General features: G+C 41.4%; 1 long non-coding RNA gene across 1 annotated transcript; it reads left to right on the forward strand.

The window, feature by feature from the left end:
- The first annotated feature begins 7,803 nt into the window (after positions 1-7,803).
- Positions 7,804-45,112, forward strand: LOC113910505. Its single transcript, XR_003516066.1, has 3 exons — positions 7,804-7,885; positions 27,130-27,292; positions 44,744-45,112. It is a non-coding gene; the product is annotated as an uncharacterized LOC113910505 (long non-coding RNA).
- The last annotated feature ends 26,977 nt before the right edge of the window (positions 45,113-72,089 follow it).

Consider the following 72,089-nt stretch of genomic DNA (forward strand, 5'->3'; position numbering starts at 1 on the left):
CATGCATTCTGAATTCGAAACTTACTACAAAGTTACAGTAATTTAAAAAATGTGCGACTGGCATGAGAACAGACAGATATATGGATGAACAAAATGTGATATATACATGCAATGGGACATTATTCAGCCAGATAAATGAATGAAGTTCTGATACAACATGGATGAGTTTTGAAAACATTATGCTAAGTGAAATAAGCCAGACAGAAAAGTACAAATATTGTAAGATTCCACCTACATGAAATATGTAGAATATGAGAATTTATAGAGGCATAAAGTAGAATAGAGGTTACCAAGAGCTGGAGAAAGAGAGAAAGGGAGCTATTGCTTCATGGGTACAGAGTTTCTATCTAGGGTGATAAAAAGTTTTGTAAATAGATAATGGTGATGGTTGCATAACATTGTGAATTTAAATTATAGTACTGAATTGGACACTCCCCCTTCCTTCTTCTTCTACCTCCTCCTTCTCTTCCTTCTTCTCTTTCCCCACTTCCTCTTCCCCTTGTCTACCTTCTCCTAACAGCTTTAATGAGGTGTATTTTTCATATCATAAAATTCACCCATTCCAAGTGTACAATTCAGTAATTTTTAGTAACTTTACCAAGTGGTGCAATCATCACAATAAATAAGTTTGAGAATATTTTCATTCCTCTAATATGATTGTTCATACCCATTTATAGTCAATCCCTGCCCCCTCACCTGCCCAGTTCCTGTCCCCGGGCCCAGACAACCAACCTATTTTCTATCTCTGTAGATTTTTATTTTTCTGGCTATTTGAAATGTAAGTGTACAATATGTAGTCAGTGTGTCTAACTTTTTCCACCTCAGATACTATATATGATGTTGCTCCATAACATAGCATATATCATTAGTTGTTTCTTTTTATTATTGAATGCTGTTCCAACTTTTCCATTGTAAGTTATACTACATTATATTTCTCCATTCACCAGTTGATGAACATTTTGATTGTTTTCAGTTTTGGCTATTGTGAACAATGCTGCTGTGAACAGTCATGTGCAAGTATTTGTTGTGTATATGGGTATGGACCTAGAAGTAGATTGCTGGGTCATATGAAGGTTTTATGTTTAACTTCTTAAGACACTGTCAAATTGTTTTACAATCTCGCTTTACCACTTACGATTCAACCAGCAACATATAAAGTTATCATTTCTTCACATTCTAGCCATCATATGTTATTATATATGTTATTCATTATAGTCATTGTAGTATAAGTGCGGTGATTGTGGTTTTAGCTTGCATTTCCCTAATGACTAATAATATCAAGCATCTTTTTTGTGCACTTATTAAGCATTTGTATATCTTTGGATAAATGTTCATATTTTTGCCCACCTTTTGACTAGGTTGTTTGTCTTCTTACTGTTGAGTTGTAGGCATTCTTTGTAAATTCTGGATATTAAGTCTTTCATCAGGTATGTGTTTTGCAAATATTTATGAGTTGTTTAATGAGAAGATTTTGAAGGCCACTGAGTGTGAGCTAACATGGTGGGAAACACTAGAACATGGGACATCACACACTATGGCATCCACAGATCTTTTCTCACAAACAGCATTTTTTCTAATAGTGTGTAGATATGTCAAAAATCAAGTTGCTTTTATTAGTAAGCAGAGCCAGTGAGAGTCTCTGGGATGTCAGGAAATGATGCTGATATTGCTCCTTGCTAGATTTGGAGGTGGTGGGGGAGGAGGGAAGTGATTTCTTGTATCATTTGGCAACAAAACAAGCTCTCAAAGAAACCTTTCAGCAGGTTACAAATAATTTTGATAATACAGGAAAAAATGGCTTTGAATATACATGGATTCTTTCTTTCTTTCTTTCTTTCTTTCTTTCTTTCTTTCTTTCTTTCTTTCTTTCTTTCTTTCTTTTTGCAATACTATACTTTCTTGTTTTTCCTTTTGAGGGAGAAGCATGCTTTTTTACAGCAGTGTAAACAAGTCAGTGAAGTATCCTATTTCGAGTTTCCCCACATATATATTATTCTTATTTTTTTGGAATGTTAGAATACAACAACACCAACTGCATTACATAATAGTTACTGAATGCAAGTCAGGCTAAAACAAGGGTAAGGTTTTATAGCTAAAAATATTCATAGCAGCAACTTTTAAAAGATGATTTTATTAAATCAAATCATTGCACTTGGTCATGTGATTGCTACAGCAAAACAAGGCCATTAAATTTTTAACGCTTCTCATTTCTGATTTTAACTGATTGTGTTATTCTGTTCATACATTTCAAGTTAAATGCAAGCACAAAATGTTTGCCAACAACTCAAGAGAGCACTTGGGTTTTCTTTATTTTCCCCCAGTGATCACAGTAAAGCATAAAAAAGAGAACCCTCATTCTCTTACTATCTTCAGACTTAAATTTTGTAAAGAGGTAACAACTTTATAGTAAGACCAACCACTAAAGCTTGGTGGTCACATACAAACACACACACACACACACACACCCACACACACACACAATACTTCCAATATTGAAATATAAGTAGGAAAATTAGTAATAATATGTGTTTTAAAGAATAGCAAACCTGAAAAATACATTCACTAATAATTTGGCAATGGACTATTTATTTCTTATTAGTATTTTATCAAAATCTCCTGAAGTACACAGCCTGTAGGTGTCCAGAGCACAGGTGTGCAGACCTACCTGCTATATGCTTTCTTTGGAACAAGGCTTCAACATCCATGAGACAATGTATTTCAAAATCATTACTTTCTTCAATGACTCTGACCTTCTTTGAAAACACTTGTCTTTTGGTTAAAACAATATTTTTCAATATGTGAAAAAGGGGAATATAATCAATTATGTGAAATAAATAACCAATACACCCTGGCTTTTGGAAAGTGAACAAATATCAGTGCTAACACAATGCTTGGAACTTTCCTTGTAGTAATGCAATCCTCATTTCCTTTATTGCGTATGTAGCGATCCAGAGACTGATGGGCAGATATTCCACAGTGTTCTTCTTTTTTTCACTTTGTGTGAGTTCGCCACCCAAAATAACCTAAAAAAGAATGGCATCTTAGGTACAATTAGTATCCTCATAGAAAATCATCCTGGTGTAAACACCATCCTAAATTTCTACCCAAATTGTAAGCCTGATACATGACTTTCCCATTTTTGTAAGTTTATGTCCCTACTTGCTTTGACCATCCCTCTTTTCAGTGGGAACATCCCACAGAGAAATATATATGTGAGACTCAAATCTCAGAGAAACCTTGTGGAATCCAAAAAGATGACCCATGCAAATGTTTTAGCTCTTCAGGGATCTAGGCAATTAAGAGCATGAGGTCAATACAATTCTGTTCCATTGGTAAAATTTCTATTGTCTTGTGTGAAATTTATAGATTCTTTCTTCTTTTCTTACTGGAAAACTTTAAACCTGTATTGGAGTAGGGAGGTAGGCATGTGCCCCAACATCACGCCATGTGAAAGCTTCACATTTCAGAGGGAAAAATAGTTATAATTGTTTAAATTGCAATCATGTTGTTAAGTACACATGAAAACAATTAGGTTTGTTGAGACACAAAATTCCTGTCATTATCTTATTTTATTTATTGCTCTGGGACAATATAAGATCTTCGTTTTTTTGAAAGATAGAAAATAAAAACAAAGACACTCTTTTTGGCATGAACCAGCAGACCTACTCTTTCTCAAATTACCACCACACACTACCCTCCCTTTGTGGCCTTCCCATTTCTCCCTCTCTCTCACCATTGATCTACAACTAGTACGCGCAGAAGTTCCTTGAAACAGGATTCTCATGAAAATCAAATCAAGACGGAATAGAAAAAATGGTAGAGATTATTCATATTTCTGGCCTGAATTCTTTTAGGTCTTTGGCATTTCTCTTCTTAAAAGAACTCAAAATAACTTCTAGATATTGATTTGCACCAATAATACCCATGTGAAGAATAGTAGAGGTAATTAATCACCCAGTGTTAAATCCAGGAATCCTTAATCAGAGGAAAAAAAAAAAATACCATTACACCTGACTTTAAGTTAAACATGGTTCTCAAAAATTTGTTTATTATGTTTTAATAAACCGAATGCTTTTAAATATACGAAGAGTCGTGTGTATTTAGAAGCAGGCTGTGGTGGATTGTAAGAAGGGATCAAGTACAGTATATCAGTGTTGATAACTGCATTCTGATAGGTCCGTTCTGTGAGTCTGGAATTTAGTATGTGCTGCTTGGACTCCTAGCATGGCTGTTCCTTTCTGTGCCAGAGGGGTGCTCTTCGCATCCGAGGTGGAGGCAGGGGGATGAACGTCGAGGGAAAGAGGATTGAAGGTCACATAACTTGAGAGTCCTCTGATGGCACCTTGTCCTCCCCATCCGGTGATCTACAAAGAGTTAGACCCAATAGATGATGGACGAGACAGCATCATCCTCTTGAAATCTTCCTTAACATGAGCCCTTTTTGGAGACCCACCAAGCTGAAAGGAGTCTGATAAACATCTCAAAGCAGGACCACGTTTTGCCTTTATGGAACTAACATATTCCCTTGTGCCCCACCCAGTGGAAGAGATGTTCTCAGATTCATGGGCTTTTGGATGCCACATATCTAGGCTCATATCTACAGCTATTATCTATATCTCTACCTACTCCCTCTTATCTGACATGGGTTTCCTAGATCTCCCCAGTCCTTCCCTCAAGAAGCCTCTTCATATCCCATGACTCTACTTCCCTCTCTCAGTCACCTCTTCTGCTCCTCCTAAGAGAAAAGAACCATAAATCCTGGGCCCCTTAATGTAGCTTAAAAACCTTACCTGTTCAGAATTTGGCTTCAGGTTAATGGAGACTTTCCTTTACCTAGATTTTTCTGGTACCAGATAGGGCAGGGGTAGGATAAAGGAAATGACGATGCTTTGATTCGTGTTCTATTTATTTACTAGAGAGATCTGTAGGTGGCTCACCTAAGATCTTAGGTTAATTTTCTTGCCACTGGGGTTTATTTTCTTCCTGGGAAAATAGACGAATTCATGGGACTTAATTAACATAATTTTGCACGAACTCCTTTAATTAAATCACTTCTTGGGAAATAGTTACTGAGCACTTGTTTTCTTCCTGAGTTTACTCATGCTAGAAGAGCCTTCCATGTTGCAGATAATATCTCTCACCTATCCAGAATGAAAGGATTCTCACTGATAAAATGTCCATATAATTGGGTTGTGGAGGTGGGGAATGGTTCTTAGTTTGTCCTTTTGCATATGTAATGCCATGACCCACTTCAACTACTTATTTTCTTTTTTTAAGATTTTGTTTATTTTTTTGACAGAGAGAGACACAGTGAGAGAGGGAACACAAGCAGGGGCAGAGGGAGAGGGAGAAGCAAGCTTCCTGCTGAGCAGGGAGCCTGATGCGGGGCTCGATCCCAGGACCCTGAGATCATGACCTGAGCCGAAGGCAAACGCTCGACGACTAAGCCACCCAGGCACGCCCCACTTCAACTACTTAGAGTATAATGGATCATGTTGTTTTAAAGCTTTCAGATTAGCTCCTTGTGAACCCCTCAAATTCAGATGAGCAGAAAGTTGAGCCTCTCCAAGGACCAATCATCCGTTTAAAATGTTAAGGACTTAGTCTGCTGGGACCAGTCCTGTTCACAATTCTTTATCTAGAGATACACGCAGAAGTGAATCAGTTTGCTATCAGGGCCCTATCATCCTAGGTCCTGGTTGCCCTTATTTTGGCGCTCTGAGGAGGGCACTGGTAATGCAGAGAGCTGCAGAAAACACAAGAATTCCTTGTGAACAGACGATCCTTTCTCTTTCTTGTCCTGCTTGGCCAGGGCTGCGTCATCTAGGACTCCTCAGTTACAGCCTTTCAGGTGATATTTGTATGCTTAGCCAACTCCATGGGCATTGTTGCTCGACTACCCACCCTCATGTCTTCCTCACTCACTGGGCTCTAGCATCCTTCCTTTTTTTTCTATTCCTTGAACCCATAAGGCTTATTTTCTCCTTGGAATATCTGCATAAACAATTCTTCTGCCTGGAAAGGTTTTGTCCCCCAGATTTGTATTGCTGGCTCATTATCACTGAGATCTCTGATGTTAAGCATGGCATCACTCTCTATTAATTCTTTGCATCTGTTACCATCTGATATGTGTGTTTGTTTGTTTGCTGTCTACTTCCCCCAGTAGAAGGTAAGCTCCTAAGGAGCCCCTGTCATAATCTGATCTTTTAATTTTTTAATTTTTTATTTTTTTAAAAGACTTTATTTATGTATTTGACAGAGAGAGACATAGTGAGAGAGGGAACACAAGCAGGGGGAGTGGGAGAGGGAGAAGCAGGCTTCCTGCGGAGCAGGGAGCCCGATGCAGGGCTCGATCCCAGGACTCTGGGATCATGACCTGAGCTGAAGGCAGACGCTTAACAACTGAGCCACCCAGGCACCCCAATAATCTGATCTTTTTAAATTCTGTGTTCTTAGTTCATAGAACAGTGCCTGGTATGTAATAGGCACATATTAGTCATTTTTTAAAAAAACAAAACAACAACAAAAAAACAGCTAAGAGTTAAAAGAGGAGGTAGAAAATTTGCAGAATTATACTTACAAGAAAATAATTTTTAATAATTTCTCTAAATAAATTTTCTTTCTTTCCTCTATTTCTTTCTCACCTTTATCCCAGGGCAGAGGCAGAGGGAGAAAGACAATCATAAGCAGGCTCCAAGCCCAGGCCCAGCCCAGAGACAAACTGGGGGCTCGATCTCATGACCCTGAGATCATGACCTGCATGGAAATCAAGAGTTGGACGCCTAACCAACTGAGTCACCCAGGCACCCCAAAACTCACTTGATTTTTCAATCTTTTATTTCCTTCTTTGCTACAGAGTGTTTCAGATATACTAAATGTTACAGATAATAATATGAATGCATCCATGTTCTCACTAGCTAGCTTAAAAAAGCAGCGTGACACAGAGTACAATTTGAAATTCCATGCCCACCACTTCCCAGTCCCATTTCTCTGTTTTATTTTTCCTTTTTTTTTTGCTTTTTGTTTTCCAAAGGTAATCATAATTGGTATTTTAACATTCCATGCCTTTTTACTTTTATTACCTAAGACTATATCCACAAACAATATAGAGTATTGATTTGCATGTATTCAAATTTCATAAACATGATAGCATATTATACATTATGTTCTGAAATTTGTTTTTTTCCTCATTATGCTTGTAAGATTTATCTGTGCCCGCACATGTAGCTCTACTTCATTTTTTCCCTGATAATTAAAAATCATGAGTTTCCACAACAGAATAGCCCATCAAATAACAACTATAATGACTGCTACACGATGGCGCATCATTATGACATTTTTGAATGCCAGCTATGAGATTGTGAAAGCTTCCAGAGAGAGAAATCGGGTCATTTGGTGTGATGGACATTTGTTTGTCATTAAATCCATTCCCGCTCTCTGAGCTTAGGGGGCAGAAAGCCTGCAAACTATGGTTTTTGACTCTCTGACAGCTGGGTTCTGTCACAGTGCTTTGCAAAAGAAGACACTGGCCCAAGATTGGAAGGTGGAAGGAATGGAACAGCCATCTACTTCTAGCCCCATCCCCAGTGGTGCCTTTTGATAGCTCCCTCCTGCGGAAGCTGCGTGGCCCCGCCAGTGATGCAGAGATAGTGCAGACTTGGGTCCCGCAGGGATTGTGGTACCTTCCTCATTTGCATAAAGCCCGCCCCTCTCTGGAGGCTCCAGGAATTCCTTTCTCCCCTTGGCTTCCGCACCCCTTCAGTCTCCTAGTAACCAAATTGCCTGCATTCAATACATCTCTGTGTTCTGACTCTCCCCTGACAGATACGCTTTTGCTCGGTTTCGGCGGTAGGACGGAAAGGGGTTTTCGAACAATTCCCCCACGGTAAGCTCCTAGAAATGCTGGATGAAATATAACCTGCCTTTTAAATGAGTTAGTAAAAAGGGATGTAAGGGGAAGACTCACAGACCGAAAACAAGGTGAGAAAAGAAATTTTAAAAAGTCCAAATAAACCAAGTGCTAGTGAGGATTTGGAGTAACTGAGTGGATATTAGGTACCGGAAGGAGTATAATTTAATACAAATATATTGGAAAGCACTTAACAATGGCTAGTAAAGTTGAAAGCAAGCATTTCCTCAGAACCCTGCGATAATACTTCTCCCCCTCTCTCTCTCCCTCCCTCTCCTCTCCTTCTTCTCCTTCTTCTTGAGAGAGACAGAGTAGAGGGGAAGGGGCACAGGAAGAGGGAGAGAGAGAATCTCAATCAGGCTCCATGCTCAGTCAGGCTTGAGATCATGACCTGAGCCGAAATCAAGAGTTGGATACTTAACCGACTGAGCCACCCAGGAGACCCTGCAATTCTAATTCTGGATATATATTCCCTAGATAAATTCTCTCACAGGTGCCCAAAAAGAAATGTACAATAAAGATCATAGCAGCGTTATTTAAAATAGTTAAACCTGGTATATCTGTCAACAGGAGAATTGATTAAGAAATTGTCCTATAGTAAGGAGGACAATACAAAGTTGAAGTGTCTGCCTTTAACTCAGGTCATGATCCTGGGGTCCTGGGATCAAGCCCTGTGTCAGGCTCCCTGCTCAGTGAGGAGTTTGCTTCTCCCTCTGCTCTCCTGCTTGTGCTGCCTGGCTCTCTCTGATCTCTCTCTCTCTCAAATAAATAAATAAAATCTTTAAAAAATTTTTTTAAAAATGTTATCTCAAGTGAAAAAAAAACTATTTGCAAAAGCTTGTGATAATTATATTTTTATGTAAAATTTTAAATCATGCAAAATAATGCTATATGTTATATATGAATATACAGATATATAGTAAAAGTATGCATACATGTAAAACAGGCATATAAACTCTAGATACCAAATTCAATTCAAGATGCTGACTGACTCTGTGGGGAAGCAAGAACAGTTGGGTAGGTGAGAGGGAGGCACACGGGGAGAAGAAAAAAGAAAATGTAATCATACTCAAAGCAAACAAAATTGTATTAGATTTTCATCAAAATATAATCAAAATTAATACAAAAATAAAAAAATCAAAGTGTTCTTTCCTTTTACAACAGCTTCTTGTTTCTCTTAGAAGGAAAAGAGAAACACAAATTGTACTATCAAAATTTAAAACTAAAATTATAAAAAGAAGAAATGTTTCCTTACTTTTTGAAAAATTAATGAAATATTATGCAATGTATGTATTTATTTATTTATAGATTTATTTATTTATTTATTTGAAAGAGAGAGAATGAGAGAGAGAGAGAAAGAGTGGGGAGAGGGTCAGAGGGAGAAGCAGACTCCCTGCTGAGCAGGGAGCCCAATGCGGGACTCGATCCCGGGACTCCAGGATCATGACCTGAGCCGAAGGCAGTCGCTTAACCAACTGAGCCACCTAGGCGCCCCTATCAATGTATTTATAAAAATAAAACTTTTTCCAATTCTAGAGCTCAATACTCCTCTCTTTCCCAATGTCAGAAAAGGCCTCACACTTCACTTATACCTAATCTGTATTCACAGTTAATCACATTCAAGCTTCATACAAATTTGTTTAATGCTGCAAAATGGCCCTTAGCATTAACAGAAACTGTTGTGAACACCTTGTTAATTTCTACACAGATTCACTCTGGAAACACAAGTTGGAACAGAGAGAAATGCTGAAAACTAGAAGATGGGATTTAAAGGGAAAAGATACACAAAACTCTACTGCATTCGTTTTATCTGAGAGTAAAATACTGACAAGTTAATGAATTCATGTGTTCACTTTCCCAACTGATTTTGCCATTCAAAATGCTTCCCTCACTCCCAAGCCATGTGCATCCTCCTTTTGGCTCCTCATAACCTGCAAGCCTGCACCCCTTGGGACCAGTGGCCTTTTGCAAGGGGACAGAAGGCAAGTGGTGTGGCCTCCAGGGATGTCAGTCAATAGTAAAGCCTTCTAAGAGACAGGTCATGCTGTATCTAATCCCAAGTGACAAATGTACTTGTGTGTTCTTTCCAATTTTAGGATATGTGCTGCTGAAGCGAGCACTGTATGTTCTTTAATAAAAGTACTTCTTTGTGTTTGTGATTTGTGGGCCTAAAGCAAGGGGTCCAATATAGGGGCTCCTGTTGCCAGGATCTAAAGGTGCTGTTAAAAATAACTTATAATCAGCACAATGATGGGGTGCCTGGGTGACTCAGTTGGTTGGGCATCTGCCTTTGGCTCAGGTTATGATCTCAGGGTCCAGGTCATGATCTCAGGGTCCTGGGATTGAGCCCCGCATCGGACTCCCTGCTCAGCGGGGAATCTGCTTCTCCCTTTCCCTCTGCTCCTCCCCCTACGCATGCTCTCTTTCTCTTTCTTCTCTCAAATAAATAAATAAATAAATAAATAAATAAATAAATAAATAAAATCTTTAAAAAATGGACAGTGATATCCATTTGATTTCTAAAATCTTGGAAAATAGTCACAAGTCTTGAGCTGGTCAATCAATCTGGTATTTTCCCATGCAGATTAAGCAAGTGAAAATACTAAGTCAATTTTTAAACATGAAAATGAAGGAAGTAATTTTGAAATAATAATGGGTATTTTCCCCAAAAGGTTATTTTTTTTTAAATCCCATTTTTATGCTAGAGGCAATCTCAAATAATAGCATGCCTCGAGGACTCTGATAAGGGTTTGGAGCACCATCTCTTGGTATTTAGCCCTTGGACCCATCCCTGTGATGTTGTCGTCCTTTGGAGCCCAGTGGTTTTGCTGCTTGTGGTCAGTAGAACTGAAATTCAAATCGGAGCTGTGTGATTTCAAAATCCTTTCTCTTCACCACTGTTAAGTTGTGGGTCCCTAAGGATACATAATTTTTATTGTACAACATTGTGAATGTACTAAAACGCCACTGTGTTGTACACTTCAAAGTGGTTAATTTCATATTATGTGAATTTCACCTTAATGGAAAAAAAAACAAATACATGATTTTAATTTTCTTTCACTCTAAAGCGATTCCTGCACTTACATTATCTCCGTGCTAAGCCATTATGTCTGCCATGGAATTGCACTTTGGGGCCCCTGTAATAAAATGAGATGGCATTTTTACACAATTTTATTGATCTTATGCAAGTTGGAATTATAAAAAAAGGCAATTTATATGTGCAAATATGTGTGCACTCATATTCACATATATACAGGCACATTTATGCTTTGTGGTTGTATGTATGATGGGGGGGTTGATGATGGGGATGGGGGAGGAATTAGATTGGAATGGAAGATGCATGTATGGAAGTTCTTGGAAGTGGCATCTGCCTGGGAGGGACCACATTCACCCAGTTATGCTCATAAGTGGTCACTGACACATTTCGGTGCTTTCTGATGTTGCTAGTAGCTCCAGGTTCCAGGCTTGGGGCTCTGAGATCAGCTCTGGCGTGGTGGCTAAGTAAGGGGAGAGGACTAATGTGCCCTATGGGGGATGGTGATTGACAGACTCGGCGAAAGCAACAAATTTGACCCCCAGCAAAACCACCTAAAACATGCAGTGAGTCTCCCCTTTTGAAAAGTGTTTGGCAGTTGAGAAGTATGCTCTTTGGCATTTGATGACAAAGCACAAAATAAGAGATTTCTTTAATGAATTTAATGTCGGTGTCCAGTACATTATAATTTCATTGGGTTCTTTCTTTTTTTTTTTCTTTTTCTTTCTTTCTTTCTTTCTTTCTTTCTTTCTTTCTTTCTTTCTTTCTTTCTTTCTTTCTTTCTTTCTTTCTTTCTTTCTTTCTTCTTTCTTTCGATTTTATTTATTGAGAGAGAGCAGAGCAAGAGTGAGAGAGAGTGTGAGCAGGGGTGAGGGGCAGAGGGAGAGGGACAAGCAGACTCGTGGCTGAGCAGAGACCCTGATGTGGGGCTCGCTCGATCCCAGGACCCTGAGATCATGACCTGGGCTGAAGGCAGATGCTTAACCATCTGAGCCACTCAGGCACCCCTCACTGGGTTGTTTCAAATATATTCTGGGACATCCTAAAATAGTACATGCAGTGAGGCATCTTATTTTCTCTACTTAATTTGATTCATTTGCCATTTCAACTGATAGTTTATTGGGCACCTATTATATACCAAATACTCTGGTGAGATGAAAAAAATGAGTAAGAATTGCCTTATATATGGAGCAGGTGCCTGTTCTTTATCATACAAGGCAATCCTTTCTCAGATACTCCAAAAGCTGGAATTATTTAAAAAAATAGTTGTCATGTATAAGATAACGTAACCCAAATATATGAACTAATTTTCCTGATAGAAAATAAAATCAGTGTATACCAGTGCAAACATCTTATCCCACATAATTCACATTGGCATAATAAAGCCCCTGGCTCTTTAGCACATATGACACAATACTAAATATCCAACTATGGACTAGTAGGGAAGGACTTCTCAGTACAGTACCATTTGTTTAACTCCTAAAATTAACTCACAAACAGGGAATGATTGGGATCTATGGGTGCCGTGCTTATTCTCTTCAATGAGCTGGAGTTCACATTTCCTTGTGGTCAACTCCTCCATAAGTAGACTTAGTCCTACCCTTTTAACACTGAAGTTTGATCATGTGATTTTGCTTTTTAAATTCCCATGTTAAATATTTAAACACAGAAGAACACACATGTATAACATGCATGTTAATCGAACACAATAGAAGTCCATACTAAAACTAGCATTTTCCTCTCTGGGCGCAATTTTAATCTGATGATATTTAGGGCTCAGCTAAAATACTTAGTGGCACTTGCAAGCCAATTCCCTTTTTTGTCAAGGCACTAGATTTTAATTTCCCAGTTCTGACGAGAGAGAGTGGCTCAATCACCTCATGGTTTGGGGGTTCATTTTTTCCAGTTGGCTGCAGAGTGAAGAAGAACAACAGCCACTTGAGGTCCCCTGGCATGCACAGGAACATCAGACCACTCCTCCCAATTATGTCTCCTTGAGGATGCCATCAATATGCACCAGTGGTTTCTCTCTATTTTTTTTTTTTTTTTAGCCAGAAGCAAATGAATATATTATCTGTCAGCAGCAAGACATGGGGCAAATGGATCTAGGAGTTGTGCGTGATTGGGATTCCACGCATGTGTGGGGGGTGTGACTATACTTCAGAACTCATTTTCACTGATGCTGACATACAGGATGGTCCTCAGAGACCTGTCAATCAAACCGCAGCATGCTCTGCAGAAAAATTAGATTACTCATGCTCAGGCAGAGGGGGTGATGGCAATTTAGAATGGCCCCTTAAATACCAATTACACTTGTATTTACTAAGCAAATTAAACTCACATGAAGGACATTGTTCACAGTGGCTGCCCAGGCTATGTATGAACGGGGTTCTTCACTGCTGTTTGGAAACTCATGAAGACAGACACAAATACACACACGCAGCATGTACAGCTTTTCTCTCCTTTTGAAATTTAATTTCAATAACCCTGAGCTCAATATATTTATTGTAGTAGTGAGACTTACCATTTTACTATTATTGCAATATGACGAGGTTTGCAAATCCACTATCTGAATCCCTATTATCTGTATCCGACTACCTATTATAAGCGAGAAATTTGTAGGTGGATTCTCTTTGTCAGAGCAGAAGCTGGGGCGAGGCTCCCTTTGCTCACCGTAGGGATGTATTTCTGGGCTCTGCATTTCATTCACAGTGTGTGCATAGTTACTGAAGACAACAGATGTGTCGAAATCCATCCGATGAGCCCACTGCAGTTATGTGCAGGCTTGCCAGTAAAATCTATTTTTATTTTTAAAATAAAAATTAGCAAATCCTGTGTAATGAAAAATTGTATATCAAAGGGGCAATGAAATCTCACTGGAGAGCAAGGTGAATAGCTCTGGAGCTTTTTAAAGAAACCAGAGAGGCACATAACGATTCTTGGCTGGAAAGAGGCCTGGTACATGGGGAGGTCGAGTATTTCCCAGCACCTCATGGAGGGCTTTTCACAGCACTGGATAATGAAAGAGGCTTGCTGGGATAAGATTTCCCTCCTTGTAATGACACGACAGTGCTAGGCTCTTTGAAACTCCCTGGGTATGATCTGGAATGCTAATTGAGCATTTGGATCCCCATCTAGTGGGGTGTTCATTTGGATTTACTTGTTGCAGCCCAGTGGCAAATTCTGCCTGATTTTTGTGATCAGCATAGGGATCGTGGAGGATTTCTCAGATTTACAACTCCCCAGACCATAGCCCTTGCAGCTCAGGACCAAACTATCTTCATGTTTCCACATTCTGATATCTTTCATTATATCATCAGCCTAGAATTGTTTATCCAGCATTCTGTCATCCAGAAAACTCTATTAAATTTTGCATCTGTTCTTGGCTGCTATTGGGATAATTGATGTTCATAATAATGACCCTGAAGCAATTCAGGTGCCTTTTGAATCATGCCAGATTACATTCTGCTTTGTAGGGAAGGGAGTGAGGGAGTCTTTGGGGTCCTGAGGAGTACATGGCTTGAGAGTCACAGCCGTGTCTAGTGGGGGACAGAAAAAGAAGCTTGCTCACTCACATTTCTCCATCCTTTATGCATGCATCTGGCACTCATTTTCTGAATGTGTGTACCAGCCAGAGACTCTGCTAGGCACCAGAGATGGGCTCAACTCAGGCCGTGTCTCTAAAAGATCCTTGGGACAGGGAAGGGATAGGCTAATGGTTGTAAAACAGAGGTCATGAGTCACAGCCTGGTTTTGGAGCTCACAGGTATGGGCACCTCAACTGGCAGAGCCCACAGGGAGGTCAGGTCGGGCTTCCTTCTGGGGATAGTGCTTGAAGTGATGGTAAAACCTGAATAGAGTTGGATGAGATGAAGCATAGTGGGCAGAGGGGAGAGGATGAGTTAAAGCCCAGGGCTCTGACACAACACAATGTCTGCTGGGAACTGTGAGCAGTTCAGTGTCATCAGGAGATGATGTGCAAGAGGAAGACACTGGAGCTTTGGAGGGGGCAGTTCATGCAGGTCCTGGCATCACATAAAGATGTTGTATTTCTTTCTTTTTTTTTTAAAGATTTTATTTATTTATTTGAGAGAGAGAGCAAGACAGAGAGCACGAGTGTGATGAGGGGCAGAGGGAGAAGCAGACTACCTGCTGAGCAGGGAGTCTGATGCTGGGCTCAATCCCAGGACCCTGGGATCATGACCTGAGTTGAAGGCAGATGCTTCACCTGCTGAGCCGCCCAGTTACCCCAAGATGCTGCACTTCATTTTGAGTCTGTGGGGGCCATGACAGGGCTCCGGGCAGTGGCCTGTCAAGGGCAAATTTTTGTTTTCAATTGCAGTTTTCTCTAACTTCTTGTTTCAGTTGCAGAACTTTACCTCTGTTTTATTTTCCAGGAGTAATCTTAAGTAGAGACCTACCTCTGAAGCAGACAAAGGTGGAGCCCTTCTATTTGAAGCAGGGTAATGGCGGGGAGCATCTAGGTTGCTTTCTCCATCCCCCTAACCACTGAAGTCCTGGGACGCTGCTGGGGGACTTAGGAGTTGCTTGAGTACAGAGCAGGGTGCTGAACACAGGCAATGAGAGAGGGGATGGTTTGAGAAATATTTAGAAGGAAAAACTGGTCGATGCAGCAGGGAGCCTTCTGAAGACTTTCCCTGCGTTTGATGCTATTACTTCAGCAACTGAGAAACAAGAGTCCTGCGGCTTGACCCAGGGTTGGAGACTCATTGTGTGTGATAGGAAGAAATGGTATTTTCCTTCCAGAGAAGTGGAGAAACTTTTTGGTGCTCCTGAGTGCTGAGCCCTTCTTAGAAGAGCTCCAGCTCTCTCAAGGTGTGAAAGGGAGAGAGAGAAGTGCTTTGTGAGGAGGTTGAAACAGAAAGCAACTTCCCAAAACAAGAAAGATGGGGCTGCGGCTTCAGGTGGTGCCAGCACTGGACTCCTAAAACTCATCAACAGAGGGATGAGTTTCAGTTCTATGTAGAACTGAAAGAACCCAGCACTCAGAGACCAGGGACCATGTTGGCTCATTTCAGAGTCACAGCCAGGGAGAGCCATCTGGTGTTTGTAATTCTATCACTGGGCAATGAGGAGTGAAGGCAGCAACCAAATCAGTAGGCTGGCCCCCATGAGGACCTGTCCTGAATGAGACCGGCCAGGGCTTGGGGCAGACTTCCCTTCTCAGTGTTCTAGGAGATTCAGAAGATGGGCAGTGCAGCGGTAGGGGTGGTGGACTCCCTGCCCATAGAGCAAATGGAAATTTGTGCTGGTGTTAACGTAATTTATGGAAACAGAAAAGAAGCAAGTGTGCAAGCATTTCAAATGTGTGAACAGTTCACACCGGTTAGAATCGCAGTGATTGATGAGGTTCGAGGGTAAGGTGAGGCAAAGATTCCTCTCAGGTTTTTAGCTGGAGTCACTGGTTACATGGGATTATATGCCATAGAGAGTAACTGAGGACAAAATGTAGGTGATGAAAAATTCAGTCTGAGAGCATTAAATATGAGGGGCACAAGGGATTCAAGTATCTAAGAGGCAGTGTAGTTTGGAAGCTCTGGTACTACATTCTCTGATCCCAGGGGGGATTATCTCTCCTCTTGAAAATTGATATCGAAATAGTGTGTTGGTTCTTGGATTAGCTAAATAACTCTTTGGCACTCTTCCCCTATCATTGAAACTGGGCAGGTTTGTGACTGCTTTTACCAAAAAAGTATGGCAAAAGTAACAGGGGGTGACTTCAGAGGATACATCATAAAAGGCAATGCAGCATCTGTCTTGTCTGCAGGGGCGCTCACGTTTGTAGCTCTGAGGCTCCCTGGAAGTGGTCCAACTCCCCTGAGGCTGCCCTGCTGGGAGGAAGCCCAGTGCACATGGAACGCATGTAGATGCTCTGATAGCTTGGACAGAGGTCCCAGACCACAGTCAGCATCAACTGCCATGTGTACTGGTAAAGATGCTTCTGGTGATTCCAGCCCCCACCTACTGAGTTGCCCCTGGCTCCCCAATATTCCCAGTTGAGGTCTTAGACACCATAGAGCAGAAACAACCCATCCTTACTGAGCTCTGAATCCTTTATCCATAGAATAATCAAACCATTATGTATCTCACTAAGCTCCCGTAGCAATAGTGTATCAGTCTGGGCCATCAGAGAAACAGGTATCAAGAAGGGATTAAGTGTCAAGGTATTTATAGTTGAGATAATGAAAGAAAAAGTGCAGATGAAGGCAGGACACACCTGGAGAGCCATGATGCATGTCTGTCCCCTACAGAAGGAGAAAGGGAAGGAAGGGACGAAGTTTGGGCGGATCTGAGCAGTTCTAAGGGAAGTTCAGGGAGGCTGCTGGGAAGTCCTCAAGCCAAAGACACCTTTTGGAGGAGGTCCAGGTATCCTAGAATCATACCTACTTTGGTATCCCATCAGCATTCAAATGTGTGGTCCTGGGACACAGGCTGTCATCGATTTCAGAGCCCAGTCAATAGCAGAAATCAGAGAGCAGCATTCTCATGACTATCACAAATTCTAACTAGAACAAATAGGATCTATCTCATTTGAGAATGAAATGATTATGTATATACACACACACACACACACACACACAGTATGCTTAGAGCATTACCTGATACATTGTAAATACTCAATACATATTTACTATTATTTGTAGTTATCTTTGAAATAGAGTAGGTAATGGGCGCCTGGGTGGCTCAGTCGTTAAGCATCTGCCTTTGGCTCAGGTCATGATCCCAGGGTCCTGGGATTGAGTCCCACATCGGGCTCCCTCCTCGGCAGGAAGCCTGCTTCTCCCTCTCCCACTCCCGCTGCTTGTGTTCCTGCTGTCTCTGTCTCTGTCAAATAAATAAATTAAAAAAAATCTTAAAAAAAAAAGAAATAGAGTAGGTAAGACCATCCAGGAAATCTACCATAAGAATAGCTGTGTGCTATGGATAAAACCATGGGGATATTCACCTTCAAGAAGCACTCAGCAGAAAGAGAACCATGGATACACCCAGTAGCTGATGTCAGCTGAGCACTTACTATAAGCAGGGATTGCATGCCACTGAAATGTAAGCATTAAGAAAGCAGAGACTTTTGTCTCCAGCGTTTACTGGTATATACCTAGTGTCTAGAACAGTCCCTGGTTGGAGGCTAAGGGAGTTGTTTCAGGGACCAAAGAGAAGTATTTTGGGCAATAAATTCAGCAATGATTGAATTAGAATATTATTCTTTTGAAGCCTCAGATGAAATAATGGACCTAGGAAATGACCACCAATAGCTGTTAATATCATAAAATGTGAGACACTCTGGTATAATGTACCTCCTGATAGAAAAACACATTATAGGTCATGGAGCTCTGTGTGTGTGTGTGTGTGTGTGTGTGTGTGTGTAAAATCAAACTTGAGGCTGATCACATGTCGGGATCTAACTACAAAGTTAAAAGAAATATAAGAAGGAGAGAAATATATTACATGACATTAAATTTTGCAATCTGCAAAATTCACACCTTAGGTAACTGTAGAAAAAAAATCACCCAGTTTCTTCATTAAATAAACTGCAAGAAAAAAAAAGGGGGGGAGATATGTTTAGCCAGTTGCATTGTATGAACCTTGTTTGGATCTGACTCACACAAGTTATTACAAAATACCTTTGTAATCACAGTGAGAATTTGAACATTACTGGATGTTTAAGGATATTAAGGGCTTACTGATATTTAGGTTTGACAATGATATTTGAAAAATGATTTTAAAGGCATTCTTTATCTTTTGAGATATATAGTGAAATATGTATTGATGAAATGACACCATGTATGTGATTTGCTTCAAAATAACCTGGGATAGAAGTGGTGGGGGGAGGAAACAGGGAAACGACGTTTTTAATGAATCAAGCGTTCTCGAACCTGGCTGATGGGTTTGCAGGAGTTCATTATACTGGTCCCTTAATTTTCATATATGTCTGAAAGTCACCTAACTCAAAGTCAAATGGTCAACATTAAAATTAAAAATAAAGTGTTGTGGCATTCGAGTAAAACAAACCAGGGAGTGAACTAAAATGTCAAATGCAGTGAAAGTCCAGTTAGATGAGAAATGACGAAAAGAGTCACCTGTTTGGCATGAGGAAGTCAGAGCTGTGACCTGCAGTTTGAGAAGTGAATCTGTAGGAGCAGAAGCACATGGCATGTTTAGATTCTTCTTTGAGGAAGTTTGAAATAGGAAGAAAAAGCTTGGAGAGGGGAGCGTGAGAGGACCTGGGTCCAGGGATAGAGAGGCAGCGGTGAATCAGTTAGGTCAATTAGGAGTGGGTAGAAATTGGATCCAAGGGAATAAAGCAGGTGGAGGAGTTTGTCATGAACCAAGGGACATCCAAGGAGGGAGGAGCATATAATTCAGCAGGAAGGGAGGAACCTGGAAGCCTCCGTGAAGTAGGAAATGTGTCTACTGGGCATGAGGGCATGTGGTTGAGTAGGAGTTATGAGTTTCCAGGGCTGATGGCCCAGTTGAGGTTTGAGATCATGAATGTGTTGACCCAATGTACGTCGTTGGTGTGACTTTCATTATGCAGTGTTAAGTCACCCAGAACATAACCAGGGAAGAGAAAACTTCAAGCCCTGATGGAGGGTATAGTAGAAGGATGGGGTCCAAGGCATGGAGAGGGCCATTCAGGGCCTGGTTCTGACCATTAGCCCTGGGTTTCCAATAGGGTCCAAAAGGAGGAAAGACAGTCAAGAAAGTTAAACTGAGTGATGATGAAAGGATCCAGGTAAGAGGTTGTGATTCAGTTGATGAGTAAGTGAAGAGATTAGTAGGGCCAGACATGATGGTCAAAAGGTGGAATATGATTTCTTTGGAGTGATGGCAAGTTCTGGGATGTGATCAAAGCAGAGTCTAGGTCATGATCATTGGAGTTGAAAAGGTCAAGGACTGGTGAAGACAGGGTATTGGCTGGTCATCCACACAGGCTCTGGAGTTACCCCAGGTGAAATGTGGACATGTGGGAGAGAATGACAGACAGCAAGATGGCACACACCATCCTTTATGAAAGTGTAACAACCAGATGGGACTGTGGTCATTAGGTTTTAAGACTTGGGTAGTCTCAGTCTAGTCTGATTGGCCTTTTCAACTATTCTTTGAATTTTTGTTGTCTCTAAAAAAAATGTGATTCATTGTGAATTGATTGTATGTCACACATTGACCATGTGTCAGTTCTCCAATCCTAGAATTGTAGTCTATGTTTGCTTGTCCTTCTGCCTCTCTGTCTGAGAAACATAAGTTTAGGCTATGATGGAATCCCAGACTCACGATTATCCTTCCTTCTCTGAGCTGTGGGCCAAAGGAGAAAGCAAGTCTGAGATGAGATCCCAGGGCTCAGCCAGAAAAGACATTTTTTTCCTGGTAACTTAATCCTTTCTGATGCTGTGGAGAAATGAATTGATCCTTTCTATGTCTCTGCCTTACTTTGTGCTTGCTGCTGCTGCTGCTGCTGCTTCTTCTTCTTCTTCTTCTTCTTCTTCTTCTTCTTCTTCTTCTTCTTCTTCTTCTTCAAGATTTATTTATTTATTTTAGAGATTGAGAGAAAGAGAGAGCGAGAGAGCATGCTGCATTGGGAGAGAAGAGAGAGAATCCCCAAGAGGACTCCAAGCTGAGCTCATAGCCAGTGTGGGCCTGATCTCATGACCCTGAGATCATGATGTGAGCCTAAACCAAGAGTTGGATGCTTAACCAACTGCACCACCCAGGAGCCTCACTTAGTGCTTCTTAATAAAGATCTTTAGGTTTATCTGAAAACCACCTTTTTACTAGATTTGCTGTGATTTTTTGTCTGGGTTTTACTTTTACATAATAAAATTACAAATATAAAATGATGCCAGAGAACTAACCCACACCTCTTCTCCCCATGCCCTGGTTGCTCTAGTCTTTGAGGCCCCGTGAATGATGTTTGAGTGGGACACAAACTAAAACAGAATCTGACCCCCACTTGTACCCGAGGTGGGCTGGAATGTCAGGGGCTCGACAGGTGGAGGGTCGGCCGAGAAGGCTCTACAGAAATGGAGGCACAGTGAGGACAGGGGTCAGGGAGGTTCAGGCCACCCTCTTGGACCACAGTTCCCATGATTAGAAAGGTTTCCATTCCTTTAGAACTTCCATGTGCTCTGGGTCTCTGATGTTGTCCTTTTTGTCACAAATACCCTTAGAGTCACAGGATTGCCCCATGGCTGAGTTGTGTAAGCACAGGGGAAAGAAAGAAAACAGGGAGAGAATTTTGGTTGTCTTCCTGGATCTCCCTGCTAGTATTTAATTCCTAGAGTCCTCAAATAGCCACTCTAGGTGTTCTTCTGGGCTCTCCAGCTGCATTCAGTAGGGAACAGGATGGCCTGTTGCTCATCCCCTCTTACCTGGAACTGCAACCTCGAAGTTGCAATTTGATTATTTGTTATGATTTCAGGCTAAATATTAATGCTTATTATTTTAATCATTCATCCTGTTATTTTGACCAAACTATTCCTTCCTTTACCCATAATCTTTTTAATTTCAAAGTCACCTGCACTTAGACATAGTATTTTTGAAACTGGATCCAGAAGCAGAAAATAATTCCCTATTAATGAAGAGAAGTTATAAGGCAACCCTTCAAGCAAATTGAATGTTGAATATTCAGGACCCGTTCCAGAGCAGGTAGCAAAACTGTGAAGACCAGGGGTCCTGCTCTGGGGACCTGTTTTGAAGGAAGAACATGAAAACCCACCTACTCTTTGGCCTCATCATTTGTTTTTCCTTCAAATGGCTCAATAGGAAGGTTAGCATCATCTTAAAATTACTCTAAAGTCTACCCCAATTTACATGAAAGGAAATGTGGTTTGTGAATAGAGAATGGAAATACTCAAGGTAACCTCAATGCAAATGTGTTTTGCTTAATGAATGTGGCTAAACCTGGGACAGAGGTTAGAGAAAAAAAAAGAAACAAGTGGGAAAGACATAAATGATCAATCAGCAAGTTTTTCATAAAGGATAAATCCTTCCCTGGGGTTCTTCTACATTGGAAATTTCTAATTTCCAATAAGCATTTCTTCAGCCCTGCTATTCATTTTTTCTTAATTTATATGAATACACAGACTTCGTTTGGTGATCAAGCAATTGTAAAGAGCAATATTTAACGTTTATTTAACTATGTCTATAGGTGTAGCCTATTTCGTTACACGATGCTTTTGAATTTAACAAAACCCCTTATCAATACCAGTATTTAGTATTTTATATCTACTTTAGTTCAAATGATGACCTGAGCTCCTGACTATATAGCTATATATTTGCAGGAATCACAGTGCATGCTATTTAGAAAACAAGGAAATCCTTTGGGAGAAGCCACGAGCAGTGGGGGATCTTATCCATGGTCCCTGAGAAGATCCCATGTATGGTAAGAATGTGAGAGGTTGTAGGCTGGTTTTGAGCAGGAAATGTTTTGAGAAGCAATGACGCTGAGATCTAAGTTCTGTTCTTGACTTTGCTGCTAATCAGTTTCATAACTTTAAGAAATTATAAAAAGATTTTTCTTTGGGTCCAAAAGAAAGGGAATTGATACAATAACTTCTGAGGGCACATCCACTTCTAAGATTTAAAGAATCTAATTTGTGGATACGTTTAGAGTTATATCTCCTGAAAGGCAAATCAAGTCCATTTTACATCAGGTAGGGATGAACTTAAATCAGTAATTTTTTTTTTTAAGATTTTATTTATTTATTTGACAGAGAGAGAGACAGTGAGAGAGAGTAGGGGGAGTGGGAGAGGGAGAAGCAGGCTTCCCGCTGAGCATGTATCCTGATGCGGGGCTCAATACCAGGACCCTGGGATCACGACCTGAGCCGAAGGCAGCCGCTTAACCGACAGCCACCCAGGCGCCTCAAATCAGTAATTCTTAAACATGGTGGCAGGTGGAAATGATGTGGAAAATTAAAAATTTTGAGATTCCTGGGCCCCAATCAAGGCTTATTAAATTATCCTCTCTGGTGGAAAGGCCCAGGAATCTGTATCTTTAAACTGTCCTTGGTGATTTTGATGCAACAAAAGTCCAAGTACTTGAGTTTGAAAATCTCTGGTTTAGGTGACCTCCAAAAGCCAATTCTGGCCATCTCTGACCCTCATCAAAATATATTAAAGTACCTACTGTCTGTCCGGAACTGCGTGCAAATGATAGCGCTCTAAAATGAAGAAAACTTGTCCTCAAGAATCTCAATTAAAAAAAAAATTACACGCAGGGCACCTGGGTGGCTCAGTTGGTTAAGCGACTGCCTTCGGCTCAGGTCATGATCCTGGAGTCCCAGGATCGAGTCCTACATTGGGCTCCCTGCTCAGCAGGGAGTCTGCTTCTCCCTCTGACCGTCTTCCCTCTCGTGCTCTCTTCCTCTCATTCTCTCTCTCTCAAATAAATAAATAAAATCTTTAAAAAAAAAGTACACGCATATACTACAAAACATTTGTAAATGAATCCATTCAATCAAGAAGCTCCTTATGCAGATGTGATAGAAAATCATGCAGTTCTAACAAAACAGGGACATAAATTCACTAGTATAATGTTAAAATAATCAAATTGCTTTTAGTTGAATTGTAATAAACATCTTTATAATACCATATTTGTAGATCCAGAAGAAATATTCAGAATTTACAAAAATCAATGAGCTTCCTGTCAATTTGCCCAAGTCCCAATTTAAAAACCTGTCAACTTAGAATGCATTGGAGATATTCAAAGAAGACAAATCAAAAAACAAACACATCAAAAAACAAAACCAACCCCTCTCTCCACCCCCAAAAAACCAAACCCGGGAAATAAGTGTTCAGGGCAATGAACTTAATCTGGTGTTAGTCTAGGACACTGAATAATGATCTTATTCCTGAACTACAGAAGAAATTCAGTTTCTCCTGCTCTCTTCTCACACTCTCTTATGTGATTTCTCTTTTATTCAAGTGCCATATGAGATTACAATTGTTTTTTGGCCCACCACTTATTTTAGCCTTTGTTTGAAATTGGGCGTGTGCCTGGTTGAGATGGGGAACCAGTCATTGGAGCCCATATGCTTGGAGGCCAATGTTAATCATAGGTTCTGTACAAAGTCTCTGAGACTATGGGAGTTCAGGTGGGTTGCAGTTCAGGGAACCCCATGGGAAGAGTTGGGGGTCATGCTGAGAGAGCCCTTTCCCCCTGGCAGGATGTGTGGAAGGAATGACCTCCCAGCATGGGCCAAAAGAATGGGGAACTGAACTTACTAGCTAAGATACATATATCTGGCTAGCTAGCTATCACATATTTCTCTATATATTCCAAAATGAAGAAGAACAACAGTATTTCCAAAAAGAATAATCTGCAGGAATTAGCGAAATGAAGAAAAAAAAGTTGACAAATCCTATAGAAAAGATTCTTTTTAAAACTCTTTTTTTATGTCACTTTTTATTAAAAAGAAAAATGTCACTTAAAAGTAAGTTAAAACATCTCTTGGCTATTTATTTTTAGGGTGCTCTACCCTACCTTAAAGGAAATGGTGCTTACAGGGGCCATCTCTGTGTAAACATCCACGGGGTTGTAAACTTAAGAACTGTATGTGTTAGAATAATGTTAAAACTAAAATAATCAAATGGCTTTTAGTTGAATTTTAATACTAAATCTAACATCTTTATAATACTGTGCTTCTAGATCCAGAATGACTATTTAGAATTTAATACATAGTGTTAGAGATTCTGAGTAACTCTTTTTAATTGAGAAGCATCCCACAGGGCAAAGTGGGGCTCCTAGCATCAAACCAAACAGTTTTGTACAAAATGCCCGGAGAAGTAAAAGACTAAAACCTACGGCAACAACAAAAACCGTTAAAAAACTAAAAACGAAGGCAAGAGAAAACACTTATGAATAAATCATCCATCGTCTTTGATCTCAGCAAAATGACCATTGACTTGGCAAGCACTCAAGAGAGGATTTCTTTTATTTGTAAAGTTGAAATGATTTCTCATCATACTATTTTTGGTGCCAAACCTGAGGTTATTTTCTCTGGCTCCACATCTGTGGCTACCCCAGGAACTAATTGGGCAATAAAAGTTTTTGGGCTCATGAAAATCAAGTATTAAAAAGACGGCCGACAAATATTAGTTGTATAAATACAACAATAGGGTTTGGTAACTGATCTCTACCAGTTGCGTACAGAACAGATTTCAAAATGCCAACAGTGAAACTGATGTGGCCAAGTGTCAGTGTTGAGGATGTTTGCCTTTGCCTGCACATGAAACAGCTTTGATGTGGCTTAAGATGTGTTTTTGTATTTCAAACAGCCTGCAGAAGGGAAACCAGCAAGGCATCAAGTTATTTACCCTTCTCAGGAATATATTTTAAAAGCGCTACGAGGGCTCCATTTCCTGAAGCCACCTGTCACCTAAAGCACATGTAATAAGCCCCAGATGCTTGATCCCAACCTGCGAACCCCGTGACTTGGAGAGAAAATATTTCACTCATTCCTTTGGCACATCCTTAATTTGTTCGAAGCTAAACTTTTAGACCATATTTTCTACTTAAACTTAATAACTCAGCTTTGACATTCCTTCCCGGTGACCCCAAAGTTCCTTTTGGCTGCCTCGACACCTGCTCCCAAATGCATTAGGAGCACTCAGTTTTTTTTTTTTTTTAAAGTATCAGTTTTGTTTTCTTTGCTCAGCCTTGAGGCCATCCTTTGAATGCACAGAAGTAGAGGATACTAGCTTCTATTCCATTGTGAATTTTATGACTGTGTTAGGTGTCTCTCCTCAAATTTTGTTTATCTTGTTTCAGAGAAAAATATTTTGGTGTATAGGATTTTGGAAATCTATGAAATTACAGTTTCGAGTTTTGATTTTGGAAGACAATGGGGGACAGATTTCAACAATCCCTTAAGTTAGCTATATATGTAAAGGAGTTTGTGAAAATAAACTTAAAAGTTTATGAATCTGTTCTGTGTTGTAAAAAAAATTGTTACTACTTATCAATGCTGGCTAGCATGCACAATTCAAAAATTTGGCTAATGATCTCAAAAAAGGCACAGCTTTTCAGATTTAAATTAAAAGAGCAGTGTTGAGGCTTTTTAATCTAAGTTTGTTAAAAATCTGAAAACATAGAAAAAGTGCAAATCTCTTGAGAAATGACAGCAATACTCATTTTTAGTGGGAAGGAGGATTACAGCTTTTTATTATAGTACGAATAAATAGCCAAAATCACTCCACCTTCCCGCATGAAATCATTCTCTCACATGTGTCTATATTTTATATTTTATTTTATATTTTTTCCATTTTTAAAAATTTAAATTCAATTAATTAACATATAATGTATTATTGGCACATTTGTCTATTTTTAAAATGAAGTCTCTTTCTCACATGAATGAAATTACCAATCAAAGCATGTTCTACGTGAGGGGAGGGATAGATTCCGGAGTGTGTGTGTGTATGATTATTGAAAAAAGGAAAATTAGACCATGAAAGAAGCTTTAGGCTTAAACTCCTCAGATGACTTTATAAAAAGGTGGAACTTTGAGAACATTTTAAATGGCAAGTGATTGTTTTTGCTAGATATCAAGACAGCAACGCCCATCTGTGACCTATAGTTTCCTGAGAAGATTTCAGAAGCACAGTTCCCCAAATGGCCACGGATTTCAGATAGCAATTGGAAACGGAGGCCTTTTGTTTTTTGGAGGGGGGAGAGCAAGAGGTTAAAATAATAATCTCCATATACAACTTGTTGTGAGCTGCTTTTTTCTATCAAATGGGAGGAGGCGTGTGTAGAGGCCTAGAAACTGGGCTCCCCTCTCGGATTTCCCTCCAACTTCAGATAACACCAAATAAACCCTTAATCACACAAGAAATCACTCAACTTTTACTGCTCCTCCAGCTCCTTGACCCACCATTAGCCCATTTCATTTCCCATGGTCTGGCCTCTTGGCCTCTTTCTTTATAAGCCCTATCACCTGGCCATCAAGAGACTTCCAGCTCCCGGATCCTGTCTGGTTTCCAGTTTCAACCAGGTTACCCAGAGTTTACAGGCTGACTCTGCTCCTCCGGGTCCTTTTTTTGCCCCTGGAATTACTATCTTCCCTCTACCCCCGTGGCCAAAATCCTTCTCTACCTTGGGCAACTTACCAGCAACTTCGAAGGTGTTGATCACTTCAGGGAGATGTTTTGTTTTCTTTCCCACCAGGGATGTGAAACATTTCTTCCCACCCCCAGGGGGAAGACTGAAAATGATACCTCTGTTGGCAATTCTCCATGGGATTTCCCATCCACAGGTGGATTGGTTGTGAGACTACAGCACCTACTGACAAGGACGGAACCAGTCCAACATTCTCCCTGAAACAAAATAAGTATGTCATTTCTAATCTGAGCGTTCGTATCAAAGTTTTAGTTTTTTTTTTTTCATCTCACCTGCAACATGTCCCAAATAACTTTCACCTCCATTCTTCCCTACCTTTCTCTTCCCTTCCTCTAATGCTTCACTAACCCTTCTTCCTGGTGTGGCCGGTTCCTGCCCAGGGCACCATGATTCTTACACCACCAGACTCTAAACTAGCAAGACTTTTTTCCTCCCTCCCCGCTACGGTAGAGACAGAATGTATTAGTGGCCAATCTCCCAGCATTAGATGGACATGGCTTTGGATAAAGTGCTGTAACTTTCTAGATTTGGGAACTACCATATGATATCCTGCTGAAAGCTGAAGGTAGCAGTAGCCATGTCTACGGTTCTCGAAAGGACTAATGAGATTTTATAAAATAACTTGCATAAGCTAAACAAATAAGACGTTTTCAATGAATGTCAGTTATTGGTTTTACTATTATTTTTACTTATTGATTTATTTAAAGAGAAAGAGGGGAGGGAGTACAGGGAGAGAGACAACCTAAGTAGGCTCCACGCTCGATCTCAGGACCCTGAGATCATGACCTGAGCTGAAATCAAGAGTTGGATGCTTAACCAACTGAACCACCCAGGCGCCCCTGGTTTTAATATTATTAATCATTAAGATCACTAGTAGGCTTCAACATCCTATCTCATTGTCCTTCTGTATCACTGAGGGTTAAGCTGGAGAAGTGGAACCACGGGGAGCCATCTATTTGTTACAAGGATTTGATGTTGTGTAGTTGTGGGAGGTAGTTAACTGCCCTAAGTTTCTCTAAGGTTGTTGTACTGTTATTTTTGTATCTGATGCTGGAGCTTCAAGCCCCCAGGGCATACAGTCAGGCAGGGAAGATGGAGGTACAATGTGGGACAAGAATAAGCTAGAAGATGAAAGGAAATCAGGTCTTAGAACCTGGAATCCTTCATTATGGAGACAAAGATGTAAACTGAGCCCAGGAACTGGAGTAGCTAAAGAAAGCTCTAGGGTGAGATTGAGTGCTTAGAGGTTCAACTACTGCCTCACACAAAGGAGGTAAGTCAGCAGGTCAACAACAATTTATGAACTGTAAAATGTCTGCTCCTTCCTTGGCACCTTCCAAATCGGTCCTAAATCTCCATTGTGGTCTACCCAAACAAGAAGTATACAAGAAAGGGGGTGCCGGGAAACAAATCCACCTAGTCTAGTAGATCCATTATAAAGCCACCATCCCTTCCTCCAACAGGTTGTCTCCATGGCCTCCTTTCCCAGTTTCCATTAGAGCTTTGGTCCCTAAGTGGTCCGTTATTAATTACTTTTTCTCCCCTTTCCATCCATTCTACTTCTAGATTGTTCTTCAGGGAACCCTGCTGTTGTCACGGCACCATTCTTATTCTGATGCCACTCAAAACTCCACACAAGGAGGGGCCTACTTGTGACTCCACCGTGGTGTGCTTGAGATGGCCAGATTGAGCTCCTTTCTCTGCCCCAAACACACTGGACCAGTTCTGCAGTGTCCCCATGTGGAGACCACGTTAGCTACTTGAGAGCCCAAATCAAGTCCCACCCTCTGTCTCAAGACCTTCCAATCCCAGGCAGCTCAGATGTTGTGGCCGATTCTGGGACACAACAAGCCAGCATCACTCCTCATCTGGGCTGGGGGCTCTCTCTTATGTGCTATTTCCTCCCACTTGACGTCTCTTGCAGAGTTGGGGAGCTGGTGAGAACTAACGGGATACTTCACAGTGAAAGAAATAACATTTTGTATGACTTACACTATACACAAGTGGAAAAACAAAAGTGATGTTTCATTGTGTGGGAGGAGAGCTCTGTTCTCCAGTACGATGATGTGGTGTCCATTCCCTGGCTGTTAATGACCAGATCCAAACAAGCTCCCTCGACTAAGATCTAATTGCATGCACTTACCGTTTAACCCAGGTGCACATACTTCAGTACTCATATTCCTCCAGAGAGAGACTTTTCTTTTTCCTTTTGTATTTTATGTTTTAGAGGAAGGAAGACTGAGCATTGTGCATTAAAGTTGGGATCTGGTCATCTGGTCTCTGTTCAAATTTCCCTTCATCAGAAGGGTCCTGACTACTTTTTCTAAACTCCCTTACCACCAGTCATTCTCTTGCCTGGATTTATTTTTCTTTTATGACACTCATTCCTGGATGATGCTAGAAATTGTCATCATTTATTTACACATGGTCCATCTTCCCTATTGGAATGCAAGGATTCTGTTTTATTCACCATGGAATCCCCGGCATCTGGCACTTAGTAGGACCTTAGTAAATATTTGTTAGTGACTGAATAAAATGGGATTTGTTTGCCTCTTGCTGGCACATTGGATCACTTTACGTCTCTGGGTCTCAGGAAAATGGGAGCATTAGACCGGGACTGGCTGCAGCTGATTCCTCTGCCAGCCCTTGGGGAGTGTAGCATGGAGGAGCAGGACATGCAGGGGTGTGAGCACAAGCCCAGGGATTAGACACCCTGATAGGAATCCTGGCTTAGACTCTTGTGTGCTATGTAAACCTGGATGTATGCTCACTTTGCTGAGCCTCAGTTTCCCCTTTAAAGGGGGGAAAATGGTAGTACTTCTCTCAGAGAGCTGTCATGAAGATTAAGCAGGATAGTAAGAGCTCAGTGCTTAACACAGTCAGTGCTCATTAAATGTAAGGTAGGCTGATCTCATGGATCCATAAGGATGCCCACATCCAAATCCTCAAAACCTATCAATATGTGGCAAGAAGGGCTGTGCAGATGTGATTAAGTTAAAAATGTTGAGGTGGGAAGATGATTGTGGATTATCCAGGTGGGTCTGATATAAGGAGAAGAGTCAGAGAGAGAAGAGTCAAGGACAAAATCAGAGGTTGGAGTGATGTGTTCTGAAGATGGAGGAAGAGGCCGTGGGCCAAGGAATGTAGGTGGCATCTAGAAGCTGGAGAAGGCAAGGGAGAGGGAGACCATCTAGAACTTACAGAGGGAACCAGACCTGCCAATGCCTTGAGTTTCAGCTTTCTATAAGACTAATTTCAGTCTTCTGACCTCCAAAATGATAGGAGAATATGTCTTTGTTGCTTTCAGTCTCTGAGTCAGTGGCGATACAACACACATGTATCACCATGCATTCACTTTTACTTGGCCCGTCTTCATCACCTACTGAAGCACTGTTACTGTTGCCTCTTCAAGTCCCCACAGACACTTTTCTGTGTTATCTCTGGCTGAGGATTCAGTGTTTGACTGACTGATTTCAATCCCACAGTCCAGGTCAGGATTGCGACATTGTGGTCAATGTGATTTTCCTCCCCCTCGTTCCCAGATGTCCTTCTCCCTCCCATTGTGATGCTTTATTTTCAGTGTTCAGGGTCCTCAGAACTCTCTTGGCCTGACTTGCTCCCTGGTCTCCTTTTAAGTGGACTGTTGTTACACAAAACATCTCCCCGAACTCAGAGGCTTAAAGTGACAGCCATTTAGTTTCCCATGGCTTAGTGAGCTCAGCTGAGCAGATCTTCTGCTGACCTTGTTGGTAGCCTCTCCTGGGGTTGTAGTCACTCAGTGACTGGGAATAGGGTCATGGAGCCTTGACCAGGAGGTTGGGCCCCTCCCCCTCAAAGGAAAGCCTCCGGGCCTCTGCTCTCCACATGGTCTTTCCACGTGGCCTTCCTGACAGGACAGGCACACTTTTTACACGGACTCCGAAACTCCAGTATGAGTTTTCTGGGACTTCCATAACAAATGATTGCAAACTGGATGGCTTTAAAATGACGGAAACTTATTCTCTCACAGTTCTGGAGGCCAGAATTTGGAATCAAGGTGTAGACAGGGCCATGGTCCCTCCAGAGGCTCTTGGGGAGAATCCTGGGGAAGGCTCTGCTAGCATCTGGTGGCTTCAAACATTCATTAACTTGTGACTCTCTCTCCATTGTCTGCCTCTGTCTCTATATGGGCTTTTCCTTTTCTGTGTCTCAAATCTCCCTCTGCTTTTCTCTTTTAAGGGTACTGTCGTTGGATTTTGGGCTCCCCTGGATAATCCCAGGTGATTTTATCTCACGACCTTTGGTTGAATGACATCTACAAAGACGCTTTTTCCAGATAAAGTTACATTCACAGGGCTGGGGCTTCGGAGATGGGCATAACTTCTTAGGGGGCTCTCTGAACCCACCACAACACCCCAAAGCAACCACTCCAGGAGAGGAAGTAGAAGATGTTAGGCTTCCTGAGGCCCAACACTGGCCCAGGGAGGCCTTTGTCCCATTATCCACATTACTGCCCATCACAGATCCAGCCCAGAGTCAGTGTGCAAGGGCACTCCATGCAGGCACGGCCCCAAGATGTGCAGCTCCCTGGGGTAATAGCGGGTCACACACTGCCTCACATCCTGACCTAACTTATGGGGCTACCTTTCTCAGGAGGCATTATTTCTAAAACCCCAAACGTGTCCCTGCTTCATTAGTTAGGGCTCTCAAAGTGGATGGACAGTAACCTGACTCCTTAGAAGAAAAGGCAAATAAAAGATAACAATGAATTAAATGTGTTTATCCCCCTCCATTTTAAGCTGTTCATGCTTTAAGTCAGATTCACAGCCAGGTAGGAGAAATATTTTCCATGCAGTGAGAGGGTGGTTATTGGTGCTTTGCAAGTCCCTACACAAAGACCACTTGCTGCTTTGCCACCTGTGGCCTAAGGACAGAGTGGATTATTGCCGTGGGGATGCGGCTTTGGAGGGTGTGTGCTTTGCGAACAGACAGACCTGTACTCGCGCTCAGCAGTTACAGCAGCTCTGAGACCTCGGGATGCATCGAGGTGCCTCGTCTGTGAAATGTAGAGAATAAGACAAAACTCCCAACACGGGCATGAGGATTATGTTGACTATGAGGATAAGGTTGACATATTGGGATGGCAGTGTGATCCGCCCAGTGGGCATGTAAAAAGCATTGAAACCAACTTGATCCAAAGGGAACAAAACAAAAAATTATTCTTTTCTCTAGCTATCTAGTAGTTAGCTATGTTATTAAGACTTAACTCTTGGGGTGCCTGGGTGGCTCAGTCAGTGAAGCGTCTGTCTTTGGCTCAGGTTCATGATCTTGGGATTCCAGGATCAAGCCCCATGTTGGGCTCCTTGCTCACTGGGGAGTCTGTTCTCCCTCTCTCTCTGCCCCTCCCCCTGCTCATTCTCTCTCTCTCTCTCAAACAGATAAATAAAAATAAATAAAAAAAACTTAACTCTTAATCACTTTTAATAAGTTCACATTCTCTCTTTTTTATTCATTAATAAATGTTCAACATGCAGCATCTATTGATTTGTGACTCCTGTAGAGAAACTTGTGATGATCTTCTATCTCTGAACTTGGATTAGGGGTAGAAGAATAAGAATAAGAATAAGAATAAGAATAAGAATAAGAAGAAGAAGAAGAAGAAGAAGAAGAAGAAGAAGAAGAAGAAGAAGAAGAAGAAATAAGAAGAGGAAGGAAGAAGAAGAAGAAGAAAGAAGAAGAAGAAAGAAGAAGAAGAAGAAAGAAGAAGAAGAAGAAGAAGAAGAAGAAGAAGAAGAAGAAGAAGAAGAAGAAGAAGAAGAAGAAGAAGAAAGAAGAAGAAGAAGAAGAAAGAAGAAGAAGAAGTAGAAGAAGAAGACAACGAAGATGAAGACGAAGAAGGAGGAGGAGGAGGAGGAGGAGGAGGAGAACTGGCCTGATAATCTCCTGAGGACTTTGATTTGGATTGATCATGTGTGGGAAGCAAACCTCGGATTGTTAGAGGGCTCACCTCTAGCTCCTGGCCTTCGTCTCTCTCTGTAGGCTCTCAGAGACTCCTGGCCAGAAGTGGTCACTGTGGGGGGCGGGCACCTGGTGTTAATGGGAGTAGCTGGAAGAGAAGTCACGCTTTGAAGACAGGAGGCTTTGGTTTCACATCTGGTTTCACTTCCGGTCCATGGGATGTTGCTGGGAAGATTCTAATACTTGCTCACCCACGGTGTCTCTGTCTCTCCAGACTACCCCCCCACGGCATGCAGCACTTGGTTGGTTCATGAGCACAAGCTGGATAAGTTTCCACAGGCCACGGAACCCAGAACTGACAGAGGGTCTGGGAGTCCGTTGTGGAAGCAGGATTGCCTAGGCTTGCTTCCTGGAGGGCTGAGTCCTACAGCATCCTCCTGGGCCTTTTGCCTTTGTGGTGTTTATTAATTATTCTTTATAACATTTATTAATGAATAAAAAAAGAGAGAATGTGTATGTATTAAAAGCGATTAAGAGTTAAGTTTTAATTCAGGAATCCAGCTCTGCTGCTGATGCCCACGGTCACCTAGGGACTAAGCACCAGGGCTCTTGTTTCCTTCCTTCTCAGTTCTGTTCTGATCAGTAATATATACAAGTGTGGAATTTGGAGGTAGAAGACCTCGTTTTTAAATTCAGCTTAGTTTCTTATTTCTTCTTCTCAAATCTTCATCAGATTCTTTCACTTCCCTGAGCCTTGAATGTTTTTATCTGTAAAAGGGGAAGAACAACATCTGACCAGATTTTTATGCGTATTAAATGTGAAAAAGCTCTTGGTAACTTCTAAGTGCTCCCCAAATGTGAGCAGTCATGTGTATATTCCTGGCTGGGAACAGAGTGGTCAGACACGTGGACAGGTTGGAGAGTTCGGAGAAGTGCAGTAAAGAAGCAGACAGGTGGAGTTGGGCAGTTGGTACAGATTGGGCTGTGTGTTCTAGGTGCAGGGGAAGGTACCATGAGGATTATCCAGAATCATGCCCATTTTTTATATGAGGAAACTGAGGGCAAAGGGGTAAAGAGCTGGGCCTAGCAGCCAAACTTCCTTTCCTTTCTTCATTATTTTTATAGCATTTATTGTTACCTGCACGAACCTCATCTAGGAATGTTGTTCTTGTTGTTGTTTTGGGTTTTTATTTATTTATTTGAGAGAGAGAGAGCGAGTAGGGGAGGAGAAGAGGGAGAAAGACAAACAGACTCTGAGCTGAGCATGGAGCCCAACGTGAGGCTTGATCCCACGACCCTGAGATCATGACCTGAATGGAGATCAAGAGTCAAATGCTTAACCCACTGAGCCACCCAGTTTCCTCCTAAGAATGTTTTTTAATTATTTATCTGTTCTCCCCATTCCAGTACAACCTAGACTGTCAGTCCTCTGAGAACTGGGGCCTGTGTGACTGGTTCATCTTTCTGTGTCCAGAGCTGTGGGCTCTGGGCTGACATATAACTGGGCCCTGAAGACGTGTCCGATGGGGGATGTGTCTGATGCCTCTCTTGGCTTCCAGCCCAGGAGCCTTGATAGTTCAACCACATCTTCCTGTCTCAGGGGTGATGTGTATATACCCTGGGCAAGTCCGGCAGTAGGTTAGGCCTTGGGTATCTGCAAAAGAAATCCTCAGCAAAAGAATTCCTTAGCAGAGACCTGGTTGCCATTTCACGTCCACGTCTCAGAAATTAATAATCACAGGACAAAACGCTACCCGCACGGAAGGCATGAGAAAAGTGAACTCCAGGGCTCACGGATGAGGTGGCAAGTGTTTGTGATTGTGTGTCAGTGACGAGGAGCGTGACTGGCCATAGTAGTCCCTTGGTCACGTCTGTAGAACAAGTGAGGAAATGAACGAATGGCTTCTTCAGAATACTGATAAACTGGTAGCACAACTGCAGGATGATTGTTGGAATGACACTTTGATGGCCCCTCAATACTCTTGAAAACCGGGGATGAGGGCAGCAGGGTGACAGGAGGACACAGCGTGCTTTCATCTGTCACTGGAAGTCAGAATATCTGGTTGGGTAGTTTCCATGCAGATGGGGGTGGGACAAGGGGGCAACTACAGCTGCGGTGGGACTGAGCAGGCCGTCACTGAAACCGTAAATATGCCAGGGACCCTTGCTGTGAGGCTGACAGACACCCTCCCTGCAAGGCTCGGATGGGAGGGACACGCCAAGTCCAGATTTTAAATTAGATTCACCTGAGCCCGGTCAGGGACCTGTCATCCTTCCGCTGGAATGGTAAAGGAAACAGGGGGGTGGGGGAGCAAAGGAAGAAAATCTTTGTAGCTGAGCCTACCTGACTTTCCTCAGTGGGAGACACATGAAGACTGTTTCATGTCAAGGAGAGGTAGTTAAAATGCAGACTGCTCACTCCTGGTCTCAGAATTCGGGAGGTGTGGTTCTTGCCTGTAGACCACTCGTCTTCCCTTCCTTTGATCTATCACTTGATGTAGAGGAAGGCTTTTATGTGTGATTCCTATATAATGGGTAATTTAGTCCATCCCATTATGAAAAAGTAGTAAGTGCAGTTCTAGTACATTCGCTTCAGTTATTCCTTAAAGTCGCTAGTAAGGTATTAGGCTCACACACTTTAAGTCCCTCGAGCGCTTTTGCTCAGTTGCTTATAATATAATTTGGGGGCTCCTTTTAGGCAGTTTAAAGCTAGTAAGTTGCAGGTTAAAAAAATACAATAAGGATGATGACATAATGAGCCAGCCTGTGCATTTGCATGAGAAAGGTGACCAAGGGAATATTTCAGCATATCGACCAAATACGACTTGTCTTATTTGTCACTGACATTAACATATCACCACAGATGCTAACTTTGGGGTCCATTTCTGGTCTCTTTATGCAATGAAGAGATCCTTAGAAAAATACCCTCCCTCTGCTCAAAGCCTGAGTACTGTATTTCTGAATTTGCTTCCTTAGCTGGTCAAATGGGAGTCCTAAACTAATCTATAAGGTGTCAACCACAGAAATCCTGGGTCTGCGGCTCAGACATGACCATATCTGAATGAAGCAGCTGCCCATAGGAAAGTTCAAGTTCACCAATTTCAGGTGAGCACTGCAAACTAAGACTAGTAACCCCAGATTCACAAGCCACACGTCTACCCTTTATTTTAAAATGACTCAAAAAGTTTTGGGGTGCCTGTCTGGCTCAGTTGGTAGAGCATGTGACTCTTGATCTCAGGGTTATAAATTCAAGCCTTGTGTTGGGTGTAGAGATTACTTAAAAAATCAAATGTTTAAAAATAAATAAAATGATTCGAAAAGTTTCAAGGTTGGAGAAAAAGTCTTCCCCCACATTTGCATTTCTCAGAGGAAATTCTATACAGACTGATATTTCTCTAAGAAAGGGTGTACTTTAAAATAATAATTGGCTGAATTGCCCTTTGAGATATAATTTTAAATCCTTTGAAATAGATACTGTGTGCACTTGACCTTTCTTGGAGAGGTCTTAAAGAAGCAGAGAAGAATGAAAAGGAACAATAACTTCCAAGATTCTATTTTGGTTGAAGAAACATGAGGGGGAGAAAAAGGGGGCTTCTAAGATCTAACAGGATGAAGTTTTTGATTATCTAACTCATTGGGGAAATAAGATAAGAATGTGTGCGTATAACCAGGGTGATCAAGTAATTTCTGAGTATACCTGACTGTTTTCTGGGCTTCTTACTCCAAAGCAGAGGGGTGATTTGTGGACCAGCATGCCTTGGCTTTGAAATGACAGTATTTGTGAACAGGACAGAGCTTGAAATGAACGGAGAACACAAGTGTAGGGTGTAAAACCTTTGTTGGCAACAGTGGGCAGAGAAGAACTTGTCCACTGAGGAGAGACATGCTAAGTCTAGAATGTCATCTCTTCTGCTTCAATGCCCAGGATAGTTTTACAGATTAGAGGCTTTTCTCCTCTTTCAATAGAACCAAGTAAGTTCCATGGATTCTGAAGTGAACTTGGAAGAGCAAACGTGGCCCGAATAATGGAAGGATTTCCTGCTAACCCAGTTAGATTGGGGCTAGGGTACTGTTTAGGTCCACAAATTCTTTGACGTTGCTCCCTTCAGAAAGTGCAGCTTTGACTCATCTTTGATGTGTTATCTTTCTCGCTTGGTTTGTTCTTTCTCTGGAAAATAAGCTGCCATGTTGTGATCAACATGAAGCCCCCAATCCCTGGCTAGCCACTTGTGAGGAACTGATGGTGTCTACCTCTAGACACATGAGTACCTTTGTACATTGCTTTTGCCACATGCTATTCATTAGAAGTTAGTCACTAGGTCCAGCACATACTCAAGGGAAGGGTTTACACAAGATTGTGTATACCAGGGAACAGGGACCTTTGGGGGCCATGTTATAGGCTATCATGAGGGCAAATTTAGTTTCAAAACCATATTTTAAGCATAAGGCCAATTTTCCTTCTAAAGATCTGGCTTGCTTTAGTAGTAAAGAGAATTTGCTGTAGATAATTCCTTGGTATAATGTGTTGTGGAACCCTGGGGAGTGTCCAAATGGAAAGCAAACCCCTGATTCCTCATCAGATCACAGTATCCGCTGGATGATATGTGAAGAGCACTATCCATAGTGTGAGTCTTTTCTCCCTATCAAACCAGGCCCTATAAATAATATCCATGTCAGAAACTCTTAGACTCAGGTAGTCCCAGAGTTAAGCCACTCACGTTGACTCCAGAGTCCAAGGAAAATGGTCTGAGGCATGCTTTCTACAGCGATAGGATTGTTCTCAAGAATCAAGGAAGACATGGATTGCTATGATCAAAATAATTCACTCAGGGGAATAGTCACTTTAATGGCATCTATAGAACTTCCAAGTAAAAAATTAATTTATAGGACAATCACAGGGAGAAAAAATATAAAGGTAAAACAGAAAAACAGTGCTTTAGAAATACTCTATTACCAAGCTAATCATAACTTTTCAGCACAGAATCCATTCTACTGCCTAACAGTGAGAGAGGGAGAGAGAAAGAAAAAAAGAGATAGAGAGACCTGAGATACCAGAATGATGCAATTCTCGGCCCTTAGAAATAGCAAAAAGATGAGAAGCAATAAATAAATTAATCATCTACAAATCCAGGTACTCACCCAGAGGCTTCTTTTCTCCCTGTGAATCTGGCCATTTACCTTCCCACGGCGTCCCCCTCAGGACTGCCTTGCCAAGTGAGTGAACGTTCCTCACTGGGTTCTGTCCCCCTGACCTTGTTGGCTTCTCACAGGTCTTCCAATGTCAAAATCCCTACCTCCTGAGTGTTGCTTCTTCTCTTGTTCTTTGGCTCTGACTTCTTTTCAGGACTTGCAGACACAGATTTGTACAAATACAATCTTTCTTTCTTCTCTCTCTTTTTCGAAACTCTTTGGAAGGACAGAATTGTGCTAAGACAGATTTTGTGTAGACCCACTAAACGTATCTCATAGTAACTCTTGGACCGTATGACTGACCAGTGGAATACTCTTGGGGAGGCTGATGTGTAGGGTCGTCAAGCCCCAGCACTGTGTAAGCAGAAGGTGGTGATATTTGTCCTAGCTGCTACAGCAGAGACAGGGCTCGTGGTGGCTGGATTTATTCCTCGGTGTCCTTCCGCTCCTTATGGCCAATAACTGCGAAACTGGAAAACAGCTTGAAGACACTGGATGTGTCTAAGATCTTGTGGATCTAAATTCCATCCCAGGTCCCTGACCACGGGACCCTTTAGATGAATTTATGCCGCAGTGAATAAATAAGGTATATACACAATTATCTGTGAACGAAACATTCTAACATGGAGTCCATTTTTGAATGAGCTTCTGAAATGTGGCTTAAGCCTTCCTCCTTGTACCAGCTGAGGAAACGCGGATGTGGTAATAAAACTGCTTTCTGCAAAATACATGTAATACTGATAATACTGATCCCACAGAATTCTGCGAGGTCTAGGGAGGGGAAAGTCACTAGATAGTACTTGGCATTTAGTAGATGCTCAATGAATGGGTCTCAGGCAGTGTAGACAAGTGAACAATAGGGATGGTTTATTGCATATTGTTTATCCTTTATTGCTTTATTGTGTTTACAGGTGTCCTCCATTCTCCCAAACTGGAAGCCACTAGAAGACACTAATCAGGTCTTAACATTCCGGGGACCTCAGTGCCTGGGCTGAATGGTTTTCATGGTAGCTACTCCTACTAAAAACAAACAACAACAGAAAAAGTTGATTGAACCCAAAAAGGTCTGGATTCAAATCCTGGTCTAAATTCTTTTATGACCAAGACTTCTGGGCCTTCTTTTGCTTACCTGTAAAAGAAGGGTTTTGTTTTGTGTTGTTTTGTTTTGAATCTACCTTTCAGGGTTGCAATGGAAAATGAATATGTTAAAGTAGGTAAAGCACGTAGTATGTTCATAAGAAATTTTAGGTCCCCCCCCTTCCTTTTACTCAAAATGGCAAGAATATCTCAGTCGTGCTCAAGCCCTGGATGGCCCTGGTGTTGTCTCTTGTTCAGAGCGTCCCTCTAAGTCCCAAAGGGCACATGAGTGGAGGCAGCGGATGAGATGTGTAGGAGGCCCTGACTGAACCCACCTCCTTTTCTTCTTTCCTCCTGCCCTCCCCACCCCTCCTGTCTACCTCCCTCCCAATTGATTGTATTAGATGATATGCACCCAGCCTGAGGGACATACTTCACCCTAGATCCACAGAATAATCTGCATCAACAAAACATTTGGATCAAGATGGGTCAAGGTTAGGGTGCACAGGTGGGGCTGGAACCAGTGGAAAACCAGGATCTTTTTCGGCTATAAAAAAGCAGTAGATGGTGGGCAGGCCAAGGTGAGGCGTGTCGGTTAGAGGTGTGATCCCCTGGAGAGGCAGCTGGAGAAATCAGTAGGGCCCAATTAGAAAAAGTTTGGGATGCTGTGTTCAGAGGTTTGGACCCCAACACATGGCCATCGGGAGAGCATGACTGTTGGGATTGGCAGAGGTGGAAAGATGGAAGGGGACATAGGACCAGGAAAGCAAGAGGCTGTGGGCATTCATCAAGGCATGGATGCTGGCACATCTTTATTTTCATTTTTCAAAGAACACTGATTTTGATGGTTTTCTCAGCTTGGGCTGCTATAACAAAATACCACAGACCGAGTGGTTTAAACAATAGACATTTATTTCTCACAGTTCTAGAGGCTGGGAAGTCCATGTTCAGGGTGCCTGAATGGTTGGGTTCTGGCGAGACCTCTCTTCCTGGTTTACACACAGCCGGCTGTCTGCTCCCCTCCCCCCACGGTCTTTCCTTGGTGCATGTACCTGGAGAGAGATCTCTCTCTCTCTTTCTCTTCCTCTTCCTCTAAGGGCACTCACGAATCCCATCATGAGGGTCCCAACTTCACAATCTCATTTAGACCTAAGTACTTCTCAAAAAACCCATTTCCAAATATTATCACATCGCGGGTTAAGGCTTCAGCATAGGAGCTTTGGGTGAAGACAGGGACACGAACATTCAGTCCGTAACCAGGGTGGTGCAAAATTTGACTCTTCGTATTTCAATACAGACAGTCAAATTAGATGACAAAAGTTGTCATTTTTTAATTTGTCCTTGTTTGATAAGTGCACCTGGAACCCCATGCAAGACAGACTAATTCATGGGTCTGTGCAAAGGAAGATATAATGCCTGCACTTATAATCCTCAATACTTTGAAGATTAAAATGTTCCTATCTTGGAAAAGGGAGGCCTGAGATTTTACTTATTACTAGAATTTCTTACCTCTATGCTGTCAAACAGGTAACCCATATATAAAATGTGATAGCTATCAGCGCCCCTGAGTATCCCTATCGGTGTCCACTATGTATCACCATAGACACCTTTGAATTATAAAGAAAGAAAGTCTCATGTTCAAAATCACTCCAGTGATTTTTGCAACATGTGCGTTATTTGAAATAACTCAGAATCTGACCACCAGTGTTTTAGAAATAGGCGTCTTCTTTTGAAATCATTGTCTTTCATTTAAATAAAAAAGAAGAGAGGTTTTGAAGGGTCCAGCAGGTAAAGATACACAATGGTAACTTTCTTCTGGCATTTTCCCAAGAGGTTGAAACATTGGTTTAGGACTTGGCTTACGAGTCCTTCACATTTTTGCAGAGTTCACAGCTGTTTAGGCTTAAAAGGTAATTACATTTAATTATCAGTGTCCGATAAAACACACACAGCCACTCTGGCCCCAAGTGGAGCCACGGCGATGAGATGGAAAGTTACACTTGAAGATGCAGTTCTGATTTTTGTGAAAAGAACTCCTTGCTCCAAGACTTCCCTGAATGTTTATCAGAGGGATATTACAGTCGAGACTCTGGATGTAAAGAATGGTGGGAGAGTGGAAGATTTATGTGCCAATTCTCAGATTTATTTTTATAGATTGTACTGTATCAATATGTAAAAATCTAATAAATATAACTCTTTAAAGAGGGGGCGGCTCTAATTTTACTGTTTCAGAGAAGAGGTTTGGCAAAAAGTCAGAATGTGCATTAAAAACACACTTTCAAGAAGTCTAATAAATAAAGTCTTTGAAATATGGTTTCCCAGTGAAAGGCATTTTAAATCATTTTGATAAAGAATCTAAATTAGACCTTTAAATAAGAAAGGCAAGTTTTCCTTAACTTATTATTTATAGATAGTTTGGAAATAAAATCTATGCAAGCTGATTTCTTCTTCCATTTTTTATAAGGCAAATAAATATATTGTCAAGTTTTAACAGCCCATGTGATTAAGCCAGAGGTTGTCGTCCTTAAAAGGGGGAGGGCAAAGGCTGGCTAGCTAGCATTTACTGAGTGCTTAGTACATGCTGGGTGCTGGGTGAAATGCTTTGTATTCACCGTCTTCATTGAGTCCCTGCTATAGAATTAAGCAAGCCGGTCCTGGAGCCAGAATGCCTATCCTGTTCTAGCTGTGTGACCTTCAGCAAATTCTTTACCATCACTGTGCCTTAAATTCCTCACCTCTAAATGGGCCCCGAAATAGTACCTGACAAATTGGGTAATTGGCAGGTTAATTAAGTTTGGAGGTGCAAAGTGCTTAGCACTGTGCCTGCTACATAGGAAATGTCAACAAATGCTAACTCAGTATAGTTGACCTCATTTTACCTGGGCTCAGGTGACGAAGGGATTTGCCCACAGGTGCATAGCTGGTTAGAGATAGAATCTGAATTCAAACCCTGGGTGTCAACTGTGTCTGGGGACATCCTCAGATCAGTGCGCATTTGGAATAATGCTATGCTCTTCACCACTTCCACCTCAGACTGTTGTGCTTTCTTTCTTTCTTTTTCTAAAAAAAGATTATTTATTTATTAATTTGAGAGAGAGAGAGAGAGAGAAAGAGAGCACATGAGTGAGAGAGAGAGAGGAAGAGCATGAGTAGGAGCAGCGGCAGAGGGAGAGGGAGAAGCAGGCTCCCCCACTGAGCTGGGAGCCTGACAGGGGGCTCGATCCCAGGACCCTGAGATCATGACCTGAGCCAAAGGCAGACGCTTAATCGACTGAGCCACCCAGGTGCCCCTCTGTCCTGCTTTCATTCATTCATTCCATCATATTTTATATATATGTCTGTAGGTTATATACCTATAGTATATAATATATACTATATTACTATATATGAATTATAGTATATTGTAATATGGTATATTATATAATCAAATTATAAGGCAATAATATATATAATGTTATATATATATGTAATACCTGATGCATAATGTAAGATATTTGACTTGTAATATACCATATAGTGTATCATAGATTAATGTATTATATATTACTATATATATAATGATGTAAGCATTCTTTATATTATTCATCATATATTATATTACACATAACATATTATATATTTATCATATAATATTTTCATATACTATACTATATGGCAATATGTCATAAACACACTATATAGTGCATAACATCCATGCATGTATACATTATACATATACCTGTAATATACATGTACATGCACATACATATGCATATACATACACATATACATTATACATATGCCTATAATATACATGCACGGTGCACATGCATGTGGACATGTACACACATATACATATCCATACACATATACATATACATATTTGTCCTGAGGACTTACTCTATGCCATGCCCTGGGGATGAGATGTGGCAAGAGAGACCCTATCCTATGGGACTGAACTCACAATAGAACAGGGCAGACAAGATGTATCGACAGTTACAATAAAATCATTAGCTGTTATGATCAAAGGAAATGCAGGTTGCAAATAGGATATGTAATGATTGCGGAGTAGGGGCAGCTCCCTGCTGGCTGATGAACGGGTGTTGACAATCTGGTTATTTTCATTAGACTCTATTTGCTCAGGTAGACTTTTAATTGACCAGAATGCCCCATTTCCTAAATATTTTGGATAACTGAGCTATGACTGAAACAACTACAGATATCAGAAATGATTAAGATGATGTTCAAGGCAAAGTTTATGCTGATTGCATGCTGCTTGGTAAAGTAGAAGGAAGATGTGCATGAGTCAGCCACACTTGGGTTAGAATCTTGTCTCTACCACTTATCTGTTCAGTGATTCTACTGTGACATTTAACTCATCTGAAACTCACTTGCTATCTCGTTAAAAGGGGGACGGTGTTTCTTTCATAGAATTTTTGTGTGTTCTGGTGATCTCCGCCCTCAGCTTCATGCCCAGCAGGTAGTTTCCTATTCCCTGGCAGGTGTGCAGGTAAAACATATCAGGGCACTGAAGAACTCCCCTGCTGGGGGTCGGGCTCCCCATCTGGGGATACTTGAATGCTGAGTAACTTGCCATAGCTTGAACCATTTTGGTGACAGACCATTCTTTCTATAGATTTGCAATGCAAGGGCTGAGCTTTAATTGGGATAGGAGAACATTTAGGGATTCTTGGAATTTGCTGTCTGTTATTGGGGAGTTCATCTACACATCTTCCCTTAGGTCAATGTGTGGGTCAGCTCTGAACTCTATTAGGGCAGCAGAGTTTGGGGCTACTTCATTGGCTGGTTTGGGATCCGTCGGTCTTTCACTTGCGTGCTCCAAGTCAGTTCCGGATTCCCTCTCTAACCTCCAAACCCTCCTTCTCTCTCTAGAAAATGACACACTGCCCTGAGGAAACATCTGATAACTTGGTAGTGTTTGGGGGATGACACATCAAAATGAATTAGAGTTGAGGTTTGTACTTAGTGACTCCCCTAGGTACTGATGTGAAAGGCACCGAACTCAAGATAATCACTGGGGGGAAGTATATGGACTTTCACATCCCTCTTCCAAATCTATCATCTCAAAAGCCTTGCTGGAGAACTTTTGCAGTGACTGAGGCCATCCACCTTCCACCGCTAAATTGCCAAAATGGTAGGAAGTGGGTGAGGGGTGGGAGGGGTGTTGGATTTATAAAGTCTCCTTTCCAACCCCTCCTATGCATGCACAGGGACACATATTTGGTGGGAAATTTATTCGATAAGCACTGTTTAAAACTATTTAAAAATCAATTTTTATTTTCAAAAATGCTGTGTAATGTCACTGAGGTTTAGATCCAAGCCTTTCGCCGTCCCAACTTAATAGCCAAATCCACCGAGGAAAATGATTTCTCCATCCCTCTCAACATTCATATTCAGGCGGACGCCGAGGGCCATCACTTTTCATATTAAGGTAATCCACATTTGTTTATATCTCCAGCACCCAAGGAAAACGAAACTGCCTCCTTGATGAATAAATTGTATTTCTCTGTGAGAAGAAAGACATACGGCGAGGCAGTTAAATGTCAAGAAAAATCACATTCAGAAGCGCATCTGAAATTAAAAGTATGCCATGAGATGTGACATTCTTAACTTCATTGCTACTGAGTAATTGTTAATTAGATTAATGACTGTCCGGTACGCTGAGCTGGAAACTTCATTTTCATGCAGTAAGGTGTGAGCTTGCTGCTTTGCCTGCCTGGGACTGATCTGGGGGCTTCAGAAACAGCTGCACGAAGAAGTGCAGCCATAAGGTTACTGCCACCGCAGCAAAAAATAAAAAAAAAAAAAGAGAGGAAATAAAGTCTCAAAAGCCTTCGAGTGTCTGTGCCTTCCTCCACAAACTCACTTGTCGATTAAATTAAAGCACTCCTCCCAGCTCAGTTCCCCAATCTTCAGATGCTTTTCAATAAACTGTTGGAGATCTTAGCCCTTGTGAGAAATGAATCATATTTTCTCTGTTGTACTTGATCGCTGTTGACTACTAATTCACCCCGTATTGATCTCAAGGCCGTATTTCTTACCGTTTAGATGGGGAATTATCTTGTGCTATTAAAATGTGGCCAAGTTTCAGAGGTCTTACAATCATTCTACCCAGAGGCCAACCTCATCCTCGGGAAGAGTGCAAGGACTGGGCATTCGGCCCTGACTTCTTGCTCTTTCATTTCTTGTGTCTTCTTTGGTTTGTGGGTCTATGGGTCAAGAGACCCTGTGATTTGGGGGAGGGAAAGAAAACACAGTGCTTAAGAAGGAGCGAGAGTAGGCTTATAAAGAGGTGGTCTCTTAGTAGAGAAGCTTGCCAAATTGCCTTATTCTAACAATTTTCTCTCGTCCTGGAAGCTCCAGAAAGCAGCTTATTTAAAAGGCTCCTCCGTAAGGAGATTTTTTTTTTTTTTTTTTTTTTTTTACTTTGTCTGCAATGCAGGCCATGTAAAAGAGGGAAGATGTAAAAATATTATCTTTTCCTGATTAGAAATGTAATAAGCATTCACTATAGAGAATGTGGACAACTTAGAAAAGCATAAATGGGAACATAAAACGGATCCACAGCCTCACCTCTCAGGGGCTGCTATTGTCAACCTCTGTATTTTATTTTATTTTATTTTATTTTATTTTATTTATTTATTTATTTATTTATTTATTTATTTATTTATTTATTTATTGAGAGAGAGTGAGAACATGTGGGGGGGCGGGAGGGAGAGAGGGAGAGAGACAGAGGGAATCTTAAGCAGGCTCCATGCCCAGCATGGAGCCCGACTTGGGGCTCGATCTCACGACCCTGAGATCATGACCTGAGCTGAAATCAAGAGTCGGACGCTTAACTGGTGGAGCCACCCAGGCACCCATCAACCTCCGTATTTTGAAAGAAACAGTATGTAGTGTTTAAGAGTGTAGACTCTGACCCTGGATGCTTGGAGTGTGAATATAGGCATCACTATTTACTGGCTGTATGACCCCAGGCAGTTGAATCATCTAATTTATGGGGATCTTATTAGTGATGACTTTAAAGGGATGTTGTGAGGGACAAATGGGATGATTCATGTTGAGAATCCAACCCAGTGCCTAGCACCTAATAAGCATTTGATATGTGCAACCATCACCATTTGATATTTTGTGTTAGGATTCTCTTCCTCCATACACAGGTGTGTAAATGCATACATGTGATCACACATTGTCAAGCATTGACTACCACGTCAAAATGTGTTGATCAGCATTTTATATCATTTCATATATTGAGCACCTGAATTTAATGTACTTGTTACATGACTTTGCTTTATTGAATCCCTGTAATTTATATTGTTGCATAAATCATAGGAATAGGAAATGAAGGTCCACCCCGCTCCCCCTCCTGGGCAGACAAGCAATTCTAGTGCAGTTCTTGGAAATGGATCCAGATGTCTTATGGGATGGGAGAGGGCCAACTTGGCTCTGGGCAGTGGGCTTATATAATTTTCCCAGGGAGACAGTTGTTGAGGCAAAATAAAGAGAGTGAGGAAAATGCTCCCGGGTTCATTCCCCATCCCCTGATCATTAACAGAAGTCTTATTGAAAGCAGCCGCTCAATAGGATTTGAACCTATGACCTATGAAACATGAAGCAGCCCCACTTCCCAATCTTCTGCAAAAACTCTTGTCCTACTGGGTGGAATCAAACTGACCCAAACTGGCATCTGGCCAAGATCCCAGAGGGAAGGGTTACTTTTCGTTCGAGTTGGGAGGGAGTCCCTTAGTTGCTCTAATGACTGTCTTTGCAAGAAATGGCCTTGATGAGCAGGATGCAATTAACTAGGCTGAAATTGAGTCAGGATCTTTGGGTTATTATCTTTGCTCATATACCATGTGCTAAGGCATTGTTAATGACCCTCTGGGTTAGGACCTAGGTTTGTAAGAAAGAAGAGACTGAAAAAAGAGAGGACCATTGGATTAGAAGAAACAGCCTTGGAGTCTCCAATTTCTTTGCCAGGCCTCTCCTTGGTGTTGACTCAGAGGTGTGGGCAAAAACACTAGGGTTGCCTTGATTGCCTTTCTGATCTGCTCTAAGTATTGACCACTTCTGAAGTTAGCCATTGGTGTTGCTGTGGACTTAGGGGTCCTAGTTTAATGGTGCAGAAGAATAATACCAAGTTGGTTGGGAACAGGCTATTTTCTCCTGCTGACCACAGGACCTGGAATAGTTTGAAGAGCATCAGCCTTAGGGCCTGGAAGCTCCAATGGGCTGGGGTCACAGGTCTTTAGACTATTCCTGCTACTCCTCCCTCCATCTCCCTTCTCAGGCCCCTACTTCTATCCCAGCCCATCTTTCATTTGTACTCCTCCATAGTTTTCTTGATCTTTCTCTCTCATGCATTTAGTTAAATATGCATTTTATAATGCTTGGAGATTTTTCAAAAATCATAAATATAGACTTGTCTTTTCAACACATCTATACCGTTTATATACACACATTTTGCTGAGTCTAGAAAATATGCTCCCACCATGCCATACACTTTCCTGCCACAAATGTTATCTGGTGGGGAACAGGCCATGCCATTTCAGGGATGAGGAAACAGGCCGGAGAGATTGAGCAACTTGCCCAAGATCCACAGCAAGTAACTTGTGGAGCTGGGGTGCAAACAGCCTTGACCTCAGTCTGTCTGTGATCTTCCTACTTGTATTAGGAAGGAAATGACGAGTGACCTTACCATCATGTCTTCCATGTTGCCTTCTCAGGAGTAACAATGACCCTCTCTCACTATGGCCCTTGGTTTTGTAGGATGGATTAAGGAGTCAGTCAAATTAAGGAGTCCTGTGCTTGCTTGGACCCCTGCAGGAGGGCTGTCCTAAATGCACAGCCTCCCATCGGCCTTTTGGACACAGACAAGTCCCTTGGCCTCATTAACTCCCGCCCCTCTGCATTCTGGCTCATGGCCCCTCTCCAGCTCCCTTGTCCTGGATGAACTGATTTGGGTTGCTTTTTGTTTTTCTCTGATCAGCCCTTCCCCATCTGTTTGACTTACCCCATCTCATCAGGATGTCCTTTTGATTTAAAGCCAAGCCTTCTCTCCTAGGTCAGGAGGGGCGTCCTCTGGGATCTGCCATTGCTCTGGGCCTTCTCCTGCCCAGCAGTGTTCCAGGCATGACATGCCTCTCCTCACACCACACCTCGTTTGGTGCCTTTGTTGAATCCTTTCTTTTCAAAATCCTGGCAACTGAGTAGCACCTCAACATGGTTATAAACTTCTACCACGAGTTGTCACTGATGTTTTCCAGGATCAAAACAGCAGTTTTTTTTTTTTTTTTTTTTTTTTTACCTTCTTCCATCTGAGGCTAAATGCTACTCTTGGAACAGCCCAGAAGAGGCAGACAAAGCACTGACCACAGAGGGATGACTCTACTCTGGTTAGGGAAGAGACAAGCTCTCTGAGCCATAAAATTGTAGGGCAAACAAGGAGAAACCAAATCTCATGGCATGTGTTCATCGTTACTCACTTATTTGTTGAACATTTATGAAGCACTGGCTTCTTTTTTTTTTTTAAGATTTTATTTATTTGTCAGAGAGAGAGAGAGAGCACAAGCAGGGGGAGTGGCAGGCAGAGGGAGAAGCAGGCTCCCTGCTGAGCAAGGAGCCTGATGAGGGATCGATCTCAGGACCCTGGGATCATGACCTGAGCCAAAGGAAGACGTCTAACTGACTGAGCCGCTCAGGAATCCTGAAGTACTGGCTTCTTAATGGGGCAAGCATGGTGCTGAGTGTCACAATTACAAAGTTCAGTAGGACGTGGCTCCCATCCCGGAGGAGATATTGAGATGAGAGTGTGGCATGGTGGTTACTGTGACAGTGATAAGCATAGGTGCCTGGAACATTTCAAAATAAAATTACAGCCCCAGATGCATAAGCATTTCCCTGAGGAGAGGCGCTCTACAGAATTGAGCTCAGTTAACATTTGAGCTTGGGAGTTCAACCGAGGATGGGAAAAGTGTGCTCAGGCTGCAGTAACATTTGCAAAAGCTCAGGGAAATGAGAGAGTGCTCGAGGCACTGCAAAGAAGGGAGAAGGATGAGGCCAGTGGGAAAGGCAGAGTTGCATAAAAGGGTCTGAATGGTGTGGTAGGGCCAACTGGGGCTCTGCCGTCTCCTCTTGATGGCAGATGCCATGACCAGATTTATGTAGTAGGCAGCATGGAGACAGAGAGCATTTAGGGCACTGTTTCATTCTTCCAGGAGAGAAGAAAGGAGGGCCTACATCATTGTTGGGGGATGGAGGAAGGTGGGAAGTATTTTGGAGATTGAAGCAAAGGACTTGGGACTAATTGTTGAGTGAGTGAGAGGACAGGGCGTAAGAAGACTCCATTTCCGCCCAAGACAATTGTTGGGCTCTGGATGGTGCCATTAGGTGAGAAAGGATGCAGGTGTAAGTCTGGTGACGTGGAGATGTGTTTCCTCTGGGATATGAATATTCATTTGGACAGTTGACATAAGCTTGGAAGATACATCTGACCTGGAAATATCTTCTCATGAGAAGGATGTTTGGTGGTCTTCCAATGATCACCAGGATCCCAACCTCATCCCTTGGAGAAGAACAGATAACTATTAGAACGATAAAACATCAGGAAAAGTTCAATTGCTTCTAAGATAGGGACAAGGCCAGAGTATGCTGTTAACTCAAGTCTTTTTCTGTCTTCTCTTCCCAGAATCTTATCAGAAGGAGGGAATTTTGGTTTGGCCAAGAGTGTGGTTGGCAGCGCAGTTGAACGTGTAGTTGACACAGTTGACCATGCAGTTGATGCAACTCACTGCAGTTGACAATACAGTTCTCAAAGCACGTTCATCATCTTGTTTGATTGCCCTAACATTAGTGTAGGAAGGTATTTTCATTTTTTTCCCTTGAGAGGTGAGAAAATTGGCTCAGGGAAGGGGGTGGTTAGGGGACCATACATGTTGAAATTAGTGGGGCTGGGATCAAAACCAAGGTTTCCTTGTTTCAATTGTTCAACTTACCCCGTACATGACATTGTCATCAGTGATTGAAATGCTACACCTGTTCCCTAGAAAATCAGGGCTTTTTGGAGGCACAACCCCAGCCATTGCTGAGCCTTTTCTTCTTGCTCACATTTCTGTGTGTCCTTTTTGGGGATCATTGCATCCACACCACAACCTGATGGGGGTTGAGGGATGCTCCATTTGGGATGAGGACGTCAAGGTTCAGAGATTAAGTAGTCTGCCCCATGGCAGGGCAGGAATTTGAATTTATATTTGTTTAAATTTTAAAGCTCTGATTTTGTAAATGAAGGCTGGAAAGAAAGGAAAATGCTTCGCCACCAATAAAGCAAAAACACAAGAATTATAAGCAAGGATGTTTCACTCTTGTTTTTCTTAATTAATACTTTTTGCTGGCCATAAAATAATACATGTTCACTCTAAAAAATTTAAAAATGCAAAAGAGCAAATAAATAAATTGGTTAAATGAAATTGCTCACCAGTTTGTAAACCTCTTGAAGGTCAGGATTTCATCTCTTTTGTTGCTGCTGAGGTCCCAGCAATTGGAAGACTGAGTCACATTGAATGAATGAGAAATGACCCATAATTTCACCTCCTACAGATAGGTGCATTAACATTTTGGTGCCTATTCTTTTGGAATTAGGTAGATAGAGGATGGATAGATAGATAGATAGATAGATGAGTTACCAAAACCCAAGTTTGGCTGCCCATTGCTCAAAAGGCCAATACATAAGAAGCAAGTTTTCATTGGAAAGGAATTTGAGTTTTATTCAAGAGGCTGGCCTCCTGGGGGAGAAGGCAAACTCTTGTCCAAGAGCCAATTCCAAGGTTTCTGCCTGGCCCAGAGATTTTTAAAGGGGTTTAATCAGTTAAGGAGGTACAGTGGTCTATGACGTTTTTTGATTACGTGAAGACTGGATGATGCTAGCTACAGAGTTATCTCTCTGCTTGGAAGGTGGGCAAGAAAGTCTGGTCCTTGGTGCCTGGGAGAGGTTGTGTAAGAGAAACTGGTGATGTGTAGAACTGTTCTGTTCTTTCTAGGAAAGAATGCATGGTTTATAGATATACAAAGAAAGGTTTCATTAATCAGTTATGTAGGCTAAGAATGCTTGCTAAAGCTTAAAGAAGGCTAGGTTGGCTGGAGGGGCTGCACGCCTTCAACAGATAGATGATAGAAAGATAGATAGATGATAGCTAGCTAGCTAGCTAGCCAGATAGATAGATGACAGATAGACGATAGAAAGATAAATAATCTATATATGGAGAGGAGGACAGAGAAAACATACAATACAGGATTCAGTGGTTGAGTTTATATCAAGACCTACTTTTATCCTTTCCTGGTACACTGCAAGTGTTTTCCTGTTGGGAAAAATGTGATCTCACTGTCTCCAGTGAAGGATTATTTCTCCATGGATTAGGGTGTGGATTTGAGATGTCCACTCTAGACCTTTTATATCCCCCTCCACTTCTCACAGCTTGGGGAGCTTCCATCGAAGCTCAGAGAGTTTATTCCTACCGAAGTCTCAGGTGCTTTGTTGAGAAGGAGGGCGGCCTCATGCCTTGATAAAAGCAACTCAGGAGTAGAGGCTGTTTGTCCACGTGTGGGATGTCTATGTGGACACCACAGTGTTCCTTGCTGGAAGCCTATTTTGTCTAGAGGCCCAGCTCCTCATGTGGGACCTTAGCGGCCTTTTCTGGATTTGGCAGACTCCCTTTGAAAAAGATTGCAGTCTGAGGAAGCTAGCCGAGGTGCATTACATGCAAGCTTCAGGATAGCGGTCTTCTGGTTCCTTGTACTAGAAATTTCTCCAGATCATAACACTTTCCCTGGATCTCAAATAACCCCTCCTTCCTAACAGCAGTGAGCTACCAACTCTGACACACATGAAGGATCCAATTTTCTTTGAATTGAGAAGTGGAAAAATACCGTTAGTGAGTTTTCATCATTAATTTGGCTTTTATAAAATATAAAACACTTGGTTATTGCAGTGCAAACACACATCAACCTTGCTGTGAGGGACTTAGGCTGTGGAATACAAATCATTCTGACCAAGTGTACAGAATAAAACTGCCCTATGTTCACATTTTGCGAATTTAGACTCCAATAAAAGATTAGCATTAACCATCAGGGGATAGCAGAGCCCTGAGAAATAATCCTGCTTTCTCTCTCTTTTAAAGGTAAAGTTGCTGAGGCTCAGAGCAGGTAGTGACTCACCCAAGGTCATATGTATCACTGAGGGCTGAGTCCTCAGAGTCTCAGCCCGGAGCACTGCTCCACAAGTTCATGACGTGTGCTGAGATTCAGAGCCACTTCCTGCTTTGCCCAGCATAGGTCTCAGAGTTGAGCCTCTCCTAGGGTCCAGGAGATCTGGCACCTTCCCTCACAACTCCTTCCAAAGCCCCACACACAGGACATAGGCCCCAGACTAGGCACTTTACGTGCAAAGACTCCTCTCACTTTGGCGATCACGTTCATCTCAAGAAGCCAGGAAGTGGCGCAATGTCCCCAGAGGCCCACGAGATAGATGCCATGATTATTTCACAGCTGAAGAACTGAGGCTCAGAGCAAAGAATTACTTGCAAAGGAGAGGGTGGTGGGGAGGTAAGGTCTGCATTCAATCTCAAGTTTGGGTCAAAGATCTTCTTTCTTTACCCAAAAGTTCATAGTCTCCACTCATAAATGCTAACAGCAATCACCAGGCTTTGTGCTGAGGGCTGTGCAGGTGGTCTATAATTTGATCCACGCAACCACACCAGGAGGCGGGGATTGGTGCAGTGGTCAGTAGTAGGGAAGTGTGGGGCCAAGAGAGAGATACAAGCCTGATCTGGCCTTTTTGGCTGGGAGCCACTCTGACGTTTGGTATCTTCAGCCTGCTGGCCTCCGTGTGACTTTGGACTAAATATGGGGTTAATGATGCAGGCTGGGTAGCATGCTAGGGAGAGACTTCCTTTCTCTGCTCCCCTTCTCAGAATGACAAACAAAACCCAAACCCCTTGTATCAGTCAGCCCCGGTGGCCAGAACAAAATGCCTCAGACTGGGTGTCTTAAGTGGTAGACATTTATTTCCTCAGTTCTGGAGGCTAGAAGTCCATGATCAAGGTGCTGGTAAATGTGATTCTGGTAAGAGTCTCTTCCCAGCTTGTAGATAGTCAGCAACTCACTGTGTTGCCTCCCAGCCTTTCCTTTGGATGTGGTCAAGGGGCGGCGGGCAGGGTGAGCTCTCTGGTGTCTTCTCTTACAAGAACATTAATCCTATCCGATAAGGGCCCTACCATTAATTACCTCATTTAACCTTAAGTACTTTCTTAGAGGCCTCAGAGCCAAACACAGCTACCTACACTGGGGCTATTAGGCCTTCAACATATGGTTTTTGGGGAGGACACAAACATTCTGTGCATAACAACCATCGAACTGTAAATGCCAACCTACAACATGCCCCACAGGGCTCCCTAAGGCCTCCTAATAGCCTGTTGGGCTTTGCCAAGTTAGAGAGCTTTCACATTGACCTAAATAAATAAATAAATATATATATATATATATATATATATTTAAATTTATATTAATAAAAGCCTGGCTTCTATTCCAAGTAACTTTCCAAACATGGTATATTGTTAGTCTTCCACCATAGTTGGTCTTCCACCAAGCCAGACTGGCCCAGGTTGCTTGGCCTTGCTATGTGGAAGCAATAGTCAGGCTCAGGTCATGAGTGTTCTTTTTCACAGCTGAGATCTGAGAGCATGCAATGCATTTGTCATCATCTTAATAATGAATATAGACAAATTTCCAGTGTCCACAATGGTTTGGACTCCATCTAGCACCCGTGTCAGAGGTTACTGTTAGCATTAGCTCCTGAATATAACATAATATTACATAAAGCACTTAGAATAATGCCTTGAGGGGCACCTGGGTGGCTCAGTCGGTTAAGCGTCTGCCTTCAGCTCAGGTCAAGATCCCAGGGTCCTGGGATTGAGCCCCACATCCAGTTCCCAGTTCTGCTTCTCCCTCTCCCTCTGCCTACCACTCTGCCTACTTGTGCTCTCTCTCTCTCTCTCTGTCAAATAAATAAATAAAATCTTAAAAAAAAAAGAATGCCTTGATCATTGTAGGCATTGTAAAAATGTGTGCTGTTAGCATTGATGTTCTGCTGTTGCTATTGTGATCCAGTTCAATTCAATTCCACTTAACTTAACCCAGTAGCTCATCCAGGATGGGCTACCCTTTGCTATGCTAAGCACTGAGCATTCAGTATTGGATGATGCAGGTGTGGCCTCTGAATGCACACTGCCTGAGGGTAACCTTGGAGCATGGCAATGGTGGCTTGGACGGTTAGTAAGTGATGGGCCATACTCACCTTGGAGTTAGAACAAGGGGAGGCTGGGCCTGTCTGAAGGTCTGGATTCTAGTCCTGGCACAGCTACTGACCAGCTCCATCACAGGGAGAAAGACTTCTCTGGCTCTGGTACTTTTTTTCTGTAATGGAAGGAGTTACATATATAATCTCCAAGGCTTCATCACTCTGGACATTCTCTGAGGTAAGGCATGGAAGCCATTCCATGTCAATCAATTTCTCTGTCTCCAGATAATCTACTACATTTTTTATTTATCAGCTTCTGTAGATCAAATTTAGATTCAGTTTGGGTCTATATGTTGTGATATATAACTGAAACCAAGTATCAATTTTCTGGACCGTTTAGTCATTAGTGAAGTCCAAATATCTAGATATTTCACTGACTGGACAGTTTTTGCTCAGATATTTACGATCATGAAGACAGAACTGCCACTCATCATTTGGATGAACTGAGATCCTTTGCCTGCCTGTGCACATCATCATACTCTTAGAGACCGGAGCAGATGATCCTTAAGAGATGGTTCATCACCCATATTGAACAGAACACCTTTCTGTTTGGGTTTTGTACTTCCTCACAGGCATTTAGACTCTTTGGGAGTGAATAGGGGAGAGCTTTCATCAAGAAAAAGAAGAGCCAAGAGGCACATCAAAAGAGCAATGGAAACATAAAGTTCTAAATGCCAGGCCTTAAATCATCCTGGCAAATTGTAAGTCTGCTTTTTTCCATTCTGGTCTCTAAAGCTTGATGATGGATTGCCATTAGCTGGAAATAGTTGGAGCTTATGATATTAACCTAGTTGTTAGAGTGATTAAGGGCATCTGTTCTCCACAAATAATGGGTCTCATTCTGGGAGTGTCGACTATGGCAAAGTCTTTCAACTTTTGATGGAGGACTCCTGGGTTTAGAGGTCCTCCTATACACTCATGAATGGAATTGGCTGACTCCTATAGAGAAGATGTTGTTTATTAATAATTGAGGAACCCACTGCAAAAATGGCATTTTTCACTTTGTGGGCAGGCATGTTCAACTGAGATTTCATAACCATCTTTGAAGTTTGTTGGATTTAGGCAAACCTATGACCTAATAATGTTGATGATAAATTTTACTCAACATCACCATTCCTGGGATTAGTTTCCTTATGTTCTTAGTGGATGGAAGAAATAGAGCACAGAGATATTTTCTACTTTTCCTGACTTTATTCAGTTATAAGTGGTAAGATGAGAGCCTCAGCCCATCATGTCTGTCTCTTCTTTGGAGACATCCCAACAGATGCATAAGGTCCTAAGACCTATGCATAGGGTCTCATCTGTGCTCATGTCTGCAAAGCTATGACATTTTCCCCCAATCCTAAAGAAGAAATATGTCACTTAACCTATTTTCAATTGATCCAGAATGATACAAATTTTTCGCAGGATCCTTTTTTTTTTTCAAAGAAAAAATAAGAAAACATCCTGTAACTCCAGGAACTTGGAAAATTCCAGTAGAATGGTTTATTTATAGCAATGTTACCCAGAATCAAATTTTCATATATTCTTCCTGTCATGCTACAGACTCCATATCTTTTAGAAAAATATAATTTTTCTCCCTCACTTCAATGTTTTCTAGCTTTCCCTTTTCATCGGAGGTATTGGACCAACCTTACGGAAAAGGCCATTTCACTTAGAAATCCAAAAAGAGTGACATTTTCCATAGAATTTTTACTTCTGCTCATTTCCCTGAGAATTCTATTTGTGGACCCCCCCCTTTCCACAGTGATTCTGCCATCGCTGTCACCACGAATTTCATCTTAAATTGTCTAAGGAATTTATCATTTATTCATAAATGGCACCATTTTGTATATCAAATGAAGAAAACTAGGGGTATATTCTATTCTTTTTAAAGATTTTATTTATTTACTTTTTTTTGAAAGAGAGCGAGAGAGTACCAGCAGGGGGAGTGACAGAGGGAGAAGGAGAAGCAGGCTTTCCAATGAGCAGGGAGCCCGATGCAGGACTTGATCCCAGGTCCCTGGGATCATGACCTGAGCTGAAGGCAGATGCTTAACCTACTGGGGGTTTTCAGCAATAAATCCTCGGTCTTGTGTTCTCTCAGGCATTTGAAGGTAGAATATAGGGTCTATTTGTCTCAGAACAAATCAACCGGGGGTAAAACCATTTGAAAATCTATTGGAATGGTAACTTGAGCCTGGTGTTTGCTGTTTGGGACTTTCTGGATGCAACTCTCTGTGTTTACCCAGCATACATTGAGCTCTATCTAGAATTGGCTATATTTGCTTTCGTTTTCTATTATTTTGGTCAATACAAAGTGAATTAGAAATGAAATAATCTTTATAGTGGAGGCTGAGCTTGAACTCATTTTTTTTTTAAGATTATTTATTTATGTATTTGACAGAGAGAGACACAGCGAGAGAGGGAACACAAGCAGGGGGAGTGGGAGAGGGAGAAGCAGGCTTCCTGCCGAGCAGGGCGCCCAATGCGGGGCTCGATCCCAGGACCCTGGGATCATGACCTGAGCCGAAGGCAGATGCTTAACAACTGAGCCACCCAGGCACCCGAACTCAGTTTAAAACTGAGTTATACACTAGACCTTCAATCATAGGTCTCTAGATTAGGAATCATTCAGCTTATACATGGAGTTTTGGGTCTTTTTGAACACTTGAGTGTCAGTCTACCCATCAAGAAAATGGGCTGCAAACACAGCAAACTCCTAGCATGCTAGATGCTTCCTCAGATCTAAGTCTGTCGGAAGGAGGCCAGTGAAAAAATGCATTGGTTTATTTACATTTCTGTTAAAAAACAAATTTCCTTCACTTCTTTTGCCCTAGGGAAGGTTTCATCCATAGAGATGAACACCGAGAGATGATAAACTGCATGCGGTGTGTAGCCTGAATGCACAGTCATCATACCCAAGCCAGTGGAGACAAGGATTGCAAAGGATGTTGCTAATTGCAAGGACCTTGCTAACTGCAAGCTAAGGTGGAGGTCTTCCTTCTGAGGATGGTTTTAGTATAAGTATGCAAGAAACAGCCCCTTTACCTCTTGTTAGGACTCAAGATGCATTCACACAAGGCAGTTTTCCTCTTAAAGATCCATATAGTTCTCCTCTTACAGATCCATAACACTGACTGCAGTTAGAAACATGGTTGGAAGCTTGGGAGGAAAAACAGGGAATTTAGAACATCTTCCTCTGCGTATAGATATACACAAAATATATTTGCACTCTTTAGAACTACATGTGGCAGTGTGTTTATATTCATGGAGAAAAAAACCCCAGTGCACTTCTGAAAGTCTGAATTTTTGTTGTTATAGAAGTTGTGATGTTTATAAATAACCCCCCCACCAAAAAAAACTAGCTCAATGTGAAGTTTTCGTGAAAAGCAATTGTCCGAGAAAAAGCAAAAGGAAATATTCACAGCAGAGGCAGCTTTGCTTTCCTTGGAATGGGTGATTTGCTCAAAGAATGTATTTCAGGGGCGCCTGGGTGGCTCAGTTGTTAAGTGTCTACCTTTGGCTCAGGTCATGCTCTCAGGGTCCTGGGATCAAGTCCCACATCGGGCTCCCTGCTCAGCGGGAAGCCTGCTTCTTCCTCTCCCACTCCCCCTGCTTGTGTTCCCTCTCTCCCTGTGTCTCTGTCAAATAAATAAATAAATAATCTTAAAAAAAATAATGTATTTCAGAGATTGTAGAAACACACTCATGCCTCTCAGCTTCGATCCCAAGGGCAGGTCAGGCTTCAGCTGTGTATTAATTTTTATGGGCGAGTTACAGACTTGGAGAGGCAGGGGGTTTTGGTAATGGAGGAGCAGAGTGACCCACACTCTGGAAGAGCAGAGAGAGGATTCTTTAACTACAAGCAATTGATTTTATTTTCAGCTTCAAGGCTTTCATCACTCACAAAAAGGGTATACAAATTAATGGAGCTTTCTCCATCACTGGTGGATTAAGCCCCACAAACAATATCTAATGGCTACATAAAACCCCAGTTTGCTTATTATCAGCAGTAGAAGGATTTATAGTGCTGGGGTCATTTGTTAATTCACATGTGTCTCCCATATCACCCCAAGATCAAAGTGGAGAGAAATAGGATTAATAAACATTGGACGAATATATGTATTTTTTTTTTCTGGAGGACACCACTCATCACACTGTTCTCTCTTTATATAATATTTATATAATATCTAGCTCTGTTTCATGGTTAAGAACCAGTGCTTCTGTTGTCAATGAACACTGAAATGGTGAAGTGCCATTTTAAGACAACTGGAGGGTGCGTGGGTGGCTCAGTTGGTGAAGCGTCTGCCTTTGGCTCAGGTCATGATCCCACGGTGCTGGGATCGAGGCCCGCATCGGGCTCCCTGCTCAGCGGGGGGTCTGCTTCTCCCTCTGCCTCCTGCTATTGCTCTCTCTCTATCTCAAAAAAAAAAAAAAAAAGACAACTGGAATCTTTGGAACACACGATTGCCCAAATCCTGGGCAAGAGGCAGGAAGGATACAGGAATTGATGGTCAGATGGGGAGGAACATATGACAGGAATGCCTACCCATGGGTTGCAAAGTCAGTGCACTATGTCTATGCTTGCTTTCTCTGCTCTGTCCATCTATGGCCCCCATCAGGGTGAAAGGCTCACATCTAGCCTGCTAGGGAACACTGGGGATGTGGTAAACCAACTTGTACTATGTTTTACAAATGACACACTGCTTTCCTGGTTGCTGGCACATGTGATCTTCACCAAGGAGTATTGGGTTCTGCATCTCACAGGAGAAGCAGAGCTGTGACAAGCAAAATGATGTGCCTACAGTCATGCAAAGGGACTGTGGCAGTTCCCATGGAAACCAAAGCTTTTGCTCCAATCCTGAATTCTTTCAAAGATACAAAGTTTCTCTGAACTATAGAAGAAAGGGGAAGCAGGGTTGGGTTTTCTGGCTTTTGTTGCATCTTCCATTATATCCAATTTCAGGAAATTAGGATTTATAAAATATTCCCGACTGACCCCCTGAGTCAAGTTATGCTGCCTGTCTGCAATATGCAAGTATGCTATGTCTGATGGGGTCAGGATTGAGTTCAATGCTTACAGCTCAGAGAATCAGACACATGATACCAAAATGTCTCTCAATCATGGGCTAAATACATCGTGCACATTCTTAAAACAGTATCTTCACTGCTCATGGCCTTTTAGTAGTGAAAAGTTCCCATGATTAAAAACAAAAGATGCTTGATTTTATGATCTACGGTGTGAACAGTGTCATACTTTCTTTTTATATATATTTTTTATGTTAGGAGAATAACAGATTTTTATTGTAGACGATTTGTATTTTCTAGACATAAAATCAAGCAAATAGTTCAGCTGCAATCCCATGTTAATATTGTAGATTATTTACATGTTTATTTTTTAAAGATTTTTAAATTGTTTGAGAGACAGAGAGAATGAGCATAGGGAGGAGAGGCAGAGTCAGAGGGAGAGAGAAACTCTTAGCAGACTCCATGCAGGGTGCAGAGCCCCATGTGGGGCTCAATCTCACAATCTTGAGACCATGACCTGCGCAGAAGCCAAGAGTCAGATGTTTAGCTGACTGCCACCCAGGTGCCCTTATTTATTTCAAATCTTTATTTGATATTTATATCCTATCCATAATATTTTTTACATTATGTCATGTTAAAAAATACCATATAACAATCATGTCTAAAAGGGGAGAATTTTTTTTTTATATGTTGATTTCTAAATATTGAGATATTTAAGCAGGTTTATTGAGGGATAATTGACATATAATAAACTGTGCCTGTTTACTGTGTACAATTTGTTAATTTTTGATCTACTTGTGAAGCCATCAGCTCAATCAGGATGATGAACATGTCCATCACTCCCAAAAGAATGCTCATGCCCCTTCTTTGTAATCCCTCTCTTCTTGCCCCTCCGCACACCTGCATTCCCTATGCAAACACTGATTTATTTTTCTGTTACGATAGGTTCATTCATATTTTCTAGAATTTTGTATAAATGGAATCCAATAGTAGGCAGGCAGTCCTTATTTTTGTCTCACTTCATTCACTCAGCATAATTATTTTTTGATTCATTAATGTTGTGTAGAGCAATTGTTCATCTCTTTTTATAACTCAGTAGTGTTCCATTTTATGGCTATGCCACATTTGTGTATCCATTCATGAGTTGGACATTTGAGTTGTTTCTAGCCTTGGGCTATTGCTACTAGCCTTTGTCTGGACACATGCTTAATTTATCTCAGGAAAATATCAAAGAAATGGAATTGCTGAATCAGATGGTAAGTTGATGTTTAACATTTTAAGAAATTGCCAAACTGTTTTTCAGAGTGATCCTACCATTTTGCATTCTCTCCAGTGTTGAAGGCAAGTTCCAATTCTCCACATCATTGCCAAACCTTGGAATGGCCAATCATCTTAAATTTTGGCTCATCTAACAGGTATGCAAGTGGTTTTTTTTACTGTAGTTCTAATTTCCACATCCCTAATGACTACTGATATTTCTTGTCTTGTCATCTGTATCTCTTCTTTGGTGAAGTCTCTTTTAAAAGTATTATGCCCATTTTTGGGGCACTTGGGTGGCTCAGTTGGTTAAGCATCTGACTCCTGATTTTAGCTCAGGTCATGATCTCAAGGTCATGAGATTGAGCCCTGTGTCTGGCTCTTCACTCAGCAGGGAGTCTGCTTGAGATTCTCCCTCTCCCTCTGCACCTCCCCTTTATGCGCGTGCTCTCTCTCTCAAGTAAATAAATGAATCTTTAAATCTTTAAAAAATAAAATATTATGCCCATTTTTAAAAGGTGGTTGTTTCCTTATTGTCAAGTTTTGAAAGGTCTTTATATAATCTGGGTATAAGTCCTTTGTCGGTTTGTGATTTGCAAATATTATCTTCCAATCTGTGATTTGTCTCTTCATTCTTCTAACTGTATCTTTGAAAGAGCATGAGTTATTAATTTTGATGAAGTAAAAATTATCAAATTTTTCTTTTATGGGTTATAAATTTTTCTTTTATAGATTCTTTCTTGGGTCATTCTTTGGACATCATATCAAATAAATCTTAGCTTAATCTAAAATTACAAATAGTTTTCCTTTGTTCTTTTTTCCTAGAAATTTTATAGTTAAATTTAGTCCTATGATCCATTCTGAGTTAATTTTTGTGCATGGTGCAAGGTATCAATCAAAATATTTATTTGCACATTTAGTCATGTTTTGTAGCTTCCAGCATGTAAGTCAAACTTATTTGATTGAATTCATTCTTAACTATTTTATCATTTTTGATGATAATATAAGGAATTGTTTTCTTTATTTTTAATTGTTCATTGATTGCAAGTAGGAATACAATTGATTTTTTTGTATGTTGATCTTGTGTCTTGCAGCTTTGCTGAACTTACTTATTAGTTCTGATAGTGTGTGTGTTTGTGTATTTGGATTCCTTAGAATTTTCTACATACAAGAATATGTCATCTAAAAATAGAGATATTTTTATATCTTCCTTTCTAATCTGGATGCTTTTTATTTCCTTTTCTTTCTTACTTGCTGTGGCTAGAACCTCCAGAGCAATGTTAACTGCAAAAGGAGAGCAGACATTCTTCTTCTTCTTTTTTTTTTTTAAAGATTTTATTTATTTATTTGACACAGAGAGAGAACAAGGAAGGGGAACAGCAGAGGGAGAAGGAGAAACAGGCTCCTCTCTGAGCAGGGAGCCAGACCTGGGGTTCAATCCCAGGGTCCTGGGATCATGACCTGAGCTGAAAGCAGATGCTTAACCAACTGAGCCAACCAGGCGCCCCGAGAGCAAACATTCTTATCTTGTTATTTCTCCCCTCGATCTTAGGGGAAAAGAATTCAGACAATACACCTGTGATGTTATCTGTAGGTTTTTGTATATGCTTTCTTTAAGGTTTAGTAGCTGTTCTTCTATTTCTAGTTTGCTATTTGTTTTTATCATAAACACGTGGATTTTGTCAAATATTTTATTGAGACGATCGTGTGGTTTTGTCTTTATTTATTAATAGGTTGTATTATGCCGATGTATTTTTTTAATGTTGAACCTATTTTGCTTTCCTTGGATAATCTCACTTGTGGTCATAGTCATTGCTGGGATTTGACTTGCTGGGATTTTTGTGTCTACATCCATAAGGAATGTTGGTCTTGTGATGTCTTTGCCTGGTCTTGGAATCAAGGCAAGACTAGCCTCACAGAATGAACTGGGAGGTATTCCTTCCTCTTCTATTTTCTGGAAGAGTTTGTGAAGGATTGGTATTAATTCTTTTTAAAAATGTATGGCTGAGAGGCGTCTGGGTAGCTCAGTCAGTTAAACTTCCAACTCTTGATTTCAGTTCAGGTCATGATCTCAGGGTTGTAAGATAAGATGGAGCCTCAGGGTCGGGCTCCATGCTGCTTAAGATTCTCTCTCTCTCTCTCTCCCTCTCCCTCTGCACCCCCACCCCCCAGCTCGCACACACTCTCTCCAAATAAGTAAATACATAAATAACTATGTATGGCCTAAGCTTTTCCTTCTGGAAACCTGAGAAATTGCTAACTTAAACTTTAACTTGCTTTGGTCTATTTAGATATTTTGGGGTTTTGTTGAGTCAGTTTTGGTAGACTGTGTCTTTTTAGGAATTTGTCTACTTCATCTCAATTATCTAATGTGTTAGCATAGTAACATAGTATAGTTATAGTTCATAGTATTTCATAGTTCATAATATAGCATAGTTCCTAGTATTTCATAGTCATAATATAGCATAGTTCATAGTATTTCATAGTCATAATATAGCATAGGTCATAGTATTTCATAGTTCATAATATAGCATAGTTCATAGTATTTCATAGTTAATAATATAGCATAGTTCATAGTATTTCTTTCTAATCCCTTTTATTTCTGTAAGGTTGGTGGTTATCTCCCCTCTTTTACTCCTAATTTTAGTAATTTGAATCTTCTCCCTTTTTCTTGGCCAGACTAGCTAAAGGTCTGTCAATACTGTTTATCTTTCCAAAGAACCAACTTTTGATCATCGACTTTTCTCTACTGCTTTGCTACAAGCTACTTCATTTATATCCACTCTATCATAATATTTCCTTTCTCATGTTTGCTTTGGTTTAGTTTGCTCTTCTTTTTCTAGTTTCTTAAGGTGGAAAGTTAGGTTATTCATTTGAAGTCTTTCTTCTTTTTAAATATAAGTGTTTGGAACTATAAATATCCTCGTAAGCATTGCTTTCACTGTGTCCTATATGTTTTTATACATTGTGTTCATATTGTCATTTGTCTCAAATTATTTTTTAATTCCCCTAGAGGTTTGCTCTTTGCTCTGTTGGTTATTTAATGATGAGATGCTTAATTCCTACATATTTAAGAATTTCTGAAATTTCCTTCTGGTATCGATTTCTAATCTCATCCATTGTGGTTGGAGAACATACTTTATACGATTTCAATTCCTTTATATTTATGGAGGCCTGTTTATAACATAACATATGGTCTGTCCTGGAAAAGGCACATCTTTTCATGTATTCTCTATTTACTTCTGTCAAGGTTTAAGATGGTGTCTTTATAGTTCTGTTGTCCAGGGACTTGTTGAGAGAGTCTGTGCTAATTTATCTTGCTCTGATTACTGTTTTATAATTTATGTAGATCTAGATATAATGGTTGGCTTACAGTAATGGTGGCCTCTAACAATCCATTCATAGATATATGTCTATTACACATCTTTTGTTAAGTGCCTAGTATGTACCTGGTGTTGGGGGTACACAGTTGACAAAGAGACTCTAACCTCAGAAATTTTTTAATCTGGTTGAGAAGGAAAATTTATAAACAAAAAATATCATATAGAAGCTGAGAATAACAGAAGAGCAGAAAAAGGAATTTCTTTCTGAGATGTAGGGGCATCAGGGAAAGTCTCCTAGACCATGTGATATCTGAACTGGACTTTGAAGAAGAGGTCACTGAGAAGACAGGAAGTAGGAGGACGTTGCAAGCAGGGAGTTGCAAAAGACAAGTTAGATCCAAGTGTTATTGTGCCTATGTCATAGCTAGGACAGCTTTCTTAAATAAAATTAAAAATAGGTACACTTCAGTAAGTCTTTTGGATATAGCTTCCTATTTGTATTAGTTTTCTAGGGCTACTGTTAGAAAGTAACACAGGGGCACCTGGGTGGCTCAGTAGGTTAAGCGACTGCCTTCGGCTCAGGTCATGATCCTGGAGTCCCAGGATCGAGTCCCGCATCGGGCTCCCTGCTCAGCGGGGAGTCTGCTTCTCCCTCTGACCCTCCCCCCTCTCATGTACTCTCTCTCTCTCATTCTCGTTCTCTCAAATAAATAAATAAATACATCTTTAAAAAAAAAAAGAAAGTAACACAAACTGAGTGGCTTAAACAATGTAAATTTAGTGTCTTATGGCTCTGGAGGCTGTCACCCAGGTTTGGTTCCTTTTGAGAGGTCGGGAGGGGTCTGTTCCAGGTTGAAAGGTAGTGAGGGGTCTATTCTAGGTCTCTCTCCTTGGCTTGTAGAGGGCCATCTTCTCCCTAGGTATTTTCACTTTGTCTCCCCTCTATGCATTTCTCTGTGTCCAAATGTCTCCTTTTTATAAGGATACCAGCCTTATTGGATTAGGGTCAGTCCTCATGATCTCATTTTTATTTGATCGCCTCTGTAAAGACCCTATCAGTACAGGGTCTGGCACATTCTAGAGACCCACGTCTGTTGCATGAACAAATAAATGAATAAATAGTAGCTATCATTGGCAGCCAAATAAGATCCCTTACTGACTTGGCCACCAAGTTCCTGGTTCTGAAACTGGCACCGAGGAGCAGGATGATCCCGGTTCATGAATTTATTTCCCACAGTGCTGTCTCAGCCAGGCATCCTGGGCCCTTTCCAGCAGTCTAGACTCTGCTTATGCAGCTGTATCCTGTGTTTACTGTACTTTCTGTCTCTTCTGTGCTCATCCAATTTCTGCTTACCCTTTTTTGGCTGTCACCTCTCTTCAAAATGTTCTCTGCCACTGTGAGTCTTTCTGGGGACTCCCTTTTATCCCTAATTATTTTGTGTGTGAGTCTTGACTGCCTCCTCAGACATAAACTGATGGAAAACAAATGCCTGTCATCATTTTTCTTGTATTTTCAAATCACCATTACTCTTCCTACCACTTCTGTTTCCACCCAGTACTCTCAGTGACAAAACAGTGTGACAAATACTTGTTGAGTACTTTCAGGACACTAGGCACCATGCTGCGTTACCTTTAACCTTGACAGTAGCTCTTTATGGCTGACAAAAGGCTATTAGTAAGATGGGAATATTTACATATACCTGGCAGGTAAGAATTGAGCTCAGGTCTGTCTGACTCTGAAGTCCATGTGTTGAACCACCATATGCTTGCTACAATGGGTCCATTGTAGACGTTCAATAAGAGCTGCCACTGTCATCATTCCTACCATTCCTTTGACCTCTCTGCAGGTCTCAGAGTTACACAGATAGATTTTTTTTCTGACCCATTATTATGAGTTCACCCTGATTATTAGCTGATGACTCCTGGATCCAGAGAAAGTCAGGTCTTATTAGGGACTGAAAACTAAATGCTATGCCTTCTGTGGCTTCCTTGGAGGAATCATAACCAATGATGAAAGAGAATGTGTCCATCAACAATCCAGATGGTTTAACTTTGGAATATATCAGCTGGGGGCATTGAGAAATCATTGAATGACAGATGGCATTTTCATCTTGAAAAGTGGTGAAATAACTGTAAATATTTTAGTGTGTGTTATAGAGGACTTTGGGGGCAAGACCCATCATAGGGTAAGTGCAGGTTGGCCCCCCGTTGAGACAGGGCTTCAACTTCACACTTGTTGGGCCATTTCCAAGTACTTACAGCCACAGATATATTGAGAAGGTTCAGAGAAGAAAGCATTCATCATTTTACTTAATTTTAAGATGTTCACAATTAAGATTTGTCACAATTTTTGTAATCCTATGTTGGTATTTCTCAAATTTAAAAAGTTGTCTGGAAACCAAAAAAAAAAAAAAGAGAGAGAGAGAGAGAAGAAAAGGGAAAAATAGAAAAAAAATGTCTATCTTGACTTCTGAGAAATCCTGAGTAAAGGATCTAAAAACATCTTTCTCTTCTTGGCCTTTCCCTTACCAGATAGATCAGAAGACTTACATGTTGGCTCTTGGGTTTGATTATTTTCATTGATATGGAAGTGGATCTTTCTAGTGCTCTGAGGAGAGGAAGAGACTTCGATAGCGCAGAGCCTGACCACTTCCTTCTTGGGTAAGGAACCTGAGGCCCCCACAGCATCTGAGCCTTAGCCACCACCACACACCCTTTGGCTAGTAGGTGAGTGAGATAGAGTTTGTCCTTGGCCACTGCTCCACTTCTGTTCTGCCTCCCTAAAAGTTCAAGGACCACAGCTCAGGGCAGGTTCTGTACTCAAGTCTGCCATGCTCTGTGACATCTTATGGTCCCCCTTGTGGGACGGGGAGGGGAAGGGTGTAGCAAATTCATGGGTTGGGTGATCTGGACAGTTCTTCCAGACAGTAGCATTTCCGAGGCTCAGTCTCCCTGAACAATGACTACTGAAAGGTGGGCAGGTGGAGCCCTTCCAGCTGGTGCACGGGGAACAGGGACCACATTGCTCAGGTTGCAGCGGTTTGTTCTTGTGGATGAAAATGACACTGGCAAGATCGGTGGACAGAGCCCTGAAAGGGTCACACTTGGCCTTAAATCTGGTCTTCATCTCTTACCAGCTGGGTAAGTTCCTCTGAACCTCCATTTCTTCATCTATAAATTAGGAATCACGGTTAACTCAGTGGGTGGTTGGGGGGATAATTTGATGTAAAGCTTACACACTGTGGGGCCAAAGACCATTTGGTTCCTTTCCTCTCAAATTCCTGGGTATAGATTAACATGGGAACCCTCCCTGAATTAAAATGCAATTTATTCTGCAAACAAATGGTTATACTAATAGGGAAGAGGTTGGTATGACCAATCTGACATTTATGCAGCTATTTTGCCCTCCGGATGTCATGCGCAGTCATAAGGCAGCTTTAGTTTTATCTTCCATTGACCTTTAAATCCACTCTGGTTAGGGTCCACCTGTGATTTTTCTCATTACTGTTAGATTCTCCTCACCAGAGCCACAAAACCCTGGCTCAGTTTAATTGTTTCAATGTTTAGTCTTATTCATAAGAAGAAAATATTTGAGGGTGCCTGAGTGGCTCAGTTGGTTAAGCATCTGCCTTCGGCTCAGGTCGTGATCCCAGGGTCCTGGGATCGAGCCCCGCATCAGCCTCCCTGCTCAGCAGGGAGTTTGCTTCTCTCTCTCTCTCTCTGCTTGCCACTCCTCCTGCTTGTGCTTGTTTTCTCTCTCTCTGTCAGATAAATAAATACATTTTTTTTTTAAAAGAAGAAAATATTTTGTTCTTCTAGTTGCTCTCCTCTTCTTCCTCTGTCTCACTTCAGACTGGCCGCTGGTCAGAGGAACAGGAGGGCTGGCCGCCCTCCGCTCTTTCTGATGCCTCTATACTTCATCCCCATGCGCAGAATGGTTTATGAAGCCCCAGCAAAGAAAAGATTTAAGGGGAGCAGCAGAGCAGGGAACTTATTACTTGACTGGAGTTGTCCTGGAGATCAAGCTCTGTGCTCTCCATCTTCATATTTATTTAAAACTAACTTTATTTATTTATTTATTTATTTTCTTTAAAGATTTTATTTAGTTATTTGACAGAGAGAGAGTGAGAGCGAGCGAGCAGCAGAGGGAGAGAGAAGCAGACTCCCCGCCGAGCAGGGATCCCGATGCCGGGCTCCATCCCAGGACCTCAGGATCATGACCCAAGCTGAAGGCAGACGCTCAACCAACTGAGACACCCAGGCGCCCCTAAAACTAACTTTTTCTATTCTGATACTGCTCTCCCCACCCCTCTCCTCTCTCCTTCTCTCTTGTGCCTGTGTGTATGCTCTTACACACAAGGATCTCTGAGCATCTGTCACCCTGAACTTCTGTTGAAGGGGCAAATGCCTCCCTGTTCCAGCTGGTCCTTTGTGACCCCTTCGTAGCCTCCAGCTACCTTCTGCCGAAGTTCCCTTTCCCATTCCAGACCATCGTCTGGAATGTATCTAGCTCTTTCTCCCGTGTGGTTCACATCGGAACCACAGGAAACCCTCAAGCATTCATTCTCTAGACAAACTCTGGGGGTGCAAGCCTGTGTCAGTGTGCATCACATACTCTGTTCTGTGATCAGAAAAGCAGCCTGTATACTGTGGCCCTATGACAACAGGGCACATGCATTTAAGCTGAGCTGGGCTGTTGAAACACTGTGGACAAATGGTTGCCAAATTTAGGGGAGGGGGAGAAAGAAAACAAAAATGAAGATGCCCATGAATGCTGAATTTCAGATAAACAAGGAGAATATTGAGTGTAAGTATGTCCCATGTAGTTTTTGGGACATACTTATACTGAAAATTTTTCTTTATCTGAAATTCGAAGTTAATTGGACATCCCATGTTGTATCCACCAACCCCATGCTGGTCAGATTCAGGAACACCCCAGGTCGTTTTATACACACCCTGTAGGCAAGGTGTTAAATAATCTTGTAACCAGTTTTTAGCTATTTTTTGAAAATGTACTCAAGTCTGAGACATCACTTTGGAAAGAGGTACCTATTGTCTCAGTGCTTTAGCAGAAATTTCTTTTAAATATCATGCTACATTTAAAAAACAAAAAACAACAAACAAAAACAAACTTTTTGCTTGCTCTTCTTAGTCCCACATCCTCCTCAGGCCTCAGGAAATCTATACATTTAAGACATGTTTGGTCTTGTTTGACTTCGTTCTTACATCAAAGACTTCTTTACCTTCATAATTTGGAGAGAGATTTCACAGGGCTTGCTTAGGCTAACACAGTGACTCATTTGGAGGTATTGGGATTCCTAACGTCTTAAGAAAGCTCTGTTTTTGGTTCAACTTTTGGAGCTTTGCGGGCTCCCGCCCAGTGCTGGCAAACTGCTCATCCAACTCACAGTGAGCTGAGGCCAAGTCTCTACATAGGTTTGCCTTCTGGGGCCAGATCTTGTTTTTTCCTTTTAAGTGGATGATATACGATACAAATATTGTTCTTAATCAAAAGTATATTAGCAAGCCACCATAAATGCCGAGTTACAGGGAAATGTGATAGCATATTTGGAGAGGTTAAGTTTCATAAGAAACGTATTCATTTCTCCATCTGCCTTTTATCAACATATATTTATCAAAATGTGGAAGCTTGTCCATGGGCCACATTTTAATGACTCATAGGTTGCTTGAAGACAGCTGTAGTCTAGGAAGGAAGAGGGATTGAAAAACATGGGGTGCTCTTAAAATTTGGCCATCATTTTTAACTGGAAGATTCTGTTGGCTTTCTTCCAAAAATCTAAAGGGAAGTTTCCACCCAGCTTTTTGTGATCACTGACATTTCCCCATGTAGCACTTACACTGACTCCAATTGACTTCTTAGCCTTTATCATGCATATATATTTGTAATATTTTTCAGATTAAAAATTATATAAATTTACCAAAGATCTGGAACATATACAAAAAAAGGAGAAACGGCCCCTTGGAACCTACCATGGTTATAAGAATATTATACCTATTATTTTTCAATGAAACAAATCATGTGCAATATACTAGTTTGTAATTTCTCTCTCTCTTAACGACATACCATAGAGTTGTCTTATTTTAAAAGTATTATTTATTGTTATTTTTGTATTTTTTATGTTATTTTTTGCTTGTGGAGAATTATATGTGTTATGTTATTTGTTATTTTTGTTACTACGTTCTTTTTGCCTGTGGAGAATTTCATTAGGATGTCCTACAAATACCCCCCTGTTGGATATGTATGTGGTGTCTCCCATTTTTTAAATTATTGTAACTAATTCCATAGCAAAGATCTTTGAATACAAAGTGTGTGTACATTTGATTATTTTCTAGTATAAATTTACAGTCACGAAATTATAGGATTCCAGGCAAAGCACACTTTAGAGACCTTTGAAATATATTGCCAAATTGCTTTTAGGAAAAGCTGTGATATAACCTTTCCACTAGCATCCTATGAGTCTGAATATTTTTCTAGAAAATGTCCTGACGCTTCATTAACATCGAGTTTAATTGTTTTTTTGAGAAGAAAAATAGCAAACTTTCTTTAGCATGTGAGATTTTTCAAACATTCAACAGATTAGCAAAATGGATGGATTTTTAGATCTTTGGGTTTCATTTATTCGTTACTGAAAATCAGGGGCCTGAACAAGATGGTCTCCATCTTTCTTTATTACTGACCTCTGACTTAGCAGCTGAGTCCTGGTGAATCAGTAGCAAGCCATCCCCAAGTTTTTTCCCCTGTAAAATGAGAGATCAGGCCTTACACACAGTCTCAGAGCAGTTATGAAAATAACGGACACCACACAGCACCAGCTTTAAAATATCTACCTTCAGTTCCAAATAGCTTGATCTTATCTTTGCTTATTTCTACCTAAGTAACATCTCTACACACTTTGTGGCATTTAAATTCTGCCCCTCTTGCCAGTTCCCTGGACTCAAGTACATCAAGCTTCACACTGACCTAACAAATAAGGACATAACCTGGGTGGCTCAGTCAGTTAAGTGTCCGCCTTCGGCTCAGGTCATGATCCTGGGGTCCTGGGATCGGGCTCCCTGCTCAGGGGGAAGCCCGCTTCTCCCTCTCCCACTCCCCCTGCTTGTGTTCCTTCTCTCGCTGTGTCTCTCTCTGTCAAATAAATAAATAAAATCTTAAAAAACAAACAAACAAATAAAGACATCAAGTCAGTGACGGGATTCAAAACTAAGGCGTTGACTTTAACACATCGTAATGGTTAATATTGTTTGTGCACTTACAACGTGCCAGGCTTTGTGTTGAGTGTTTCGCACACACAATTTTGTTTAATTTTTGCCATTTTAGCACAGATGTCACAAGTGAAGCTTAGAGAGGTGACCCAAGGATGCACAGACACTGTGAAAAGGGAGAACTTGACCACAAGTTTTAATGAGTCCCACCTGTGCTCCAAGACCCACCACCAGCGCATTGCCTTGTTCCTACTCTGTGCGGTTCCTTTCTCTTGTGCCTGGGACTGAAGGCATCTGGTATAAACAGCAAGATCTATGTCAGGGAGATTTTATTTTGGAAAGTTCCCAACTTTAGATTGTTTTTCTAAAATGTATTATTTATTTTAATATATTGGGCCCTCAATAGATAATCTCTCATTCTACATATGAAGTATGATACTTGCATATGTCAACTAAAGAGACTGGCTTTTGAGAACGAAAAGCAAGGAAGGAAATCCTCCATGGGAGGCCAATCATGTGCTGATCACCGGACTGGACACTTTCAGAAGGAAAATAATCCCATTACAATTCAACTCTTCCTTTTTTTCGAATATATCCCTCAAATTGTGGTTTCCACATTAAAGCCACAATTTTGGCAGAGT

This window comes from Zalophus californianus, chromosome 6 (genome assembly GCF_009762305.2).
Source record: "Zalophus californianus isolate mZalCal1 chromosome 6, mZalCal1.pri.v2, whole genome shotgun sequence".
Lineage (NCBI taxonomy): Eukaryota > Metazoa > Chordata > Mammalia > Carnivora > Otariidae > Zalophus > Zalophus californianus.